General features: G+C 40.4%; 1 protein-coding gene across 2 annotated transcripts; it reads left to right on the top strand.

Moving 5' to 3' along the window:
- Positions 1-9779: 9779 nt before the first annotated feature.
- RNF103 (ring finger protein 103) lies at positions 9780-33484 on the top strand. 2 transcript variants are annotated; one of them, XM_047781585.1, is made up of 5 exons: positions 9780-9831; positions 10886-11056; positions 13470-13609; positions 23487-23602; positions 31466-33484. In XM_047781585.1, the coding sequence occupies exons 1-5, from the start codon at positions 9780-9782 to the stop codon at positions 33039-33041; spliced, it is 2055 nt and encodes a 684-aa protein (XP_047637541.1). In that variant the 3' UTR covers positions 33042-33484. The 2 variants fall into 2 exon arrangements, with proteins under 2 accessions (XP_047637541.1, XP_047637540.1); XM_047781584.1 differs by lacking the exon at positions 9780-9831 and having other exon boundaries at positions 9922-11056.
- Positions 33485-54559: the final 21075 nt, after the last annotated feature.

A 54559-nucleotide genomic window follows, 5' to 3' on the forward strand; every position in this document is an offset into this window, starting at 1 on the left:
GGGTAGACAGTCAACAGGGTCATCTGTACAGAGAAAGGACTGGACGGGAAGTTCTGACAATCACAGCAGGGGATGTTCCTGGAGAAGGCACTCAGGCAAGTCTGATTTTCTCACAGGAAAAAAAAAAAATGTAGTTAGGTAACTCCAGGCCTAGGGCTTGATCTTAACTCTTCTCTCTCTCCCTCCCATTCCTCTCTCTCTCCCTCTCTTTCTCTTTTAGGGCCACACCTGTGGCATATGGAAGTTCCCAGACTAGGAGTCCAATCAGAGCTGCAGCTGCCAGCCAACACCACAGTCAGCAACATGGGATCCAAGTGGCATCTATGACCTACACCGCAGCTTATGGCAACACCACATCCTTAACCCACTGAGCAAGGCCAGCGATCAAATCCACATCCTCACGGAAATTATGTTGGGTTCTTAACCCAATGAGCCACAACGGGAACTCCAAAAATGTGTTCTTGATAATGGAGTTAGAGAACAGAGTGAAAAAAAAAAAAGGCCTGTTTCCTTTGTCTTTATCTGCCATCCTCCTTGCCCCCACCAGAAGTTAAAGTAGCAAATGTTGGGATTCCTTTTCCTATGCTCTCTGCCTACCATTCTGAGGTTTACATGAGCCCCACCTCTGACTTTGCAGAATTGATTGTCTTAGATGCACAGAGCTCTGTGGTCAAAAAATAGAGGCAGAAGGAGTTCCCCTCGTGGCTCAGTGAAAACAAATCTGACTAGCATCCATGAGGATGTGGGTTTGATCCCTGGCCTTGCTCAGTGGTTGAGGATCTGGCGTTGCTGTGGCTGTGATGTAGGCTGGCAACTGTAGCTCTGATTCGACCTCTAGCCTGGGAACTGCCATATGCCAGGGTGTGGCCCTAAAAAGACAAACAAACAAAACCAGAGGCAGAAGATAAGAACACGTCTCAGAGACCTTGGGGCAAAGGTCTGAAGGCTGTTCCCTGGGCCCACACCTCTCCCTGGCCACTCAGTCTGGAGAGGGCCCAAGGCTGTTTATGAGGACCAGGTCTGGAAGACATGCACATCCCTTCCTCTCAACTCCCACTGGCCATAATTCAGTCACTTGCCCAACCTAACTGCAAGAAGGCCTAAGAGCTGATCTGTCCTGACTCCTGGAAAGAGGCAATGGTGTGATGGACTGTGGCATTACCTCTGCCACGCAAAACACTTGGTTCCAGAGAACCCAGGAAAATTCAGTTGTTGAAAGCACAACATTTTGCAAGCCCAGGGTGGTGGGTGGGGTTGAAAACTGGAGGATTTTCTAAAAGCTTCATAAAATACAGCTGGATCCTGTCCAGCCAGGAGATTTTTCCTGTCCCAGCCCAGCGGAAGATGCAAGGTTTAGCTCCTGGACTTGGAAATAAAGGCATAGCCATGCGAGGGAGGTGAGGAACCCCATGGAAAACCATGCTGTTAAGTTTAAGCTTAATGGCTGAGAATCGATATTCCCCAGCCTCCTCCCACCCAGTCCCAGGCTGCTGGCAATGATACCTAGATTTTCCAGGTAGTATTCCTCTCTGAAAAAAGCAAACAGTCCAAGAGAAAAGACTTAAAACTCCTTCTGGTGAAGTGTCTGGGCCCTGACCATTATTCACCCTAACTGAGCCGCACTCACTCTCAGAGAACTTCCAATGAGCTTTTTAGTGCCTCACATTTATAAACTTATAAAGAAGGAGAGAGCCAAGAATTACCAAGTAGTTAAAGTGAGCTTCTCACATGAAAGATGAGGTCCAAAACAAACAAAGAGAAAATGAACCTAGATCTATACAGCAAAAGAAACTTAGGGGGAATCCACTATTAATTAATACCTTCAGAGAGATATGAGAATGTACTGCACACATAAAACAAAAAGCAAGGGGGTGCTATAGAAAAGGCACATCCCTGGAATAAGAAAGAGCTTTTGAAAATTAAAAAATATGATAGACAAAGCTAAGAATTCACTAGAAGATTCTACAGATAAATTTGAAGAAATATCCAGAAAAGTAGGACAAAAGGCAAAGAGAGGAAAACTGGACAAAGAAGAGAAAAAATTACAGGATTGATTTAGAAATTTTCATACCTCACTAATAGGAGTTCTAGAAAAGTGAGAAAATGGACAGAAGAAATTATCAAAGAATTTCTCAGAACTGGAGGTCATGAATTGCCATATTGAAAGGGTCCACTGAGCACTCAGCACAATGAAAAAGAGACTTGCACTAAAGCATATCATCATAAAAGATCAGAACATCAAGGATGGAAAGAGGAATCAAAGAAATTACAGAGAGACGTTCCTGTCATGGCTCAGTGGGTTAAGAACCCAACTAGTATCCATGAGGATGTGGCTTCGATCCCTAGCTAACTAAGTGGGTTAAGGATCCAGCATTGTCATGAGCTGTGGTGTAGGTCAAAGATGCAGTTCAGATCTGGTGTTGCTGTGGCTAAGGTGTAGGCCAGCAGCTGCAGCTCCAGTATGACCCCTAGCCTGGGAACTTCCATATGCTGCAGGTGTGGCCCTAAAAGTCAAAAGATAAAAGAAAACAAAAAAAGAATTTAGAGAGCAGTTAAGTCACAACAGAAGCCAGATGATAATGGATTGATACCTTCAAGATTCTGAGGGGAAATTATTTCCAATTTAGAAATCTATACTAGGCTAGACTATTATTCCAATAGGAAGAGTAGGGAGTTCCGTGGTGGCCTAGCCATTAAGGATCCAGCGTTGTTACTGCTATAGCTCAGGTCACTGCTGCCATGTGAGTTTAATTCCGGCCCAGGAACTTCCAAATGCCACAGTCGAGGTCAAAAAAAAAAAAAAAAAAAAAAGAGTAATGCAACAACTAACTTTTAAACAACTTAAGAAAAAGATATACATATTCAAATTATGTAACATGGAAGAACAAATCTGACTCCCTATTGGATCTGTTTCTTTTACTTTAACATTTTTATTCTACTGCTTTTGCTACAAGTTACTCACTGAAGAGATGTTGCCTATAGCTTAAAGTATGTCATGGCCCATCTCAGGGAATCTTGCCTGAGAGTTAAGCTAAAATAGCTTTGTTTAGCTCACAGGAAACATCCTGACTAGGCCTACCTGTGCATGGCTGCAGGAAAGAAGACATTAATACATCCCTTCCAGAGTCTAGCCAGAAGGAGGAAATATTTGCAATAACTTATTCCTTTTTTTTTTTTTTTTACTTTACCTCCTCACATCCCTCCCCACTTTGTTCTATTAAAAAACAAAAAACAAAAAACAAAAAACCTAGCAGCCAGATGGTTCTTTGGGACACTAGTCCACCATCTTCACGATCTGCTGGCTTTTTGAATAAAGTCGCTATTCCTGGCCCCAACACCTGGTCTCTCGATTTACTGGCCTATTGTACAGCAGGCAGTATGAGCTAAGACTGGATAACGATCAGAGAAAAGACACGATAGAGAAAATACAGCAAAAACGTTAACAATCGGTGAATTGGTGAAGGGTACTAAGGTGGTTTTGATAATAATCTTCCAAATATTTAAGTTTGAAAAAAAGAAAAAAAGAAATTTTTAGGTAAGGTTTCCAAAGTTTATCTCCATGTCCACTTTCTTATTAAATCATTATAGTGTGGGATGTTTTCCAGGCAAACAAGAAAGTGAAAGAACACAGTGTAACCATAGGGTCAAAGAAACAGAATCCAATATAGAAAAGTGATAGGTGGAGTTCCTGTTGTGGCTCAGTGGTAATGAACCCAACTACATGACAATGTAGGTTTGATCCCTGCCCTCACTCAGTGCGTTAAGGATCCCATGTTGCCATGAGCTGTGGTGTAGGTCGCAGACATGGCTTGGATCCCATGTTGCTATGGCTGTAGTATAGGCCAGTGGTTGCAACTCCAATTTGACCCCTAGCCTGGGAACTTCCACGTGCTGCAGGTGCAGCACTAAAAAGACAAAAAAAGAAAAAAAAAGAGAAAGAAAAGCGAAAGGTAGTCCTGAGAATAGCTGTGTAGGTGCTCTGGAAGATAACCAATCTAGCCTAGAGCAGGAGGACCAAGGACAGAAGGTTTATTTCCAACAAAATGTGAAATTGATAGATGAGCCATCTGAGTAGTTTGATAGCTCAGACAGAGAGTTTGGGGATGGATAAGTGGACAGGGCCCTAGAAAATCGAACAACCAAAATTTGAGTTAATTATTAACTCCAGGAAAAATGAACAGTTGCCTAAGAAAGGAAATATAAATGATGTGATTCGATTATGAACAAGATTTATATGAGCATATTAATATAAAAATGAATATATAATATAATCATGTTGGGAATGGGGGGGGGGACAGTGTGTGAATAGAGGGTAAAAAGAGATCATTCCTCATCTTCCGAGGTGAGAAATCAATAAATAATGCATAAAATGAAAAAATCCCAAGAAGAGCAGTAGAAATCTATTATTGGGAAATAAAGAGGTAAACATGAGAAAAATTCTTAAGAGAATTGAAGGCAGTTATCTCTGAGGAATGGGGATCAGAGTGGGTGCAGATAAAGAGAGGATCTATTTTTATATAAATTTTATTGGAGTGTAGGTGATTTACAATGTTGTGTTTCAGGTGTACAGCAAAGTGCTTCAGCCATAAGATACATACATAACCATTCTTTTTCAGATACTTTCCCATATAGGCTATCACAGAGTATTGAATAGATTTCCCTAAGCTATATAGTACATCCTTGTTACTGATCAATTTCGTATATAGAAGTGTTTATCGTCAATCCCAACCTCCCAGTCCATCCCTCCTCCCAGGATTTCCCCGTTGGTAACTTTAAGTTTGGTCTCAAAATCTTTGAGTCTTTCTGTTTTGTGAACAAGTTCTTCTTATATCATTTTTATTAGATACCACATATTAGTGATCTCATGTGATATTCGTCTTTCTCTATTTGATTTACTTCACTCAGTATGATAATGTCTAGGTCCATCCATGTTGCTGCAATGTCATTATTTCATTCTTTTTAATGTCCAAGTAATATTCCATTCTATATATGTACCACATCTTCTTTACTCATTTTCTGTTGGTGGACGTTTAGGTTGCTCCCATGTCTTGGCTCTTGTAAACAGTACTATAATAAACATTGGGGTGCATGTATCCTTTCAAATTATGCTTTTCTCCAGGTATATGCCCAGGAGTAGGATTGCTGGATCATGTAGTAGTTCTATGTTTAACTTTTTAAGTTACCTCCACACTGCTCTACATAGTGGTTGCATCAACCTACATTCCCACCAGCAGTGTAGGAGGGTTCGACTTCTTCCACACTGTCTCTAGCATTTATTGTTTGTAGACTTTTGATGATGAACATTCTGACTGGTGTAAGGTGATATCTCATTGTAGTTTTTATGTGCATTTCTCTAATAATTAGTGATGTTGAGCATATTTGCATGTGCTTTTTGGCCATCTGTCTGTCTTCCATTTAGATCTTCTGCCCATTTTTTGATTGGGGTGTTTGTTTTTCTGATATAAACCTATTTTGGGCCTTCGTACATTTTGAAGCTTAATCCCTGTTGGTTGCTTCATTTGCAAAGATTTTCTCCCATTCTGTGGGTTATCTTTTTTAATGGTTTCCTTTGCTGTACAAAAGGTTTTATGTTTAATTAGGTCCCATTTGTTTATTTTTGTTTTCACTTTCATTACTCTGAGAGGTGGATCCAAAAAGATATCGCTGCAATTAATGTCAAAGAGTGTTCTGCCTATATTTTGGAGAAGATCTATTTTTTATTAGTAGGGTTTGTCTGGGACAGTCCTAGTTCATCCTTGACGGTCTGGCATAATTTTGTTTCTATTGTCCCCTTCACTCTCAAAACTCCCAATTTTGAAGTCTTGAAGTGTTGCTTGATATGGGTAATACTTTGATAGAAATAAAATAAAAACAGGGGACTCTTTGGACTCTAAGTTAAACAACCTCGCTTCATCCAGCTCAACAAAAGACACTGATTTTCTTTTCCTCTAAAATGAGTTATTTATTTTAAATTTAGTACAAGCAGTATGTCTGTTTCAAATTGCTTTTTTTTTTTCCATTCACTACCTCATTTAACTCTTATAATACCTTCATGGAGTAAGAACCTATCCCATTTTATGGGTGCTAAAAATGAGGTTCAGAGCAGTCTTGCGACTTCTTAGCAAACCAACATGGTAGATACTAGTCTACACTGGACCAGGCCCTCTCATTGTGGTTCCAATATTCTTGCCACAATATTAAAGGATAAGGCATTTAAGCCACCCACAAATGAACAGAATCTGAGATGTAAAATCAAGAACCCAGATTAACAGCCTAGCTGGTAGAAAAATAGATTATGAAAAAATAATAAATAAGTCAAACATCTTTTTGTCATCCTGGTCTTGGAACAGCAATTCTAATTAATATGCACAGAGAGGCATCATGGGAGGACAGCCCACACCTCCCTTGGAGTCCCAGAGGATAAATCCCTACTGCTAAACCTTCAGGGAAGCAATCCTAGTGGTTGTTTTATTTTTAAAAAAACACGTTTTGGGGGGAGTTCCCGTTGTGGTGCAGTGGTTAACGAATCCGACTAGGAACCGTGAGGTTGCGGGTCTGATCCCTGGCCTTGCTCAGTGGGTTAAGGATCCGGCATTGCCATGAGTTGTGGTGTAGGTCGCAGATGAGGCTCAGATCTGGTGTTGCTGTGGCTGTGGCGTAGGCTGGCAGCTACAGCTCTGATTAGATCCCTAGCCTGGGAACCTCCATACGACGGGGGTGCGGCCCTAGAAAAGACAAAATAATAATAATAATAAACACAATTTTTTTCTTTTCAGTCACGCCTCTCAGCATGCAAAAGTTCCCGGGCCATGGATTGAACCCAAGACACAGCAGTGACAATGTAGGATCCTTAACCAGCTGTGCCACATTTTTTCAATCACAAAAGTAGGACTATTTCGGAAAAACAATAAAATAGAAAGCACGAGAGAAAAAAAAAATTCTTTTGGTCTTTTTATTTTAGAGCCACACCCGCAGCATATGGAGGTTCCCAGGCTAGGGGTTGAATTGGAGCTGTAGCCACCGGCCTACGCCACAGCCACAGCAACGCCGGATCCCGAACCTACTGAGTGCGGCCAGGGATTGAACCCGAATCCTCATCTGGACGCTAGTCAGATTTGTTTCTGCTGATGCACGATGGGAACTCCCCACAAGAGAAAAAATTTTAAATCATCTAAATCCCATCACCTGAAGATGCATACAGTTAACATTGTGGGGTATAGACATATATTTTGTAATACAAATTGAAAAATAGTATCATATGATGCAAACTTCTCAGTAACCTGCTTCCCTGCACCGCCCCCCTGCCACCGACTCCTTGGACATGGTTTTATGTTCATCACCATAAGTCTACATTGTGTCTATAGCTTTTTTTTTCAGTAACTGCCTAATAGTTCATCTGGGTTTTTCCTTTCTTTCTCTCTTCCTCTATTTCTTCCTTTCCTCCCGCATCCCCGACTTTCTCTCTTTTAAAAACTTAACAGTAACAAAACTTTGCACATTCATCTTTGTGCACATGTGTCATTTCCTCAGGATAAGTTCCCTGAAGTGAAGTCACTGTGCAAAATAATATATGTTTTGGAGTTCCCGTTGTGGTTCACTGAGTTAAGGACCCAATGTCGTCTCAATGAGGATGTGGGTTCAATCCCTGGCCTCACTCGTTAAGGATCAACATTGTCATGGCTGTGGCATAGGCTGCATCTCCAATCTGACCCCTGGCCCAGGAACTTCCATAGGCCACAGGTGTAGCCATAAGAAGAAGAAGAAGAGGAGGAGCATATATTTCAGGGGAGCTTCTAACTCACCTTTAAAATTGCTCTCCTGGGAGTTCCCGTTGTGTTCCCTAATGAATCCAACTAGGAACCATGAGGTTGCGGGTTTAATCCCTGGCCTTGCTCGGTGGGTTAAGGATCCGGCATTGCTGTGAGCCATGGTGTAGGTCCAAGACGCGTCTTGGATCCCGTGTTGCTGTGGCTCTGGCATAGGCCAGTGGCTAACAGCTCTGATTAGACCCCTAGCCTGGGAACATCCATATGCCATGGGAAGCAGCCCTAAAAAAGGCAGAAAGACAAAAAAATAAAAAATAAAATAAAATTGCTCTCCTAAAAGGTTGTACATTCCCCTCAACCATGTAAATGTCCATATCCCTATGCCCTGCCAATCCTATGTGTTCTTTTATCAGTGCTATTATCTTTTCTGAGAGTTTAACCTTGAGGGAACAAGGCCAGGGTGCTGGGGATGGGAGGCAGTTAAAACAAGCAAGAAACGTCAAAAAAGTTGTTTAATAACTCCTTTCCAGTCCCTTTCCACACCAATATTTTCCCCAATTTGAAACTCTGGCCTGGCTGTTTCTATCCTCAGTTTTCCCCACCCACCCTTCTTTTGTGTTAGTGTTTAAGTTTTTGGTCAGGCTTTCCTCACCAGTGAGTATGGTTCTTTGAGGTGAAGGACCTCACTTTCTATGTCAAGATTTGGACAGCAGTATCACCCAGTAATAGCATCACTGTGACATGCCCAAGGAATCTGAAATTTCAGAAACAAATGTGTTAGAATGAACCGATTAATCCACTCTCCCACGTTGATCTGCCAACCATGGAAACAAAGCCACATTTCAGCCAGTTAAAACACAGGAGCAGAGACCAAGAGCTGGTTGTACATTCCTACACCTCCTCCTGATTCTTTCTCCCTGCCCCCTCGCCTGGCCCTCTAAGTCCTCCCCCGCTAGCTGGACAATGAAATGCCTTTGTTTGCTTTATTTTAAAGGGGTACCATTCTGAGGCTACATTCTCACGGTCCATTCTTCGCTTGCGATTTCCCCTTTGCTCCAAGACTGAGGATCACACCCCCACTCTTCCTACAGCTTTCACCCCTAGTTCAGGACATTTGACAACTTGGCACAATGGCTAACGTTTCTCTTGTAATTTCTGAGTCTTTTTCCTCGTCATCAAGGGTGCTGCTAGAAGCTAGCCTTGTTTATTTTGTATATGTGACCCCCTTCTCCCTCCAGACTGGCACAGAGATTCACAGGAGTATGCTCTACTGACGTTGAAAAAATACAGAGCCGAGTACTGCGTGCCCGTCCATATTACTCATTTTTATGTTCCTCTTGCTGGCCGCGCCACACTCAGGATGGGTAACCAAAGAAAATGCAATTAAACTTTGCATTGGGACATATCCACATTCAGCAACCTTTGTCCTGGGAACCCTGTGCTGCAACATCTGGCTTGTAACACCCCTGAGACTGAAACAGCGGGGGCGGGGGGAGGGGGACGGGAAGCTGTTAGGGGCAGGGACCACTGAGCCTAGTTCTACCTTTCCTTTTGGCAAAGTCTCCTCCAACACACACAGGCACAAACTACTACATTCTCACCTAGCGACAGAAAATCATTGTTTTCTGTGTTTTACCTCCTACCCCTCAAACGCAATGGTGCCAAAATCTCCCCAGTTCACCAGGACCTAGCATAAACGTACTCTGTTTTTACCCATTTTAAGAGGATAATTAACTGACCAATTTTTACAAAATATACACAAAGCGACACTATCCAAAGTCCAATCCTCAGACAAAACCAATTACCAAACATCTGCAGGGCAAAAGGAAAGAGAGAGGGTAAGCCACTGGAGCCTTTAGGAGTCGCGTCAAGATTGCAGCTCTGTACAGCTTTCCAAGCCCCAGACTTGGCGAAACTCTTCGCCTGGACTCCTCCCCCCACCCACCCGTGGGCGCCCTCGTGGCCCCGCCCCGGCCCCTCCCCAGGCCCCGCCCCTCATCTACGTCACTTGTTATGTCTCGGCTCAGGCCGCGGCCGCCGCAGGTTCTCTGCTCCGGAGGCGACGGCCGCGGCCTCACGAGGGGGCGGGGGCGTCAGGGACGGCTGCGGAGGTCCGCGCCGCCCAGCCTTAGCGGAGCGAACGCTGCGTGATCGGGAGGCAGCCGGATAGCCGCCCCAGGGAGCAGTCTCGGGCCTATTTTTTCCTTTTTTTCCGCCGGGACCTCGCCCCGCGCGCACCATTTCCCTCTGCAGACTGTGACGCCCCCTCCCGGGCCGGGCCCCAGTGCCCGCCCGCCTGAAAGGCGCCGCCCGCCGGCCGGAGCGAGCCTGGAGCCATCGCCGCCGCCGTGCCCACCGCGCTTCTCTCGGAGCCTGGGCGGCCGGCGGGGCCTGGGGCCTGGGCGCTGGGCGCGGCGCTGCAGCGGCCGCTCCTCCCCGCGCTGGGCCCCGGGCCTGCCCTGGCCGAGTGCCGCGCCCTCCTGACCGCCGCCGCGGGAGCCCGGCCTTGGCCTGGCTAGACCCAACCGCCTCCCAGGCCCGCTGCCCCGCCGGCCCCGGCCTGCTGCCCGGCCTCCGCTTCTTTTGTGGGTCTGGTGGTGGTTTTTTTTTTTTTTTTTTTTTTTTTTTGGCTTTTCCCCTGATCCTCTTGAGATTACGGTGCTGAAAGGCGGACCCCGCAACCTCGGTTAGCGCCCCGCGCCGGGGGAAACGGCCCTCAAGCTGGTTCTTCCCCGCGGGCTCTCCCTGCACCTCTGTCCTTTCGGTGTTTAATTCATGGGCTTTTTTTTTTTTTTAATTTTTTTCCATTTATTTTTCTCTCCTCTTGATTGGAAGGCCCCGAGGGAGGCTCTGCGTCTCTGCCCCTCCTCGTCCTTTCCTCTCCCCCGCACGAATCGCCGATCCACCTGCCTCCCGCCGGGCATGGCCCCACAGTGACGGCGGCGGGCGCCGGACCACACGCCGACTGGGGGCCCTCGCCCAGGCTGCTGTAAATACACACTCCCCTCTCTACTCTTCTCTTCGATTTCTGAGCTCTCTGCAAAGAGAGAAAGAGCAGGGGAAGATGTGGCTGAAGCTTTTTTTCCTGCTCCTCTATTTTCTGGTCCTTTTCGTCCTAGCCAGGTTTTTTGAAGCCATTGTGTGGTATGAAACTGGCATCTTTGCCACCCAGCTGGTGGATCCGGTGGCACTGAGCTTCAAGAAGCTGAAGACCATTCTGGAGTGCCGGGGATTGGGATACTCGGGGTTGCCCGAGAAGAAGGACGTCCGGGAACTGGTGGAAAAGTCAGGCGAGTATCGGCCCCCCGAGGGTCCCCTTCCTGGTACCTGGTGGTCCCCCAGAATGAGGCCGTACCTGGAAGGGTTGTGCAGACCACTTCCAGAGCCGACTAGATTTTCTTTGTCCAGGATTTCTACCCCAAAAATATAAATCGCAGTTTTGAGAAGGAGGCTACAATTACGTTGTAGGGGTGTTGGTGTTTCTTTTTAAGGTTATTTTAAAACAACAGTTTAAAGTGCAGCTTCTTAGCATTGTTTACTAAGTTGAGTGATTTTCTCAAAATTCCGAAATGTCGATTACAAACTGGAAAGCATTATTTGTCGCTCGAAATTCATAAATATAAAGGAAAGGCAAAACCTTCAAACGTTGTCTGTAGATAGCAGCATTGGTCACCATAGTAATAGCAAGTTACCCAAAGGGAAAATCATCATTGGAATATTTAATATCAAAGAGGCATTTAGGCCTAAGATTTAATTTTTATTTCTTTTTTCCAGTTTTATTGAGATATAATTGATGTACAGCACTGTACAAGTTTAAGGTGTATTGCCTAATGACTTGGTGGCATGAAATGTTTGTCACAGTAAGTTTGATGAAAATCCATAGCTCATTATCAATACAAAATTAAAGAAATAGAAAAAAAATTTTTCTGAGATTTAAATTTTTTAAATGAGTTTAAATATAGAGAAAGGGTACACGTACGGTATTATCTTTTCATACTTGGAGAGCTAATTTGGAGAAAATAAGGTGAATATTTTTTGTGAATGCCTACCTTGTTTTGTTTGTTTTGAAAGAGCTTATTTATATTTTTGTCCGAATTTTTAAAAAAAATCCTTGTATCTTGAAAGTAAACTTTTTTCCCTTCTGTGTCACAGGCACTGCCACATCAACTTAAATGAGTGGAGAAATAGAATTGAAATAGAGCTAAGAGAAACTTAACATCTTGAATGCATTTTCAGTAACTTGATTTCGGTGTAGGATTGGGTGAGAAATATGCCTAATTTTTTTCATCCCTGGACAGAATATAACTTTGTTTAGATATACTTCCTGGAAGAGGAAGGTACTGTAATTTGAGAAAGGCATTCTGGGTTGCTGTAGGAACCCAGCAATTGAAACTGATAGTTATCTTTTTTTGTTGTTTCAAGTATATCTGTCAGCTGTGTCTTTTACAAGACAGTTTTTTCCCTTATTTAGTGTCATAGCCAAGTAGTATGATAGATAAGAATACTAATTCCTGAGGACTTTAGCACTCAGATATTTGTAGGTTAAGATCACTTCTGGGATAGAGAAGGCAACACTCCCTGTAAAAGTGATAGTTTCCCTTAGAGAAAATGAAAAAATTGTGTATTATTCTTGCCTCTTGTTTACTGACTGAACAGTGACTTATTTCCACCATGGCTGGGATGGGGAGGTAGGAGGAATAGAGTCAAGTAGAAGATCCCTAATAAATAAACTCTAGGTTTAGAAATGTAACGTGTCAAATCATTTTTCATGGTCAAATAATTTGATAACATTTTTTTCTTTTGGCTTTTGTATAGTGTTGCCTTCCTGTGGCCTAAAAATACTTGCAACTTTGAGTGTACAAGGCATGCACATAATATATAAAGAATACATGCAGCCCACGAAAATAGGACTCAGATCACATTTTATAGCAGAGAGGTCTTGGTGTAGCAGTTTATTTATATCCGTTATGAATGGTTTTGGTGCTGTCTTGATACAGTGCTTGTTTTCAAATTGTTAAAATTTAAGGCAAAAGTTAAAATAATTTGACATTAGTGTTTACTTTTTATTTCATGATACCAGCTGTAAATATACACTGTAAATTTGTGTATAAATATGGAGTTTGTTCTTACAGGTAATCTTTTGTATCTAACCTCCAAGCCATAGAAGTCCTGTTGCTGTTTTAAGCAGATGGAGATGGCAAATTTTATAAACCCATTTCTAAATCTTACAAGTCAGAAGTATATAAATCATACTGTTTAAAAATTGTTTGATACCTGGACAGAATTAAATAATATTGTGACAGCTTTTTGGGCTGGTATAAATTCAGTAATTTCCTAATTTATGTGGTAACCTCACCAAATTATAAACTCCATGAGGAGATGGATTTTTATTTTTTTGTCCATTTTTGCCTGACACATAGTAGATTCTTTACATATTTACTAAATGTTTGAATCTTAAATAGGTGTATTTAGGTTCCATTCCTCTGTAGAGTGCAATGAAAGTATAATGACCTTTTTTTTTTTTTCCGCTGCACTTGGGGCATGTGAAGTTCCCTGGGCTAGAGATTGAACCTGAGTTTCGGCAGCAACCCAAGCCACAAGAGAACTCCTGTGACATAATTTAACAGTGTAAAATGGAATTAATCATTGAAGATGAGAATATAAGATTTTTTAAATCTTAATGTTATTTTTTCTTTTGTTCAGGTGATCTGATGGAAGGTGAGCTCTATTCTGCACTCAAAGAAGAAGAAGCATCTGAATCTGTTTCTAGTACCAATTTCAGTGGTGAAATGCACTTCTATGAGCTTGTAGAAGACACAAAAGATGGCATCTGGCTGGTTCAGGTATTGGAAACAATGACAGAAGTAAAGTTATTTTTACCAAAATAGTAGTCACCAGCTGGTGATACTTTTGTGTACTTGTCTCTTGTTTCTTACTTATAATTCAGTTCCTGTAGGGAGAATCCAGAGTCCCACCAAAGAACATGAAATTAATTAAAGAGTAGGGAAAGGAAAGTGTTGGGGAAAGAGAGTTGACTATTTTGTTTAGAATCAGCAGAAGCAAATCCATTTTGGTTGTTGGCTAGTCATTGAAGTAAGAAACACATATATATTCTTTTTATTTAGTGATTTGTGCTATTTCTTGCAGTTTTTGTTAACTCCAGTTTTTAATTCAGTGATCCAAATAATTTTTGTTTCTAAAGAAAGAACCTGAAAGTAAAAGTAAAGGAATCCTTCAGAGTTTCTGCTGTGGTGCAGTGGGATTGGCAGCATCTTTGTAGTGCTAGGACACAGGTTCAATCCCCGGGCAGCACGGTGGATTAAAGGGTCCAGCACTGCTGCAGCTGCAGTGTAGGTCTCAATGGCAGCTCAGATCTAATCCCTGGCCCAGGAACTCTCCATATGCTGCAGGGTGGCCAAAAAGGACAACAACAAAAAAGGGAATCCTTCTGTTGGGAAAATAGCCAACTTTGTGACTAGAGAGGAAGAGCTGTTCAAGGGAATGGTGGGGTGCTTATTACTTTGCTCATGAAATTGACGAGATTATAGTTTTACACCCTAGCTCCTTCCTGTGCTATCAAAACTGAGATTTAATTAGCATATTAGAATTTTAGAGCTATGAAGGGCCTTAAAAATCATCTTTTGTGGAGTTCCTGTCGTGGCTCAGTGGTTAACGAATCCAACTAGGAACCATGAGGTTGCGGGTTAGGTCCCTGGCTTTGCTCAGTGGGTTAAGGATCCACTGTTGCTGTGTCTCTGGCGTAGGGCAGTGGCTATAGCTCCGATTAGACCCCTAGCCTGAGAACCTCCACATGCCGCTGAAGCGGCCCTAGAAAAAAGCAAAAGCAAAAAAAAAAGACAAAAAAAAATCATCTTTAAAAAAAAAAATCATCTTTTGGAGTTCCTATTATGGCACATTGGGTTAAGAATCTAACTGCAGTGGCTCGGGTTCAATCCCCAGCCCAGTCCAATGGGTTAAAGGATAGATCCATGATGCCACAGATGTGGTGTATGTCAGCAGCTGCAGCTTGGATTCAGTCCCTAGCCCAGGAAATTCCATATGCTGCAAGTACAGCCATAACATTAAAAAAAGAAGAAGAAAATCGTTATAAAAGCGTGGTTTATGTACCACTCGTGGTAAATAAGTGGGCACACATTATCATTTGTGTATTTTTATGTAAATTAGAAATATCAATATTATATTGAACATGTAGTTTCATAAATATTGTTTAAGGAAAGGATAAATTAATTTTTAAAATTATAGGTAAATTAATGTTAAGTAAGTTAACAACATGAAATCAGCTGAAATTATGATTACTGAACCAAGTTCAAATGCCAGGCTCCCTGATTTCTTGTCCAATGTTCTTGTCATTTCACAATGGTGTTGGCAGAGTTTGGTTCAGGGTATAGAAGACAAAATAGCTGCTGCTTCATATTTCTTTCTGGAAGCAATGACTTCAAAAAAGGGTAGAAAAAGCTGTGAGTCCAGAGACCTTAGTTGGAGATCTGGTCCTATCACTAACTTGCTATATGATCATGAGTAGATAGATTTTCTGTTGTACATGGTCTCAGATAAATACATATATCCTTGAAGAGTAGTCCCCAGGGTTGATGGGTTGATGTTGGGGAAGCCGTCAGACGATTGCACTGGATATCCAGGACCTATCCTTTACTTGTGCTCTTCCTCCAGATAATACGGCACTTTTTAAGATCAGCAAATGGAAAGACTGGGAGGAGGTCTTGGTACATCCTATACGTTATCCATCAAACTCTAGTTTATTTCCATGGTAAATTATTGTTACTGAAAAATAAACTAGCGGAGTTCCTGCTGGTAACAAATCCGACTAGAATCCATGAGGATGTGGGCTCAGATCCTGCATTGCTGTGGCTGTGGTGTAGGCCAGCAGCTACAGCTCTAATTCGACCCCTAGCCTGAGAACTTCCATATGCCCCACATGCAGCCCTTAAAAACAAAACAAAACAAACAAACAAACAAAAAAAACTGGCATTTGTAAAGTTTTACTTTATAAATAGCTATTCCATTTCTTTTCCCAGATGTTTATTTCTGATAGTCTGATTGAGGGAAGACTTAGTGGTTTTGATCATTTCAGTTTTATTACTGAGAATGAACTGAATAGTCAGTTCATTCTCAATAAATGTTTGTGAGTAAATGTTTGTCCACACATTGATCAGGCCTATGGAGATGAATGTAAAGATGCTGCACACCTTCTAAAATTGGAAAAGCCAGGTCAAAAGCCTGGAAATCCTGTTGGTATATAGAGTGCTGCTTATCAATAACAAACACATTCTGTTTCACTAATTAGCAATATATTCTTGGCTTACAAATGATCTACTACTCTTGATGTCCTATTAAAGATAAGCATGGATTAAACTCTCTTAATATGTTACAAAATTTGAACCATTTATTCAACAGTTATATATACCAGGCCTTGTAGATATATATACCAGGAATGTACACGAGGCTGAGTCCTTGCCCTCTCAGGCAGCCTACATTCCAGTTGGGAGAGGGAGGCACTAAAGAAATAAAATTTAATCTAACATCAGTTAGTGGAAAGTGCTAAGAAGAAAAATAAGCAGGGCAAGGAGACGAGAGTGGCAAGAATTCTCAGAATAGGTGACCCTTGGATGAAGTGAAGAACAAGTAATGAATGGTAGTGAATGTTAGCAATATAAATCCTAATCACGGAATTATTTTTCTCTGACAATGTAGGAATTGATAGTTAAAAATGACTCCTAAGAAAAAATGGAATGTATTTACTGTATGGTTTTCAGTGTGTTAATGGTGCAGAAGGACGTAGTTTTTCCAGTGATTTTCAAGGTTTGCACTGATCACCACTGGCTTGTGTCCCCTCGGGCTAGTGGCTTACATCAAGTGGCTGGCTTAGGTTGGAAGAACAGTCTCTGTAGAACAACTGAGATTTAGATCGAAACCTCAGTCACAGTGTCCTTAGCACTATGAACTCACCAGCTAAGCTAATCAGCATGGACACTTTGGTTTAAGCTCTTGAAAGAAGGCTGTGTTGTTCTGTTTTTTAATTGAAAATATCTTCTGGAAGTTCCTCTTGCGGCGCAGAGGAAACAAATCCGACTAGCATCCATGAGGATGCGGGTTCGATCCCTGGCCCTGCTTAGTGGGTCCGGGATCCAGCATTGCTGTGAGCTGCGGTGTAGGTCACAGACATGGCTTGGATCCCCTGTTGCTGTGGCTGTGGTGTAGGCTGGCAGCTGTAGTTCCTGTTCGACCCCTAGCCTAAGAACTTCCATATGCCATGGGTGCAGCCCTAAAAAGAAAAAAAAAAGGAAGAAAGAAAATATCTTCTAAAAACAGAAAAGAAATAATCTTCCAGTTGCCTGTCATTCTTTCAGCTCAGATTGTATTTATCTAATCTCTTGTGAAGGATAATATTCAAGAATTCAGTTAACAATTTAAGTTGTTCTTGGAGTTCCCATTGTGGTGCAGCAGAAACAAATCTGACTAGGAACCATGAGGTTGTGGGTTCAATCCCTGGCCTCGCTCAGTGGGTTAAGGATCTGGCGTTGCCATGAGCTGTGGTGTAGGTCGCAGACGCAGTTCCAATCTCGAGTTGCTGTGGCTGTGGTGTAGGCCGGCAACTGTAGCTCCGATTTGACCCCTACCCTGGAACCTCCATGTGACGAGGGTGTAGCCCTGAAAAGCAAAAACAAAAAAAAACAAAAAAAACAACAATTTAAGTTTTTGTTTCCTATTTGTTTTTAAAGAAGCTGACAATTTGTTTGCTGTATCGTTGTTATTTTTTTTTAATCTGTGAGGGTGCATAGATCCCAACCAATTCAGTCTTTTTCATATTGCCTTTATTTTAGGTATCCTGTGTCAGAAATATTTAAGCACATCAAAGTTCTTCTTTTCCTCCCAGGTTTCTAATATCATTGTCCTACCGAGATGAATTATACTGTCCTTTTGTATTTATAGAGAAAAATGTGGTTGTGTAGCATGTGACTGATAATTATCACTTTAGACTTCATATATTATGTCACTGAAAGGATGGCTAGATTTACTGATTTAGGGAAAACGTGACTTTAATAAATGGGTATATGATTTAGCTGTTCCATCAGTTGGTCAGTTCATTATCTTTCTAGAATTGGTTGGTAATCTAGGTTGATTGTCTGTTTTAATGACACTGCATGCAGAATGACACTACAAAAGGAAAAATGAATTTCTGTAATTTATTTAATTCATCCTATATCCCTATGATTTCTGTCTTCTCAGTAACTCATGAGTTTATTTTGTGAATAATACATGTTGTTGGTCTTCACATCTTTCTCCTTATTGTTTTAAAGCATATTGGTGTTTGTGAATTATCCTTATAGAGCATTAGCATACTTCTTCTCAGGTGCAGCTTTTCCGTGCCTCTACTGTATTCTCTGTAATATGAAGTGGAAAGAACTAATTTTAGTTTGTAAGGCAGCAGCACATACGGGACATTGTCACCAATGATACACTGTGTAATCCATGGAAGAATCAAGTCATCTTTTTTCTGTCACTTCTGACTTGTTAGGTGTTCCTTCTTTGTTCCTAACCTAACCTCATATCTTTCATTAGCTATTTAAATTTCCACTTTTATGGATTCTTTGATTCTGCTGCCAGCCAGTCTTTTTAGCATCCCAAATAGAAGATACTTCTCTTTCAAAAACTTCTTGGTCAGAGAGGCAGATGGAATTGTGGATGGGTTTCTGAAATAGAGAAGTTAGCATCCACTGTGGGTTCTATGGATTTGTCCTTATCTAAACGTTTCTGTTTCCCTGTTTTGACTTTTGTTCAAAGAAGTGCAAAGAGGGACTTTGCTGTCTGTTCTCTACGGGCTTTGTCACATTATAGGGAATTTTACATCATTGGAATTGAGGTAGAAGGGAGAAGCATAGTGTGATTTAAAGTAAAGCTTTAGGTCAATATTTACTGACATATTAAGTTAATATAGTTCCTGTTTGGCTGAAAAGAGTTACTAGCTGTTTTAAAATGTGTTTATTTTTACTCCTGGATAGTAGTTTTGCTCAGGGAGTTTCTAATGTGTTTATTATCCTCTTGACACTATGCTAAAGGTGAAATACATGGCAAACCACCTTATTCTTTATTTTGTAGTGAAAAGTTTTTATTTTTCTTCAGTGATAAAGAAAGCTAGTGAGGTTACCAAAGAAATAATGAAATCAGAAGTTCTTGGTGTGGTGCAGTGGGTTAAGAATCTGACTGCAGCAGCTTGGGTCGATGCAGAGGCGTGGGTTCAATCCCTCCCCTGCCCATTACAGTGGGTTAAAGGATCTGGTGTTGCCCCAGCTGTGGCTCAGATTCAGTCCCTGGCCCAGGAATTTCCATATGCTGTGGGTGTGGTCATAAAAACAAAAAGAAATAGTGAAATGCCATTGAGTTTTGTTTTTGCCAGTTATTCATCTTCACTTTTAATGATTTTATATAATTTGCATTTTATATTTTGGTTAGTCCATGATCTTGAAAGTAGAAACTCCCTGTTAACAATGAGGTAGTGAGAGATGCAGAAAATATCATAGCTCTTCATTCCTTTTATATGCGGTTATGTTATTTAATTTAGTCTCTGTATTTGTTATATGGGGATTAACAATATTAAAAGGGATATGACAGATGTTCTGATTAGTAATAAAGCCCACCTCTGAAAAATAGGCAAAAGTGTGTGCATTTTGTCTTATACATGTGAAAGGGACTAGGCAGTAACTGAAGGCCCAGTTTTTCTTTGTAAGTTTAACTGGACTACACAAGACTGACATCAGAAAGTATGGGAACTTAGCATCTCACACGGTCCAGCTCAGTTCCATCCAGTGGTGTGCTGGAGCCAGCTCATACTGCTGCGGGAAGGGAAATTGTTGTTATCTCTTCCCATCTCCACTTTTCACGATGTTACATTGGTTAACTTAAAATCGGCCATGTGGGAATATTAACACCAAGGAAATCAGGAAATGATAGAAACCAGAGCTTCCATTTTCTTCTAGAGAGCTGGTTGTTAAACATTTACCAGCAAACCATTGGTTTCATCCATTCATCCGACCGTCTAACAAATATTTATTGAAATCTAATGTCTGCCAGCTGAACCTTGTGATAAACACTGAGGTCCAAAAAGACAAACAACCTACAGTCTGTGCCATAAGACAGCTTACAGTTTGGCTTACTAATATATGTGGGCCAGTAAAAATCATAGCGTATGATTATCTTTCCCAGCTCAGTTAGATGGTCTGTGATGATGCTAGCATCTTGAGAGAACCTAAAGAACTATTAGACAATGAAGTGGAGCCTAGGAAAATTAGTACTAGGAAAACCTGGTAGTTTTGTTTTGTTTTATTTTTTTCTGGAAAAAAAGTATATTTTTAAATACACTGAAATGGAAGTCTTCATGTGGGACCAGGGTCAAGAACATTGATGTCCAGTTGCACAGCAAGGAACTAGTTACGCTAATGTTTGTCAGAAAACATCCAGATGACAGGCTGCTGGGGAAGGGGACTTTTCGTTATAACAGACAGCAGAAATTTGCAGCCTTTAGAGAACCTATATAGTCAGAAGAGAATGAGTTACTAAACTGTAAACAGCTGAAACAGTTTAATCCACCATAAATATTTAGTGCCCAGCTGAGTTAGATGCCATACTAGCTATACAGATGCTGGTTGGAGAGGCAGATGCCTGGGAAGGGGAAGAGGAAGAGTGCTTCACTTCTGGCCTGTGTTGCCTGGCCTAGTCCAGACTTGAGACTTGGAACTCAGGCTGTACATTCATCTAGTTTTTTTGTAGTCTCTGAAAATGCCCCCCGCCCCCGCCCCAGAGAATGCAGCATCTTTCATCCTTCATGAACTGCCAGGGAACATGTTCCCCTTTGACCAGCAGTGTGAATGCCATTCACAGTCATTCTGTGTGCTGTTGGTTATGGTCTATAGCCTGGAAACTCTTCCTGATGGGACACAGCAGTAATAAACTTAGAGTATGTTACTATGCCATGTGACAAGCCAGATGAGTTCTTCCGTGGGAACATTTTTAGTGGTTGTATAATCTGGCCTCCACCAAATTTAATTTATGGTAAACCTTCAGTTGAGTAATATAATTGTATAGGATATTGGACAAAGCAATTTATAATTGCATAAATATAACTATAGAGTCAAATAAAATGCTTTTGTGCAGTGCCTAAGGGATTTTTTTTTTTCTTCATTTTCGTGTGGTTCTCTTAGGGATAGTAAACTCTTCAAAAGCAGATGTTGAGATAGCTTTCTGAGGCCCCAGGTTAAAATTGTCATGTACCTGCCTCAGGGATGGTCCCACCTCTCTTCACACACTTTTTTGTAACCAGGGGCCCCTGGGAACAACCCCCTCTCATTCCTACTTCCTTTCCTAGCATTAGAGAGCTCTTATAAGTCTGAAAGATATCTGTTCAGTGACAAGGATCTTCACTGAAAGATGCCCTAGATGGAGGGCCAACCCTTATATTGATTAGAGCAACCTCTTCATTAACCCCTGGACACAGCTTCATCATAAACATAGATGTGAAGTGTTTGGGTTGTTTGAAGCCTTGATCAGGAAATAGGAGCGAAAGGGTAGTTCTTTTTAAAAAGAGCGCAAAGACTAGGGAGTGTGGCAATAGGATTTTACAGAGATTTCCTAATCCTTCTGATTAATCTGAAAAGTAGCTTCAAGATTTCTTTGGTTACTTGATGGAAAAAGGAACTGTGGTATTGTCTCTTCAGTGGTAACGACAAGAAAAGAGAAAAGAAAAGTCTGCTGCGCTTGATCTCCCATATTCTTCAGATAAAATTTATGAAATACTTTTAGACGATGGAAAAATAAAGTTAGGAACTTCCTGGGTACCGTAACCTGCGTGAACCTCCTCAGAAAGTGCTTCACCTACTAAGACCATGTTTTCTCCTCCTGGCTACCTCAGCCATTTGAGTGTTTTAATATCTTGTGTCTCCCTCGACAAGACCATTTATCCTCACCTAAAGGTTAAGGATCTGGCATTGCGGCAGTCGTGGTGAAGGTTGCAGCTGCGGTGTGGGTTCAGTCTCTGGCCTGGGAACTTCCACATGCCATGGGTGCAGCGGAAAAACAAACAAAAGTAAAAAAAAAAAAATCAAAACGATTTGTTCAATGCCCTGAATTAAGTGTCTGTGTATGTATTTATTAAGTTCAAAGTTATGTTACAAAATGTTACCTATGTGTGTCTATATAGGTGTGAAGATGCTAGTATCAGTGTATATAGCAGGGGGTTTTAGACAGTGATCTGTCTGCACATGAAGCGGACTTTAAGTCTCTTGTCACCACCATGTGCATTCTCTCCTCCTGCTGCCCTTGAAATTTGTTAGACTTCCCAGCAGAGGGGCCAGAGAGGTATTGGCACCGTCTCTTGCTGCTCCCGAACACTCATTTCATACAATCCCTCACCTGGGATTTCACTCCTCAGAGGCTTTGTGAACATGAAAATGGCCCTTCCTCCTAGAAAGATTAGAGGCCCCCAGAGTATTGTATTGTAATTTTGAATTAAGTAGTATGAGTAATATAGCATTCATGAAAATAAACTTGGCCTATAGACCCTGAGCTTAAAATAAATCAAACAGATGGTTTCATGATGATATAGGACACTTTTGGCTTTAAGTTTTCATCTAGTTATTTTCATTTTTAATATATAATTTTTGCTTGTTTTTCCTGGTATCTCTGGAAAGGAAGATTAAGAAATAAAGGGAAAATGTGTAAGCAATTAGAAAGAATAAGAAAGGAGTCACTACATATTTTGAAGGTTAATCTGTAATTTTTTTCTTTCTTTAAAAAAAAAAAAAGAACACTTTTTTTTTCCTCCCAATCCTAATTGTGTTTGAAAGCTTTATTTGCTAATTTGAAGTAGAAGTTCAAGAATGAGAATTTATAATAGTAATGTATTTAATATGCTAAAACCTTTTATGATTGTTAAGAAAAAAGCCCTAGAAGTAGTAGTATTGATTTAGTCAAGCATAGTTTAATAGAAAACATGTGTTTGACTCGTGGCTTCATAATTATACTTTAAAAAAAATTGAGTTTGAACTTGTTAAACCCACATGTGGTAATTTTTAGTAAGTTTTATTTGGGTTACTTAAAATTTTCTTTTCAAAAATCATGGACATGGAGAACAGACTTGTGATTACCAAGGGGGAGGGGGAGGGAGGGGGATGGATTGGGAATTTGGGGTTCATAGATGCAAACTATTGCCTTTGTAATGGATAAGCAATGAGATCCTGCTCTGTAGCACTGGGAACTATATCTAGTCACTTATGATGGAGCATGAGAATGTGAGAAAAAGGAAAATAAAATTAAATAAATAAATAAATAAAATTTTTTTCTCAGAGCAGACAAATGGCTCTAAGGGCCAAATTCTTCCTATGTAAGTTTGTTCTAGAGAACAGGCCACATGGTTGAGAAGGTGGCCAGGTTTTTAGTATGGTTTTGACTCCCTGTCTACATAACTGCCATAGAGTGTGAGAGTTTATTGTACTATATATCAGTGTTTTAAATCTTTTCCAGTTGGACAGTTGCTCTTTCTACTAAAATTACAGTGATAATATGATTATATAGTAAATAAGATCTGGGAACAGAATATATTTGTCAAAAAAAGTGAAATTATAGATGTAAATGGTGATTTGACTCCATTTTAGGGTGATTAAAGTTTCTGCTTTTCTTTTGGGGGAATAGGTCATAGCAAATGACAGAAGTCCTTTGGTGGGTAAAATCCACTGGGAGAAAATGGTGAAAAAGGTGTCAAGATTTGGAATACGTACAGGCACGTTTAACTGTTCCAGTGATCCCAGGTAAGTTGATTAGGCAACTCGTAGAATTTGAGTTCTGACCAGAATTTTTTTTTTTTTTTTTTTTGCTTTTTAGGGCCGCATATGCGGCATATGGAAGTTCCTGGGGCAGGGGTCAAATCAGAGCTACAGCTGCTGGCCTACACCACAGCCACAGCAATGCGGGATCCAAACCACGTCTGTGACCCACACCACCGCTCACGGCAACACTGGATCTTTAACCCACTGAGAAAGGCCAGGGATCAAACCCGCATCTTCATGGTTACTAGTTGGGTTTGTTACCACTGAGCCACAATGGGAACTCCCTGACCAGAATTTTTTTTTTTTTTTTTGGTCTTTTTGCCTTTTCTAGGGCCACTCCCGTGGCATATGGAGGTTCCCAGGCTAGGGGTCCAATCGGAGCTGTAGCCACCAGCATACGCCAGAGCCACAGAAACGCAGGATCTGAGCCGTGTCTGCAACCTACACCACAGCTCACGGCAACGCCAGATCCTCAACCCACTGAGCAAGGCCAGGGATCGAACCCGCAACCTCATGGTTCCTAGTTGGATTCGTTAACCACTGAGCCGTGATGGGAACTCCTGACCAGAATTTTTTAATATAATAAAGACAGTGGTATTAGAAGCCTGTTTAAACTGAAAGTTAATTATAATGTCTAGCACATTGTTAGTTACACAGGTACTTGATGAATAGTTTTTGATAACTGGCAGCTTATTTTCTCCCTTGAGATCTCGTCTCATTTTTCTGTGTTCTTTCTAACAGGGATGACTCTTTAGAGTATGTCTTCAGTCTTTTTGTTTCAATTTTATTTCCCCAAAAGACTCTAGTATATGGCTTTGTGCTGATCTAAACATTTTTCCATAATTGGACCTCTATTTTGCATTTTGACACTCATTTCCATCTGCCTACAAGTGCCCCTAGATACATCCTGTTCACTAACCTAGTGTTCAAATTCATATTCATCTTTTTCTTTAGCAAATCACATGCCCTTCCTACCTTTTCTTTTTCTGTCCTTTAATATATTTTTTCCACTTTCTCAGACAAGAAGCTTGGAGGCATTTTTGTTTTTCTTTTTGCCCTCATTTCCAGTATTTCTTGTTTCATTATTCTGTTGTTTCTTCTTTGAAATGTATTTTATTTCAATTTCTAGTGCCAAGTTAAAAATTGAATTCATTGGAGTTCCCGTTGTAGCTCAGTGGTTAGTGAATCCAACTAGGAACCATGAGGTTGCAGGTTTGATCCCTGGCCTTGCTCGGTGGGTTAAGGATCTCCAGTGTTGCCGTAAGCTGTGGTGTATGTCGCAGACATGGCTTGGATCCTGTGTTGCTGTGGCTGTGGCTGTGGCTGTGGCCTAGGCCAGTGGCTACAGCTCCGATTAGACCCCTAGCCTGGGAACGTCCATATGCCGCGGGTGCGGCCCTAGAAAAGACAAAAAAAAAATTGAATTCATTTATTGATTTAATTATTCATCAATAAATGTTTAATGGAAGATCAGTGTGTACAGCATATTCTGTTTGCTGACGGCAGGGCATGTAATATGTATGTAGAAACTCCCAGGTTGTTTCTTTTTTTTTTTTTTGTCTTTTGTTGTTGTTGCTATTTCTTGGGCCGCTCCCACGGCATATGGAGATTCCCAGGCTAGGGGTTGAATCAGAGCTGTAGCCACCGGCCTACGCCAGAGCCACAGCAACGCGGGATCCGAGCTGCGTCTGCAACCTACACCACAGCTCACGGCAACGCCGGATCATTAACCCGCTGAGCAAGGAAGGGCAGGGACCGAACCCGCAACCTCATAGTTCCTAGTCGGATTCGTTAACCACTGCGCCACCACGGGAACTCCACCAGGTTGTTTCTAATGTAGGTGGATTGGGCCTGACTTACTTGTGTCCCTTATATGTGGTCACAGTGGAAACCCATTCATTGTAGAAAACCCTTCTCCACCTCTGCTACAGCTCAGGGTCTGTGGCCCTTCTTCTTCAGGCCGACAGTTACTTCAGTTCTCATTGTCCTTGTTTTTCTCACTCATAAGATAGGGTGAGATCTGTGATAGGAGGATCCCCCCCGAAGGTTGGGGATAGAAAGGGAAGTTGTGTCTTCTAATTCTCATTTAGTCTCCTTGTTTTCCCACAAAGCTCCTATTCTCATCTTCAACCTTGATCACATTCTAATGCTTTGGTTGACATGTCTGAGATAGCCTAAGTGTTAATGTTCTTATGAAAAGGAAATCATTAATATTTCTGCCTTTTGTTTACCAACGACACTTGCAGTTGGTCTTATTCCGTCATTCCCATGTAAAGTCTAAGTGAGTGAAAGATCTCTCCCCCTCCCCACTGGTGATTGCAATAGCAGAACAAATAATAGTTCTGATATTTTGACTTTTTTTCAGATACTGCCGCAAGTCAGTACTCTTATCACTATTTTATTGAAAAATATTCAGAATTTATTTTTTAAACAGTGAACTAAATAATACACTTTAAACACTGTAATTTATAAATATATTAGAAAATATCAAGTAAAAATGGAAGTACCCTTGTGGTGCAGCAGGTTAAGGATCCAGCATTGCCATAACTGTGTAGTAGGTCACAACTCAGCGCAGATTTGCTCCCTGGCTTGGGAACTTCCATATGCCACAGGTGCAGCCAAAAAAAAAAATATATATATATATATATACATATATATATACAAGAAGCTTTGGAGGCATTTATGTATATATGTATATATATACAAAATATAAAGATTAAGCACGTATTTCAGTCTAATATAAGTTCTTAGATAACATTAATAAAGAGTTCAAGGAGTTCATTCGTGGCTCAGTGGGTTAAGGATTTGGCTTATCACTGCTGTGGCTCTAGTTCAGTCCCTGGCCTGGAAACTTTCAAATGCTATGGGCACAGCCAAAAAACAAAAACAAAAAAAAGATTCAAAATGAAACTAAGTGCATCTTAAATTGAAGATACTCTATTAAGAGTGAAAAAGTGAAAAAAAAAATTAATGTAATCTTATAAAACAGAATGCATCAGGAGCGTCATGGTTGAGTCCAGGGGACTTCAGTGCAAATTTTTCCAGCTTTTCTTTTGAAAAGCCCTCTTTGATTCTATACTAGCTGAGGAATGGTGAGGAGGTACATATAAGCTATCTCCAAGTTTCCTCTAAGTCTTTCATCCTCAAATAATCCCACCTCTCATTTATGATGAAAGAGACCTTTTTTCAGAAACTTTTTGCTCTTTCTTAACTGGAGCTATAATTTTTTGTTATTAAAAAAGCACTTTTACGTCATCTTCAGTTTCATCATGAAGATGAAGGTATTATTATTATTATTATTATTATTATTATTATCTTTTGTCTTTTTAGGGCCGCACCCCCGGCATATGGAGGTTCCCAGGCTAGGGGTCTAATCACAGTTGTTGCTGCCGACCTACATCACAACCACAGCAACGCAGGATCCCAGCCACGTCTGCAACCTACACCACAGCTCACGGCAACGCCGGATCCTTAACCCACTGAGCAAGACCAGGGATCGAACCCGCAACCTCATGGTTCCTAGTCGGATTCGTTAACCACTGAATGGAAACTCCAAAGATGAAGATCTTGACGCCAAGTTACTTATATCAGTTTCTGTTTCCTTTTATTCAGAAAGTCACCTAGAGTAAGAACTATTGTTGCCATAAATGCTGTGCTTAGAGTCATTCTTTTCTTTCTTTTTTTTTTTTTTGAATATTCTGGAGATATAGAGGAACAAAATTGGGAGATATAGAAACGAGTTTTCAGCATGTCAATGCAGGGTGTAACTGGGCAGAGAATAACATTATTCAGCAAATGTTTTGGTCATGTGTTGAACAATTGAGTCATCGTCTTGATCTCAAATTTTTAAAGACAGCAAAACTCTACTCCCCTGCCTATGTTGTTTTCTTTGACTGTAGTTACTTCTCTACCGTGGCCTCCCAGGCATCCTCCTCTAATCACTGGTCACACTATAAGCAGTACCTTCCTGACCTGTTTAACTCCCCTTAAGAACATTCCAGTAATTCCTGTGGCGGCTCAGCAGTGACCAACCTAACTAGTATCCATGAGGACGCAGGTTCAATCCCTGGCCTCCCTCAGTGGGTTGAGGATCTGGCATTGCCGTGAGCTGTGGTGTAGGTCGAAGACACTGCTCACATCCTGTGGGGCTGTGGCTGTGGTGTAGGCCGGTAGCTACAGCTCTGATTTGACCCCTAGCCTGGGAACTTCCATATGCCATGAGTGCAGCCCTAAAAAAGACAAAAAAAAAAAAAGAAGAAGAAGAAGGTAAGACCACTGCTCTGTGCAGCAGCTGGCTCTGTCCGTGGCAGCAGTTTTCATTTCCTTCCCACATAACCAGCATGCCTGGCCCTAACTCCTCTCATTCCCCAACCAAGTGATCGGTCTCAGAGGGCTTTTCCCTGCTGGGTCCATGCTCTTCCGCCCTCCCTCTCTGGAGAAGTAGGAAGTGAGCCTGTATCTTCAGGAGGTTGGAGCAATAGGGCGGGGATAGTAAAGAGCAGATGGAAGACACTGGACTTACAGGAGCTGATGATAACAGGGGCCAGGAGAGCTTATGGTGAAAGAATCAGGGAGGCATGCCCATGGGAAGCAGGGAAGAAAGGAAGGGAATGGGGACACTAACAAGGGACAGGAAGGCCAGAGAGGCAGATGACCTTGAGGAAATAGCACTATATAAACAGAAATACCAACGTTGCTTTTTAAATACAGTGTACCTTACCAGAAGCTGGAGTTCCAAAACTCACTAGCCATTGTTTTAAAATCATTTTCAGTCTTAAGAGTCTCTAAGAGATCTCAAAGGTTTAAGAACCAGAGGAGGAGTTCTTGTTGTGGCTCAGCGGTAACAAACCCAACTAGTATCCATAAGGACTTGGGTTCGATCCCTAGCCCTAAGTGGGTTAAGGATCCAGCATTGCCGTGAACTGTGGTGTAGGTCGAAGACAGCTCGGATCCTGCGTGGCTGTGACTATGGCGTAGGCCAGTGGCTATAGCTCGGATTCGACCCCTAGCTTGGGAACTTCCATATGCCGAGGATGCAGCCCTAAAAAGACTAAAAAAAAAACAAAAACAAAAACAACTAAAGGATATTTACATGGTATTGTCATTGAACTTATTCAGGCCTTTATAAAGTTTTTTTTTAAATTGGCAGTAGAAGTTTTTATATTGATATATAGTAATATAATCTTAAAAATAATACGAACATTAGTCTTCATTTCTGTTAGCAGTAGGGTTTTAAAATTAATATGGTATACTTGTGTTTTGGATTTCATAGTTTGAAAAGTATGATTTAATTTGAAGGATATATGATGACATACCCAATTTTTTATTGTCCTGGGTAGTCTTAACTTCTTTTGAAATGATAAACCTTGTAACTATTGGAGTTCCCGTTGTGGTGCAGCGGTTAATGAATTCGACTAGGAACCATGAGGTTGCGTGTTTGGTCCCTGCCCTTGCTCAGTGGGTTAACGATCCAGCGTTGCCGTGAGCTGTGGTGTAGGTTGCAGATGCGGCTCGGATCCTGTGTTGCTGTGGCTCTGGCGTAGGCCGGCGGCTACAGCTCTGATTAGACCCCTAGCCTGGGAACCTCCATATGCTGCAGGAGTGGCCCAGGAAATGGCAAAAAAAAAAAGACAAAAAAAAACCCTTGTAACTATTATTTAGCTCTGAACTGAAAAAAAAGCATATAGTACATTTGTTTTCTTCCACAAAGAAATGTATGCACGAAAACTGCCTGTTTTACATAGTAAAATTTTGTGTCACAAAGACTCATTTAATTTATGACACAAGTCATCCAGATATTATCTGAGGTGGTTATAAAAGGATGAAAAGAATGACCAAGAATAGAAATGTATCATCACAAGTATCCTATGCAATTAAAAAAGTAAAGCAAGTTAGATATTTAATATGTAAATAAAGCAGTTATCTATATGCCCCTGATTTGTTTGGGGGAGGGGCAGGATAAAAACAGTATTTATGTCAATTATTTTGCTTTGGATAAATACACTTATAGAATAGGAGATATTTCATTTTGTAGGAGTGTGTAATTGTTAACCCATTTCAGTTAAAGCAATGTTGATATTAGTGTGGTATCTCTCTTGTTAAGGAAGTAAATTAACTCAACAAGAAGCTGAGTTGTGGTCTCTGATTCTGAGTCACCCAGATAGTTTCTCAGAGTCATTACTAACCTTGTCTTTGTGACATAACATGTTGTGTTCTTTTAAACTATATAATGAAACTCCTGAGATAAAATTGATCGTATTATCATCACAAAACCATATACAGTATTGTGAAGAATTTTCTCTCTCATTTCTCTCTATTAAAATGTGCACTTAATTTAAGATTATCCATACTTACTAAGTAAAGCATAATGATTTTTACATCAGTGTTCTGAATAGCAAAATAAAAATTAAACACTTATTACTGTTCATTTATAAGACTATAATGAACAAAATATATCCACGTGGTAGTTTTCTTTTTCTCAACTTTACTAAGGTAAATTTACATATCATAAAACTCCATGTTAGGTTTTTAGAAAAAAAACTTTTTTAAAAAAAAAAAGGAAGATGGAAAATTGTTTCACCGATTATCTCGTCACTGTAATTTAACAGCTATTTTCATTTTCCAATATCTCCTTTCACTCATCGTGTAGTTTTTTAGGGAGAGAAATTTGTCGCAAATATTATAGCAAGAACCTGTCCATATCTAAGAGGATTGGAGTGAACCCATTAGATAAATCTAAACAAATGACTTTTAATTTTAGTTAAATTTGTCTATATTTACTCTGTTGTAAAATGGAGGTCATACTTGTATTGAATCTCATCTTAATCTGAAAATTTATTAACATTGTTCTATGTTAAATACTCCTCTTCTTGGTCCTCATTAAAGATATTAGACAGTACAAAGAATACGAGACTTGTTCTTTTCTATGTGAATTTTATACAGATTACCGTGTGACAGTGCCACTGTGCATCAGGCGTGTGGTGGGTACATGGGTTAACAAGTGGGTACAGCATGGTTCCTACCCTCAGGAGCTTGCATTCAGGTCAGAGACTCAGCAGTTAAGATAATCTCTTTCCTTCTCTCTTCTTTGCCCACCCGAATCTAACCATCCTTCAAGAACTAGTTCAATTCCCAAGCCTTTTGTGAAATCGTCACCAGATCAAACTCCTAATAATTCTCCCTTTTAAAAAATGTCTTTTACATCATTTAGAAATAGAATATATAATTTCATACTTTTGTTTTATCTCCTTTAATGATTTTAAATTCCTTGTGAACAGGAATTTTCCTATTTCCTTTTGGATCTTAACAGCATGTAATGCATTAAATGTAGATTCATAATAGATGCTGATGTATTTGCTGCTTCCCTTCACTCAAAGGCTTTTCAAGCTACAGTTTTCTTTTTTAAAAAATAAATAAGTTTACTGGAAGAGTTGAGTTTATTTTTGTAAATGTGGAAAATTGGGACAAGAGTTGTAGGACACATAGATGGAGTTCTGTGGTAGCTCAGTGAGTTAAGGATCTGACATCACTGCTGTGGCTTGGGTCACTGCTGTGGTGTGGTTTTGATCCCTGGCCCAAGAACTTCCACATGCCACAGGTGCTGCCAAAAAAGAAAAAAAAAAAAGAATAAAAAAGCAACAGATACAAATCAAAAGTGCTATATAAAGAGCTTGCTTTTTCTCTTATGTAACTGCCAGGTATTAATACTACTTTTGATTGTTTGTAAGTTGTTTGTTTTGGGACAAGGAAATTTATCAGGGAAGACAAACTTTACACAACGGTGAAGATGAGTAAGCTAGTTCACCTGGCAGCCTAGCTGTTTACTTACAGTTTCCTCTCTTATAGATACTGCAGGAGAAGAGGCTGGGTGCGATCCACACTCATTATGTCTGTTCCACAAACGAGTACTTCTAAAGGGAAAGTCATGCTTAAAGAATACAGTGGTCGCAAGATTGAAGTAGAGCACATTTTTAAGTGGATAACTGCGCATGCAGCTTCTCGGATCAAAACCATTTATGATGCTGAACATTTGAAAGAAGAATGGAATAAAAGTGATCAATATTGGGTAAAAATATACCTATTTGCCAACCTTGACCAACCCCCAGCTTTCTTCTCTGCACTAAGCATAAAGTTTACTGGAAGAGTTGAGTTTATTTTTGTAAATGTGGAAAATTGGGACAACAAGAGTTATATGACAGATATTGGTATATATAGCATGCCATCATACATACTTAGGACTCCTGAAGGAATTTACAGATATGGAAACCACACAGGCGAATTTATATCCCTTCAGGCCATGGATTCGTTTTTGCGCTCAGTGCAACCCGAAGTAAATGATTTGTTTGTTTTGAGCTTGGTTCTAGTTAATCTTATGGCTTGGATGGACTTATTTATCACACAAGGAGCTACCATAAAGCGATTTGTGGTTCTCATAAGCACTTTAGGGACATATAATTCTCTATTAATTATTTCCTGGCTACCTGTGTTGGGCTTTTTACAACTCCCTTACTTAGATAGCTTTTATGAATATAGCTTGAAATTGTTGAGATATTCCAACACAACCACACTGGCTTCATGGGTAAGGGCGGATTGGATGTTTTATTCTTCACACCCAGCCTTGTTTCTTAGTACATACCTTGGACACGGTTTACTAATCGATTACTTTGAGAAGAAGAGACGGCGTAACAACAACAATGATGAAGTCAATGCCAATAACTTAGAATGGTTATCAAGTCTGTGGGACTGGTACACCAGCTACCTCTTCCACCCAATTACTTCTTTTCAGAACTTTCCCGTAGAGTCTGATTGGGATGAAGACCCCGACTTGTTCTTGGAGCGATTAGCTTTCCCTGACCTTTGGCTTCACCCTCTGATACCAACTGATTATATAAAAAACTTGCCAATGTGGCGATTTAAATGTCTTGGAGTCCAGTCGGAAGAGGAAATGTCGGAGGGTTCTCAAGATACTGAGCATGACTCAGACAGTGAGAGCACAGACACTCTGAGCAGTGAGAAGGAAGTATTTGAAGAGAAACAAAGCATAGTTCACAGTTCTCCGGGACGAACAAGTCACAGTGATGCCGAGGCTTGTTCATGTGCCAGTAAATATTGTCAGACCACCGCTTATGAAAGGAAGGGGAGATCATACGGCTCATATAGCAGTAATGAAGATATGGAACCAGATTGGTTAACTTGGCCTGCTGATATGCTGCACTGTACTGAGTGTGTTGTTTGCCTAGAGAATTTCGAAAATGGATGTTTGCTAATGGGGTTGCCTTGTGGTCATGTGTTCCATCAGAATTGCATTGTGATGTGGTTGGCTGGGGGCCGACACTGTTGCCCTGTTTGCCGGTGGCCTTCTTATAAAAAAAAGCAGCCATATGCACAACACCAGTCCTTGTCAAATGATGTCCCCTCTTAACCATGTGCAATTTGTCCTTTATAAGCTCTGCGTGTCTTAAAGCTTGCCTTTTTAATGTTAGTCACATGTTTTTGTGGTTTGACGTTTAGTTCAATGTTAGTGCAGTGACAGGAAATACACATTATGCTAATGTTGATGACAGTTATTTGGTTGCCTTGAGTGTCAATTTGAATGCATACTTAATTGTAAAAATTTTTATTTACAACATTGCCAATTCAGAAGTTAATGTTTTTTTGTAAGCACAAAAGAAGTATGATAGAAATTTATCCTAGCAAGACTTTACAAGGTAGGATCAAATTCTCATGGAATTGAGATGGTTTCTTATCCTAAATGTTTCCTCCCTTTTTACAATCTCTGTCCAGCACCTCTTGGTTAAATAATGTATGCTCTGAGACCTGAAATTAAAACAGACCTATGAAATAAATTATTTTAAAACCAGAAAATTACAGCTTTTCCAATGTTAAATTGTTTTCGATAAGGTGGCTGAGTGCTGTGTTTTGCTGGTTTGTTAATTTCACAGGTAAGTCATATATGATTCTTGACTCTTGGGGGGGAAAAAAAGACAAAATGATATTGCTCACACTAGCCAGACGTGATGCCAGTTCACCTTTTGGCTTGGTTTGCTTTGATGGGAAGGAATTTCATTGTGGACTTTTTTTAAAATATTAAATCATTTATGCACATGCACATATTCATGTAAATAACGTCAACCATAGCGTATTAGCCACACGTAGATTACTTTATATATTTTTGTGACTTTTTATTTTGAAGAAATTTTTACAGAAAAGTTGGAAACATAGTACAATGAAAAACCATATCTCTAATTCACCAGGTGTTTACATTTTGTTACATTTGCTTTATCTCCTCTCTCTGTATCTGTAATCTTTTTTCTTTTCTCTCTCTCCCTCTCTCTTTTTTTTTGCTGATCCCTTTGAAAATAGATTTCGGTCGTCATGATGCTTCCTTACCACTAAATATATCACCCTTGTGTCTCCCAAGAATAAGGGATTTTTAACATAACCACCACACCATTATCACACCCAAGAAATTTAACTTTGATTTAATAACACATAATATGCAAGTCTTACTCCCCAGCTGCTTCCCAAGTATTCTGTATATATTTTTGTTTTGTTTTTATTGGGAATTCAGACAAACTGTTTACATGGGGTTAAATCTCGGAATTTCATTCTTTCCTCTAGAACAGTTCCCATGGTCTTTTCTGATATTTTTGAAGAGTACAGGCTAGTTGGCTTAGGGAATGGTCCACATTTCTGGATCTATCTGAGTGTTTAAATGATTAGATTTGAAGAATATTGCCTAGGTAATATGCATTTCCCATTTGTATGATGTCAGGAGGCACGTGATGTCCATTCATCCCATTGGTGGTGATGCTAAATTTGGCTAAGGTAAAATCTGCCCTGTCTTGTCATGGTAAGGTACTTTTCCACTTTATAATTAAGAAGGAACCCGTGAGGCCATGTGAGTATCCTGTTCTTCCACAACTTTTATTTAACTTATCAGTTATTAAATAAGAATTGTGACATGGAGATTTTTTAAAGTCTAGCCTTCATGCTACATTTTTTTAGGTGTTTTTTTTTGTTTGTTTGTTTGTTTTTGTTTTGTTTTGTTTTGTTTTGTTTTGTTTTGTCTTCTTGCTATTTCTTGGGCCGCTCCTGCGGCATATGGAGGTTCCCAGGCTAGGGGTCTAATCAGAGCTGTAGCCGCCGGCCTACGCCAGAGCCACAGCAACACAGGATCCGAGCCGCATCTGTGACCTACACCACAGCTCACGGCAATGCCGGATCGTTAACCCACTGAGCAAGGGCAGGGACTGAACCCGCAACCTCATGGTCCCTAGTCGGATTCGTTAACCACTGCGCCATGACGGGAACTCCTAGGTGGTATTTTTTATGCATGAAGAAGAGTTTTCCATTTTTCTATCCTGTACTTTAAAATATCACTGAGGACTCAAATTCTTTGTATATTCATCATGTTAAAATTCATTATTCTTTTTGGTGCTCACATCATCCCAAATTTGATAAGCAAAAGCCCCTCTAAGCCAGCTCTGATGTCCTGTTTTGAAATGTCCTCCTTTTTTTTTTTTTTTTTTTTTGCTTTTTAGGGCCACTCCTGCAAAATATGGAAGTTCTGAGGCTAGGAGTCAAATCAGAGCTGTAGCTGCCAGCCTACACCTCAGCCACAGCAACATGGGACCTGAGCCGAGTCTGTGACCTACACCACACGTGTACGCACGTGGCTTACAGCAACGCCAGATCCTTAACCCGCTGAGTGAGGCCAAGGATGGAACCTGCATTCTCATGGACAGTAGTCAGATTGGTGACTGCAGAGCCACAACGGGAACGTCCCCTCTTTGTGTCTTGGAACACTTCTTTGCCTTTTGACGCAAGGTATTCCAGGCTCACTTTGTGTCTGCCCTGGCCCAACCCTGTAATCAGTTATTTCTTCAAGAGTCCAAATTTCATGGGAGGGCCGCCTTTGTTTTTTTAGGATGAACACTATTTGATCATCATGGGGCGCTTTTAAAAACCTATATTGACTGCCCCTCAAGATGGCAAGAAAATTAAACTTTTTCATTGTGAATCACTGTGGGTTGCTATCAGAAACTTTTTTTTCTTCTTGATTCACTGAGCTTCATTTTCTGGAAATAGTAAGGACTAGCAATTACAAACTTCATATTAATATTTGAGAGCTTTTTAAAATGTTTGAGAGCACAAACACTTCTTGGGCTCCAATTTTTCTTTAAAAAAAAAATCATGTTACTGTAAATATTAGTGTTGCCCAGAGTTCTGCCATTGGTCCACAGCTCTTTTCACTCGTGTTTTGGGCAGATGTCCCGAATCAACACAATCAGACAAAGGCCCCTCCCGAGATATTTAATTTCATACATAGCTGTCTGCTAAACAGCTCCTGGATGCTCTTAAGTAATTAGTAAGTCTCAAACAGCTTTTCCTTCTCTCTTCCCACCCTTCAGTCTTCCTATCATGTCCTGATTTCAGTTCATACATGTAATGTCCATTATGAAGTGCACACCAAGTATAGATATTTTATTTTTTTAAGGGCTGAACCCAAGGCATATGGATTTTCCCAAGCTAGGGGCCAGATCGGAACTACAGCCACTGGCCTACACCACAGCCACAGCAACACCAGATCCAAACCGTGTCTTCAACCTACACCACAGCTCATGGCAACGCTGGATCCTCAACCCACTGAGCGAGGCCAGGTATCAAACCTGCCTCCTCATGAATTCTAGTCAGATTTGTTTTTGCTGAGCCATGACAGGAACTTCTTAAAAGATAATTAAAATTTCTCCTCTAGGAATTCCTGCTGTGGCAGGCACAGTGGATTAAGGATCTGGTGTTTCTGCAGCCGCAGTGTGGGTCGCAGCTGCAACTTGGATTTGATCCCTGGCCCAGGAATTTCCATATGCCACAGGTGAGGCTGGAAAAAAATTTCTCTTCCAGCATCCCAGGGTACATCACACCTTAGAGAATACAGGCATACCTCCAAAGTATTGCAAGCTTGGTACCAGACCACCGCGATAAAACAGATACTGCAAGCCAGTCACACAAATTGGTTGCCCAGTGCATATAAAAGTTATGTATATACTATACTGTAGTCTATTAAATATGCAATAGCATGTCTAAGAAAACAAGGTACATACCTTAATTTAAGTAATACTTTATTGCTTAAAAAATGCTGTCATTTGAACCCTTCTGCAAGTTGTAATTTTTTTGCAATATAGTAGTATTAGCCCAGGAGATAATCCAGTCTCCTTAACACTGGCTGACAAGGCCTCCTGACCCATCTCTTAAGACACATTGTGGCGCTCCATACTGTTTGTTCCTTCAGGCCCATGCTCTAGTTTTTCTCAGATTAGTATTTTGCTCTCCCCTCTGCCTTGTATTCTCAGCCCTCTTCTCTGCTTTGTCTGGCTAGATCCCACTTTCCCCAGAAATTCTACATCTCCTACCCATCTTTTTCTTTCCCCACCAGGCTTATAAAGAAACATAGGTATCTTTACGGTGAAAGCTCAGGTGGCTGTCACCCAACTCAAGTGGTCAAACTTAGCATCACCGATGATGTAGCAATGTCCCTTCCTGAGGTGTGCACTTCTCCTTACATCCAGGTGATAACCTTACATGTCTGACCTGCTTAGCTACATCCTCTTAAAACGATGCATGTGTCTTTTTCAGGTGAATTACTGTAAGATAGGAACTGTGCATTATTAAGTTAATATCAACATGCATGGCATAAGATAAAGATAATACCTTTCAAATGTTAGACGTGCAATAAAAATATTTCAGTGAGGGAGGATATTATTGCCAGAGGTTCAGATCTCCAGGGAAGCTTGACCCATCCCTTAACTATGAAGCACAGCAAACAGTGCTTGTGTCGGATTTTCCTGGAGGTGGAGAATTGAAGGAAATATTCAAGGTTGACCGACTCTAAACTGTTTAAAAAGAAAGTCTGAATTCTTAGAGTAACCTCTTGAATTTAATTAAAGATTTCAACTATGTGGGTTTTCTAGTTACTGAACTCTCTGGTTAACTGCAATAGTGGGACAGATAACTCGTTTTATTCCTTTCAAGAGCTTTTTTCTTCCATCTTTTCTAATTAATTCTTATGTAAATCTTTTCCTTCTTTAAGGATAATAAGCTCCCTAAGGGCAGGAGTAATGCTAAAACCTGCTGTTACATCTTTAACATATTAGACCCAGAGTAAATATTCAATAAATAATTGTTGGCTTGGATTTTAAAAATCTATTCTGATTTCGCCCTTTAACAAACTTTTTACCCATTTAGTGTAGGTAGAAAAAAATAAAAGAGATTATATTTTTAGTACCCATTAATAATGACAAAGATATCAATATTTATGGCCTGCTCCAGGAAAAAAAATCTTAATTTTTTTCCTGCAGTCAGATATTTCTTAAAATTCTTCTTTAGATTATTTGGGAGTCTAGAAGATTATTCATGTAATCTTTCTTTTTGCTCCCTCATTTTTCCCCCTTGGCCATTTTATTACTCCTTAAAACTCTACCAAAGGGACAAAGAGAAATATTAAGTCCATTTTGCTATTGGATCCAATTAAAAATTACAAAAGAAAAAATGGATTTAATTGTAAAAATGTTTTTGAATCATCTGTGTTTTACTCATTCTGTTTTTTGGGGGGTTTTTTGTTGTTGTTTTTTTGCCACACCTGTATCATGTGGAAGTTCCTGGGCCAGGGATGGAATCCAAGCAGCAGCTACAAACTATGCCACAGCTGCAGCAACGCTGGATCCTTAACCAACTATACCAGGCCAGGGATTGAACCCTTACCACCACAGAGACGACACCAGATCTTAACCTGCTGTGCCACAATGGGAACTAATCATTTCAATTCTTGTTCTTTGTTGTCAATAATGTAAGTACATTGACTTATCAATTTAGGCAATTTCTTTGCTTAATTTTTTTTACCATCTTCTCACCAAAAGTTTTTATTATTTTGTATAGAATAGGTCACTTTACTTTCTAATATCCCTATGCAACATGTAGATCAGAAGGAATTCCAACTTAATAGTTAATCAGAATTCAGGACAAGATAAATGACTAGGGCACAGCTTTCAAACTGAAGTGTCATCAGGGCCCAGGGAAAGAGAATTTGAGCAGGAAGTGGTGGAGGCCACAGTGTGTATACTCTTACCTAATAGTATTTATTTACTTATTTATTTATTTATTTATTTAGTCTTTTTTTTTTGTCTTTTCTAGGGCCGCTCCCAAGGCATATGGAGGCTTCCAGGCTAGGGGTCTAATCGGAGCTGTAGCTGCCGGCCTACACCAGAGCCACAGCAACATGGGATGGAGCCATGTCTGCGACCTATACCACAGCTCACAGCAACGCTGGATCCTTAACCCTGAGTGAGGCCAGGGATCGAATCCCCAACCTGATTGTTCCTAGTTGGATTCGTTTCCACTTCTCCATGACAGGAATTCCCTAGATACTTTTTTAAAAAGATGTGTCAAGTGATCAAAGCTGGTGGTGGCCTCTTTGTACCCTGTGCATAAGATTCTCTCTACCTATCTTGTTCAGGGTTCTTTCTACCATATTTTTCATTTAAAAATAAGTGCATTTGGGAGTTCCCATCATGGCTCAGCAGGTTACAAACCTGACTAACATCCATGAGGACAAAGGTTTACCCCTGGCCTCAGCGGGTGGGTTAAGGATCTGGCGTTGTCATGAGCTGTGGTGTAGGTCACAGACTTGGCTTGGATCCTGCATTGCTGTGGTCACAGCTCTGATTTGACTCCTAGCCTAGGAACTTCCTTATGCCATGGATGCCACCCTAAAAAAGCAAAAATAAATAAATAAGTAAAAATAAGTGCATCTGTAGAAGTATAGGAAGCTGCCTTTTGTCAAAATTATATTATCCTTTACTCTGGTGCTGAACTGCCTTCTTGTTATTCACATTCTTTTGGTTTATGCACATGATAAGATAATAGACTCTTCATATCATATATTAAATAAATGGTGTTTGAAAATTCTTATTCATAGTCTGCTATAAAACTCATCCTTAGTATTGACATAGAGGATACCTAATTGGATTTATTGCATATTTATCTAATAATTAAGAAAAAAAGCTTAAAAATATAGAGGCACCCAAAAAATGGGTATACTGTGTGTTTCCTTTTTGTTTATTTTCCACTGTATTGAGATATAATTGACATATTATGTAAGTTTAAGGTGTAGGACTGTCAATTTGATGTAGCCCTCTCCCTATTCCGCTCCCTCCAAAGAAATGGCCATGGTAGCATTAGCTCTCACCATCAGGTCATATAATTACCATTTCTTTTTGGTGAGAACATTTGAGATCTACTCTTAGCAACTTGCAAATATATAATACGGGGTTGTTAGCTACAGTCACGTTGCCGTGTATTTGATCTCTAAAACTTACTCATCTTCTAACTGGAATTTTGTATTCTTTGACCAGCATCTCCCCATTTCCCCACCCCCAGCCCTCGGTAACCACCATTATATTCTCTTTCTAGAAGTTTGGCTTTTTTTGGATTCAACATATGAGTGGTAGCATACATATTTGTCTTTGTCTCATTTCTTTTACTTATAGCATAAGGCCCTCAAATCCATTCATGTTTTCACAATTGGCAGGATTTCATATTTTCTCATGGCTAAATAATATTCCATTGTGTGTGTATGCATGCATGCGTGTGTGTGTGTGTGTGTGTGTTTTCTTTTTTCTTTTTTCTTTCTTTTTTTTTTTTTTTGGTCTTTTTAGGGCTGCACCTGTGGCATATGGAGGTTCCCAGGCTAAGAGTCAAATTGGAGCTATAGCCGTTGGCCTACACCACAGCCACAGCAACACCAGATCTGAGCAGCGTCTGCAACCTACACCACAGCTCACAGTAATGCCAGATCCTTAACCCACTGAGTGAGGCCAGGGATTGAACCGGCATTCTCACAGATACTAGTTGGGCTCGTTTCCACTGCACCACCGTGGGAACTCCTATATATGTTTTCTCGTAAGCATCTACTAAATGAATGAAGAGCCATGCAGATGCTTACTCAGATTTATTCTTTCTTTTTATCCACGCCCAAGGCATATGGAAGTTCCCGGGCCAGGGTTCAAACCTGCAGCACAGCAGCAACCCAAGCCATTGCATCGACAACGCCAGATCCTTAACTTTAACTCTGAGTATTCTTGACATGAAATTTGAATGAGCTTAGTGATCTAGCTTCCCAGTCTATAGAATAAAGGCAGGCTGCATAGAGACTCTGCAGTAGGGTAGGGGTAGAGCCTGCAAGAGGCAGGTCTACAAAAGACAACTACTGTCATGGTTACAGTAGTTGATAGTAAGGGGTAGAAAGTATCAGGGGAAAAAAAGAGACAAAAACAAAAACCAGTCATTTATGGCCAGACAGTACCGTTGCAGATACTCTTCTGAGACAATATCACTCTCTTGCCAACAGTGACCGTGTCATCAAGAAAAACATTTTACTAGTACTGCTTGCATAAGAAGTCAGGAAAATTCATTTTATAATTTTCAAAATAGCTAACTTTAAAATGTTTTAACAAAATGAAGTATCCCCATGTAGGGGGATGGGGTAGGAAAGACAGAAATCATACTCCTTGGCTCTCTTACAAAAAGTTAATGCCTAAGAGTCTCACCAGTTTTTCTGTAGACCTTGCAGTCAATTGTAGGATAGAACAATGACTTTCATATGCAGTATATATTTAGTCAGTGTTGCTACAGTTAGTAAAATTCTGCAAGGATTTTTCATATGGGACTGTACTTTGAGAAGATCATCTAGTGATAAAGTGCCCTGTGACATGTTTCCACACGGGTGACTAATTTGCACTTCTAGGGGGGCCTTTCACAAAGACCAAAGTAGTAGGGTTTCAGACATAGCAAAAGGGAAGTTAGAACTCTGATATTTTCAGGGCCGCTTTTGTTTTATCGTTTAATGCTCTCCATTTTAGTTTAACTTATTTCCTGAGCCAAGTGTCTAAGACAATAGGTTTCTGGAACAAAATGCCTCAAGCTGTCTCCTAGCTTTGTTGCCAGAGGCTTGGATAGCAAACATCACTTAAAATGCCAGACACAGCAATATCTTTGTCTTTTAAAATGGTATTATTCAAATTATTTGTTGGTATTGAACATGGCAGACTGTGACCAATCTTGATACATATCTCTTTGGTAATATACTATATATCACTTTGATATATATTACCCTTGATATATATTACTTGACATATATTTAACAGTACCTCTTTTTTAATGAGAAAAAAAAAAGGCAGTTCATGTAGATTTCTCATTTAAAATAATAGAATCTGAGTGTCAGAAACAAATGTAAAGGCCCTTTTGTCTAGTCTTTACCTTGATTTAGATTGTTGATGTCCCTGTTCTGACACACTCATCATCTAACAAAAGACATGCTGTATTGGCGAAAATCTGTAAACAGCCCACCTGCCAGGATCCACAGAATACCATGCAGTTAACTGGCAATAGAGCGACAGCAGGTGCTAAAAGCCCAGATTGGGACAGGTGGTTGGACACTTCCGATGTCACCATCTTTGGGAAGGAAAATGAACCAGAAGTTCATCTGTTCAAAAAGCTAGTCCTGATATAACCTACTTGCTCTGAAATATGTTTACATACGAGATAAATGTAATTATCATAATTCAATTTATTCATCAAAATGGCATACTTTTCTCTTTTTTTGGTCTTTTTAGGGCCAAACCCCCACCATATGGAAGTTCCCAGGCTAGGGATCAAATTGGAGCTGCAGCTACTGGCCTACACCTCAGCTCACAACAACGCCACATCCTTAATGTACTGAGAGGGGCCAGGGATTGAACCAACATCCTCATGCATACTAGTAGAGTCTGTTATCACTGAGCCACGACAGGAACTCCCATTTGACCAGGAATTTTTTCTTTTCTTTTTTTTTTTTTTTTGGCCACACTCACAGCACATGGAAGTTGCTGGGCCAGGGGCTGAATCTGAGCCACGGCTGCGACCTATGCCACAGCTGTGGCAATGCCAGATCCTTAACCCACTGTGTCATGCTAGGCACGGAACCCGCACCTCAGCAGTGATCCAAGCCACTGCAGAGACAATGCCAGATCCTTAACCTGCTGGGCCACAGCAGGAACTCCTAAGCAGGATTTTTATTCAGAGAGAAACATGAAACTCATTCCATGACCCTGAAGTATCTCCAAAAACTGGGATCAGGAGACATGAGAGCAACTTTCTTTTGCTTCAGCCAAGTATATTCTCTGCTGCTACTAATTGAGAGCTGATTTACAGATTGTGCTGTATCTTCATGGCTATGGAAAGGATGAGAGGTAATATAACCAAAGCAAAAAACAGTTCGTGGTATAAAATGCACCAGACAGGGTTATGCAGAAATTGGAGAAAGGATCCTTCACAATTTCAAAGTTTTCTAAGGGCTAAGAAAAGACTACTCTGTTGTGTTCCTTTAACTCTGAGGAGAAAGGTATCTAATTAGCCCATTCTGGGGTAATACGTGCTTTCTTTAGAGTCTGGTAATCAGAGACCTAGAGTTTTTTCAAACAGCTTAGAGTTCTTAGTCTAGGAGAATGTGGTGTGAACCAGAAGTTGCTTCTTTTCTGGGAATTACTCCACAGCCTGAGTGCAGTCCTAGGGTTTTCTGAAATATCATTTCTCCAGGGTGAACAATAGATGGGAATTGGAAAAGGCTTTGGATGCTTCCTAGCATGTACCAATCAGCTAAGAAGGAGAGGAGTAGGACAAGGATGTAACAAATGGACAGTACTTTCACCATCTCTTCCTTCTTTAATTATTTTCAGCCATCTAGGGAAAATGCATTCTTTTTTTCCTGTAAAGGGCAATATATTTCCATAAAAGTATATAAATATTAAATATGAATATTATTACTTTATCACAAGCTCAACACCCTCACGTAACCCATCATCCCGATCAAGAAACAGAACAATTGCTACATCCCAGAAACCTCCCCTGGTTCCTTCTCAGTCATCACTTCCACCATCCTCCCCAAATATAATCTCTACGATAACTTTGAAAATCTTAGATTAGTTTTGCCTCATCTTGAATGTTATATAAATGGAACCATATAGTAGGAAGAATTTTGTGGATAGTTTCTCTCATTTAAAATTGTGTTGGCATTCCCACTGTGGCACAGTTAAGAACCCAACATAGTGTCCCTGAGGATGCAGGTTTCATCTCTGGCCTCCCTGGGTTAAGGATCTGGCATTGCTGCAAGCTGCAGCTTAGTTTGCAGATGGGGCTGGAATCCAGTGTTGCCATGGCTGTGGTGTAGGCCACAGCTGCATCTCTGATTCGCCCTTAGCCTGGGAACTTTCATATGCCACAGGAGTGGCCTAAAAAAAAAGAAAAGAAATTTGTATTTGTGAGGTTCAACTCTATTGTATGGAGCAGTTGTTTGTACATTTTCAATACTGTGTAGTATTATATTATATGAACATACCACAATGGATTTATTTAGCTTATTTCCAGTTTTTGAAAGTTACAAATAGTGCTGCCATGAATATTCTTGTATGTGACTCTGGGTCACATTTCTGTCAAGGGTGAAATTTCTGGGTCATCGTGTATGCCTATGTTAAGTTTTGGTAAACCCTGAGAGTTTCCTAAAGGGGTTGTACCAATTTATACCCTCCCCAGCAGTATATGAGACTCACAGTTGTTACATATTCTTGCTAAAATCTCATATTTTAATTTGCATGTGTTTTTTTTTTTCCATTCTATAACTGCTGGGTATGTAGCAATATCTCTTTGTGGTTTTAATTTGTATTTTTCCAATGACAAATGAGGCTGAGATCCTTGTCTCATGTTTATAGGTTGTGTGAATTACCTCTTTCTTCAAATCTTTTGCCTATTTTCTATTTGGTTGCTGTCTTTGTCTTATTGAAATATAGGAGTTTTTTACATACTCCGTATATAAGTCCTTTATCAAATATATATATTACAGATATTTTCTTCCCGTCTACAGCTTTCCTTTCAGGGGGAGGGAGAGATTTTTTAAAACCATTTTTTTTCCCCTTGGAAAATTGTAACTCTATACAAAAGCAAATAGATTAATATCATAAATATATACAACTTCAATTGTCAATTCATAGCCAATCATGTTTCAGCCATGTCCCTACTAAAAATCACCCTCTTCTACTGCCCCTAATTTTTTGTTTCCATTATTAGTCCTTTAGGCCTTTATCACCTCACTGGACATTCATTTATTTATTCCTCATATATTGATTGGGTGAATTCCAGTTGAATTAATAATAAAATCCAATGGATGCATTTTTGTACTTACGTTACCTGAGCTGCCTGCACATGATGACTCTATTGACCACTCTCTCCTCGAAATTCCTTTCCCTTAGGCTTCTCTGGTGCTATTCCACCGGTTCTCCTCCTACTTCTCTGATCCTTCCTTTATAATTTCCTTCCTGGGATCCCCTTCTTCCCATGCTCCTTCAGAGTTACTGTTCTCCCAGAGTTCTGTTCCAGTTCCCAATTCATTTGGGTGATTTCATCAGTACTCACGTCCTTGACTCCCACGTACATGCTGACATCTCCAGTCCAGAACACCATGCAAACCAAGTCTCTATACAGAGCTGTTTTCCGGGCATTCCACTTGGATGATCCACAAACATCCATGGCACGCTGGCTGATTGTTGGCCACCTCACACCCTGTCACCAAACTACTCTTCCATGCTTCCACAAGACTAGCATTTTAGCTGAACAAATATCCAGCTATCAACTATATTTCTCAGCCCACATTTCGGTTAGGTGCGACCAACGTGACTAATTCTTGTCAATGTGATATTAGCAAAGCAATGCATGCCTCTTCTGGATTGTGACTTAAAACACTGGGTATGAGTGTTATCTCTTTATCCTCTATTGCCAACTTGCCAGATGTGGTGATGACGAATGCAGCCTTCAAAGTTAGGTGTGATCAATGTCCAGAACTGCTTCACCAGCCTGGTCCCAGCATGACCTCACAGAGCAAAGCAAAGCTACCTGACTATGGAGGTTACTAGACTATCTCATAAGCAAATTTAATGTTGAAATCATCGCATTTTTTTTTCTTTTTATGGCTACACCTTGGCATAATGAAGTTCCCAGGCTGGGGTTGAACTGGAGCTGCAGCTGAGGGCTACCCAACAGCCACAGCAACACCAGATCTGAGCTGCATTTGTGACCTACGCCACAGCTTGTGGCAACGCCCAATCCTTAACACAATGAGCAAGGCCACAGATCAAACCTGCACCCTCAGGGACAAAATGTCGGTTTTTTGTTCTGTTTTGTTTTTGCTTTATAGGGCCATACCTGCGGCATATGGATGGTCCCAAGCTAGAGACTATGCCACAGCCACAGCAACAGGGGATCCAAGCCATGTCTGTGAACTACACCACAGTTCATGGCAACGCTGGATACTTAACCCACTGAGCGAGGCCAGGGATTGAACCCACATCCTCATGGATACTAGTTGGACTCATTTCCCTTGCACAACGGGAATTCCTACTATGTTGGGTTCTTAACTAGCTGAGCCACAATAGGAACTCCAGGCATTGCATTTTTTGAGTCTGTTATAGTGGAATAGCCTTAAATTATTATAGCATCTCAATCATATCATATCAAAAGTTGACTAATCATCCTTCCACCTAAGTGGAAGGTTCCAGTTGGAACAAAGGCTCCTGCAGTTACCTAGTCATTTTCCCTCTCTCCATTCCTACATCCAGTTTTCCGATGTGCAGTTCATATTATCTCTTTCTTTCCTTCTTTCTTTCTTTCTTTCTTTCTTTCTTTCTTTCTTTCTTTCTTTCTTTCTTTCTTTCTTTCTTTCTTTCTTTTTTTTCTTTTCTAGGGCTGGACCTGCAGCATATGGAGGTTCCCAGGTTAGGGGTCTAATCAGAGCTGTAGCTGCCGTCCTATGCCACAGCCACAGCCACGCCAGACCCAAGCCACGTCTGCAACCTACACCACAGCTCAGGGCAACGCCAGATCCTTAACCCACTGAGCAAGACCAGGGATCGAACCCGAAACCTCATGGTTCCTAGTCAGATTTGTTAACCACTGAGCCACAATGGGAACTCCCATATTATTTCTTAATAATGACTTAGGACTTCTACTGGCCATGATGGAGTAACTGGTTCTAAACTAGTCTTCTTTCCATAATTGTCAAAAGAGACAGAAATATATGAGCAATTGTTTTCAGGCAGTGGACAATAGGCCGAACTGGACTGAGAGCCCTGAGAGAAGGGCAGCTAACAGGGGAAACCTCACAACTAGCTAGCTCACTGCATAGGGCAGTTTCCTGACTGCAGTGCAGAAAGCTTGATGCCAACAAACACAGTGGTGCCACTGAGTTTCAAGCATGATGTAGAATGTGTCTACAGTTTATTTTGTGTATGCCGATTAGTAGGCTATGTTTAAATATACCGCAATTTATGTATTCATTTGATTGCTGCTGAACATTTGTTTCCAGTTTTTGCTATTATGGGAATAAAGCTGCTTTTTTTTTTTCTTCTTTTTAAGGCCACACCCATGGCATATGGAAGTTCTCAGGCTAGAGGTCGAATCAGAGCTGCAGCTGCCAACTTATGCCACAGCCACAGCGATGCCAGATCTGAGTTGCCTCTGTGATCTGTGCTGCAGCTTGTAGCATTGCTGGATCGTTAACCCACTAAGTGAGGCCAGGGTTTGAACCCACATCCTCATGGATACTAGTCAGGTTCTTAACACGCTGAGCTATATCAGGAACTTGGACTAAAGCTGCTTTGAATATTATTGTATGTGTGTTTCAATGGACATAAACATTTATGTACGTTGAGTATATAACAAGGGATGGAGTTGCTATAACAGAAAGTTTTTATATGTTAATCTTTAGTAGATAACTGCTAAAGAAATTTCCAAACTGGTTGTACCAGTATACACTCTAATCAGTGTATATTCTAATCACTCTAAGCAGTGTGTAAGAATCCTCATCGCTCTGTATTATTTTCTAAGACTTGAGACAGTCAGTGCTTTTAATATTGGCCACTCTTTTTTCTTCCAGTTTTACTGAGTTGTAATTAACATAGAGTGCTGTGTAAGTTTGTGTACATCCTAAGAATTTGGCTTACATACATCATAAAATTATTACCACAATAAATTTAGTGAACATCCATCACCTTATAGAGATACAAAATTAAAGAAATGGAAAAAATTTAAGAATTCAACATTTACTCTCAACCACTCTCATATACAACATAGAGATGTTAATTATATTTATCATGTTGTACATTACATCCCTAGTACTTTTTTATCTTATAACCGGAAGTTTGTGCCTTTGACTACCTACCTTCAACTCCCCCTCCCCCACGGCCTGCCTCTGGTAACCACAAATCTGATCTCTTTTTCTGAGTTTATTTGTTAAGCATAATTGACCTACAACACTGTGATAGTTTAAGGTATACAACACAGTGATTTGATTTTATTTCTTGAAAATTATTTTAATTCAAGTATAGTTTTGAACATCATATAAGTTACAGGTGTACACTTAGTGATTCACAATTTTTGAAGGCTGTACTCTGAGTTCCCGTTGTGGTGCAGCGGAAATGAATCCAACTAGGAACCATGAGGTTGTGGGTTCGATCCCTGGCCTTGTTCAGTGGGTTAAGGATCCGGCGATACCATGAGCTGTGGTGTAGCTCGCAGACGCAGCTCTGATCTGGCGTGTTGCTGTGGCTGTGTTGTAATTTTTCTTCCCATACTCTTATAATGTCCTTTTCCCCTTCCCTCTCTTCACTGGGAACCATTAGTTTGTTCTCTATATCTGTGCGTCTGCTTCTTTTTTGTTATATTCACTAGACTGTTGTATTTTTTTCAAATCCACATATAAGTGATATCATACAGTATCACTTGGCATAATACCCTCCAAGTCCATTCACGTTGTCACAAAGGGCAAAATTTCATGCTTTTTTTTTTTTTAATGGCTGAGTAGTATCCCCTTATAAATATATACCAAATCTTCTTTATCCATTCATCCATCAATGGACTTTTAGGTTGCTTCTGTATCTTGGCAATTGTAAATAATACTATTATAAACATTGGGATGCATGTATCTTTTTGAATTAGTAGGGTTTTGGGGTTTGTTTGTTTTTTTATATACACCCAGGAGTGGAATTGCTGGGTCATACAGTAGTTCTACTTTTAGTTTTTTAAGAACCTCTGTGTTTTCCACAGTGGCTGCACCGATTTGCATTCACACCAACAGTCTGCAAGGGTTCTTTTTTTTGCCACATCCTCACCAGCACTTGTTATTTGTGTTCTTTCTGTTGATAGCCATTCTGACAGGTGTAAGGAAATCTCATTGTAGTTTTGATTTGCATTTCCCTGATGATTAGTGATATTGAGCATCTTTGCACACGCCTGGTGGCCATCTGCATTTCCTCTTGAGAAAAATGTCTATTCAGGTCTTCTGCCAATTTTTAAATTGGATTGTTTTTTTTTGATCTTGAGTAGTATGAGCTGTTTTATGTATTTTTGACATTAACCCTTTAGAGGTCATGTCATTTGCAAATATTTTCTCCCATCCAGTAGGTTGTCTTTTTTTTTTTTTTTTGTCTTTTGTTTTTTCAGGGCTGCACCTGTGGCATATAGAGGTTCCCAAGCTAGGGGTCGAATTAGAGCTGTAGCCTCCGGCCTACGCCACAGCCATGACAGCGAGGGATCTGAGCCGCCTCTGTGACCTAAACCACAGCGCATGGCAATGCCAGATCCTTAACCCACTGAGCAAGGCCAGGGATCGAACCGGAGTCCTCATGGTTGCTAGTCGGGTTCCTTAACCACTGAGCCACGACGAGTACTCGGTCTTTTTGTTTTTGTTGGTGGTTTCTTTTGCTGTGCAACAACTTTCAAGTTTAATTAGATCCCATTTATTTTTGCTTAATTTCCTTTGCTTTAGGAGACAAGTCCAAAAAAATATTCCTACCATTTATGTCAAAGAATGTTCTGCCTATGTTTTCCTCTTTATGGTATCTTGTGTTACATTTAGGCCTTTAATCTACCATAAATTTATTTTTGTGTATGCTGTTAGAGGATGTCCTAATTTTGTTCTTTTACATTTAGCTGTCTAGTTTTTCCAACACCACTTATTGAAGAGACTATCTTTTCTCCATTGTATATTCTTGCCTCATATGTCATATATTAATTGACCATAGGTACATGGGTTTATTTCTGGGTTCTATTCTGTTTCATTGATCTATGTGTCTGGTTTTGTGCCAGTATCATACCATTTTAATGACAAAACTTTGCGGTATAGTCTCAGGTCAGGGAGCATGACTCATCCAGCTTTGTTCTTTTTTCTCAAGACTGTTTGGCTATGAGGGGTCTTTTGTATTTCCAAATGAATTTTAAAATTATTTGCTCTAGTTCTGTGAAGAATGCCATTGGTAATTTGATGGGGATTGGATTGAATCTGTAGATTGCCTTAGATAGTATGATGATGATGATGATGATGATGATGATGATGATGATTATTATTTGTCTTTTTGCCATTTTCTTGGGCTGCTCCCACGGCATATGGAGGTTTCCAGGCAAGGGGTCAAATAGGAGCTGTGGCCGCCAGCCTACGCCAGAGCCACAGCAACGCAGGATCTGAGCCTCATCTGCAACCTACACCACAGCTCACGGCAATGCCGGATCCTTAACCCACTGAGCAAGGCCAGGGATCGAACCTACAACCTCATGGTTCCTAGTCAGATTCATTAACCACTGAGCCACAATGGGAACTCTGATAGTATGATTATTTTAATGATCATTTTTATGATCATTTCTAATCCAAGAACACAGTATATCTTTCCATCTGTTTTTGTTGTCTTCAGTTTCTTTCTTAGTGTCTTAGAGTTTTCAGAGTACAGGTTTTTTTCCTCCTTAGGTTTATTCCTGGATTTTTTATGCTTCTTGATGCTTTGGTAAATGGGGTTGTTTCCTTAATTTATCTTTCTGATATTTTGTTGTTAGTGTGTACAAATGGAACTGATTTCTGTATATTAATTTTGTATCCTGCAACTTTCTCAAATTTATTGATGAGTTCTTTTTATTCTGCATTTGAGGATTCTAGTATCTGAAGTGCTATGGACAATAATTATGATTTTTTTTTAATTTTTATTTTTTGGGAGTTCCCATCGGGGCTCAGTGGTTAACAAATCCAACTAAGAATCATGAGGTTGCGGGTTCGATCCCTGTCCTTGCTCAGTGGGTTAAGGATCCAGCGTTGCTGTAAGCTGTGGTGTAGGTTGCAGATGTGGCTCAGATCCCGCATTGCTGTGGCTCTGGTGTAGGCCAGCAGCTACAGCTCTGATTCGACACCTAGCCTGGGAACATCCAAATGCCTCAGGCGCAGCCCAAGAAATGGCAAAAAGACAAAAAAATTAAATAAATAAAATAAAATAAAATAAATTTTTTATATTTTGGCTGCAGCCACAGCATATGGAAATTCCTGGGCCAGGTCTAATCCGAGCTGCAGCTGTGACCTATGCCACAGCTGCAATGGCAATGCCAGATCCTTAACCCATTGTGCCAGGCCAGGGACTGTGCTTTGATGCAGAGACAATGCCAGATCCTCAACCCACTGTGCCACAGGGGTAACTTCTATGATTCCTTTTAAATTTACTCTTGGCCTTAGATGTTTGTTTCCTTATGCATTTCATAATTTTTATTTATCTTAATCTGTAGGAATACTACAGTGCCTGCATTTGGAGTATGTTCCTTCAAAATGAGCTTACAGTTCTTCTGCCAGGTATCCACGGTGTTATCAACCAAGGAACAGTTTAAATTAACATCTAGCTTTGGGATTTCCAACACTATGGAAGTAGTATAAATTTAAAGCCACATAAGGGAGGGCACAATTCAGTCCAAAGCAACGTTTTCGCCTGTGCATTTCTTCCTCTTCTTGTAAGCATGCTGGTCACATTGTGTTAAGGGCTCACCCTAATTCAATATGACCTTGTCTTAACTAATTATATGTGTAGGAGCCCTAACCCCCAGTGTGATGGTATTTGAAAATGGGTCCTTTGGGAGATAATTAAGTTTAGATGAGGTCATGAGATGGGGACCTCATAAGGGATCTTTCTACCATGTGGGGACACAAAGAGAGGGCCAAGGCAGGAAGAGAGCCTCACCATGCTGCCACTTATCTTGGACTTCCAGCCTCCAGCACTGTGAGAAAAACTCATTTCTGTTGGTAGCTCCTCTCATGGCACAGCGGAGATGAATCTGACTAGCATCCATGAGGATGCAAGTTTGATCCCTACCTCATTCAGTGGGTTAAGGATCCAGCATTGCCATGGCTGTGGTGTAGGCCAGCAGCTACAGCTCTGATTCGACCCCTAGCCTGGGAATCTCCATATGCCATGGGTATGGCCCTAAAAAGACAAAAAAATAATAATAATTTCTGTTGTTTGAGCCACCCAATCTATGATATTTTGTTATAACAGCCCAAGCTGACCAATACAAACATTGTGTAACAATAGAGGCGGAGGTTGGAGCAATGCAGTGGCCAACAGAGGAAAGCCAATGATTGGCAGCCATGACCAAGCCTACGAAAGGGCAGGGAATAATTCCACCAGAATAGCAGAGGGGAACACGGTCCTGCTGACACCTTGACACCTTAGTCTCCAGAACTGAGAGGATAAATTTCTGTTGTTTTAAACCACCTGGTTCGTCATCCTTTGTGACAGCAGCCCTAGGAATCTGATGCAAGATTCACTGTAAGGTTGGTGGAGGGAAGTTGGAAATGGGAGGGAGATGACTCCAGGTCTTTCTTTGCCTTATCTTGAGTCATAAACTGTAGTTAGGAGCTCCTCCCACCTGAAGGTTAGAAATGAAGGTAAATCCACTCCAAAATTATTATATAACACATGGAGAGAATTCCTTTTCCCAAAGGTCAGTGTATATCTAACATTTTCAGAGTCCATCTGTTGCATAAAACAAGGTGTATCTTGTTTTTATTAGGTCAAAATTTCCTGCCAGGATTTGGTTGTAACTTTCTGGCCCAAAGCATTCCATTTAACAGTCTACCTGGTGAATGGTGAACAGCTGTGAGCCAGGAAACTCACCAAGAGCTTACTGAAATGAGCAAAATATGAGGAATGTAGGAGAAACAGTCCTTTCTGTTTTTCATTTCAAATTCAGGGAAATACTTAAAGCATCAGGCATTGAGGCACCTTTCAAGCCAAGGCTATGCATTTATAATATTTTCCAACGATCAAGAGGAGAATGCACATAAAACCTTTAAAAATGGGTGTGAATAAATGCCTCTGTGAACATATGGCGAGGGAGTGTGATCCTGTTAAACACTTGCTGTGCTTGGCAGGAGCAGAGAGCTAGAATGCCTGCTCACTTAGTTCTGCCCACCCCTCAGATGCGAGTCTTAGCAGGGGGCAGGATCCGGTATATGCTTCCTGAGGTCCATGCAGGAAGGACAGATTACGGCTGCAGCCACAGTTTTGTTCAATGCCAAGGCAGTATCAGGACATGGAGAGAGAATAAATGTTGCTCTAAGACTGGAGCCTGGAAGACGTGTGGAAGGGGCTCAGGGACCCTTTCAGTTTCTGAGAAGCAGCTGCTCTGATGCGTTTTCAGGGCTCTGTCAGCAGCTATGGGCTCTGTTTTTCAGCGAGAGGCCACATGTCAAATCTAAACTTCCCCCACACTCTTTGGCCTTTCTGTCCTTGACCAACTTTAGAACAAGCGCAGCTTTAGGAAGTGAAATGCCTTTGGCCAAGAACCCCCACCCAGTAACTGGGAAGGCTTTTAGGCACATGCTATCATCTGCACTGGAAACTCTTCATCTCTCTGCTACCTCATCCTTCAGGCCTCAGCTTATACAGGCTGATCTTGGGGTTATTGTGGGTTTGGTTCTAGACCACTGCAATCAAGTGAATTATGCAATAAAGCTTGTCACATGGATTTTTTGGTTTCCCAGAGCATGTAAAAATTATGTTTACACTATACTATAGTCTATTAAGTGTGCAACAGTATTGTGTCAAAAAAAAGTACATACAAAAAATAGTTTGCTAAAAAACGATAATCATCTGTGGCTTCAGCAGTTGTATTCTTCTTGAAACAGTAACATCAAAGATCACAGATCACCATAACAAATACGGTAGTAATGAAAAAGTTTGAAATGTTGTGAGAATTACCAAAATGTGACAGAGACATAAAGTGAACAAATGCCATTGCAAAAAAAATGGTGCCAATAGACATGAAGCACAATAAGTAAAATATGCTCAGGGAAGAGTCATGATCACCATGTTATTATAGTCAGAATGTGACACTTTTGTAACTCCCTCGATTTTATTTATCACCATTGTTCGGTACTTGCCCTTCTCATCAGATTGTGTGAGGTTCTTTTTCCTGTTCATTGCGGTTTTCTTAGAGCCTATTAGAATGCCTGACAAACAACAGGCATTTGATAAATATTGATCGCTAATTGGAAGTTCAGTGTCCTCTCACCTCTCAGTTCAATGGAAAGTGGGCAAAGAATATGAAGAGGCAATTCACAGAAGAAATTAAAATAGTCAACAAGTAGCCAAAAAAAGATGCTCATCTGAATTAGTAACCATAAAAATGAAAAGTTTAAACAATATATTATACCCTTAAATTGGCAAAAACATAAATGATTAATAATATTCATTGTTAGGATTTGGACTAGGGTGCTCTTCCAACTACATAGTTGGTAGTTCAAACTACAATCTGTATGGAAGATATTGGTAGTACTGAAAAAATTTAAACTGTATTTATATTTATTATTAAAAGGTAAAATTTGAAACCAGGTAATGTCATACAATAGGGAAATGGTTAAATGAATGTTAGTACATTCCTGCACTGGACTCCCTCAGCTCTAGATATTAACATCAGTGAAAGTCTATGTAAAAATTTTTAATGGAGATTGCAAAACAATATATATAATATCCCAAATAACTAAAATATATGAAA

This window comes from Phacochoerus africanus, chromosome 5, assembly GCF_016906955.1.
Source record: "Phacochoerus africanus isolate WHEZ1 chromosome 5, ROS_Pafr_v1, whole genome shotgun sequence".
NCBI lineage: Eukaryota > Metazoa > Chordata > Mammalia > Artiodactyla > Suidae > Phacochoerus > Phacochoerus africanus.

Excerpts from the sequence above, each read along its gene's own strand:
- RNF103 (XM_047781584.1), top strand. The coding sequence starts at position 10,831 with ATGTGGCTGAAGCTTTTTTTCCTGCTCCTCTATTTTCTGGTCCTTTTC. Across the intron at positions 11,057-13,469 it reads GGAACTGGTGGAAAAGTCAG|GTGATCTGATGGAAGGTGAG; the intron begins GCGAGTATCGGC and ends TCTTTTGTTCAG. Across the intron at positions 13,610-23,486 it reads ATGGCATCTGGCTGGTTCAG|GTCATAGCAAATGACAGAAG; the intron begins GTATTGGAAACA and ends TTGGGGGAATAG.